At 41.0% G+C, this 50,914-nt stretch overlaps 2 protein-coding genes across 3 annotated transcripts; both read right to left on the minus strand.

Annotated features, from left to right (window-relative positions):
- Nucleotides 1-5,742: 5,742 nt before the first annotated feature.
- Nucleotides 5,743-7,268, minus strand: LOC110538563 (noggin-3-like). Its single transcript, XM_021625455.2, has one exon. The coding sequence runs from the start codon at nucleotides 6,810-6,812 to the stop codon at nucleotides 6,144-6,146; it is 669 nt and encodes a 222-aa protein (XP_021481130.1). The 5' UTR covers nucleotides 6,813-7,268; the 3' UTR covers nucleotides 5,743-6,143.
- A 20,939-nt stretch (nucleotides 7,269-28,207) lies between these two features.
- ppct (Phosphatidylcholine transfer protein) lies at nucleotides 28,208-34,296 on the minus strand. 2 transcript variants are annotated; one of them, NM_001165243.1, is given in 7 exon segments: nucleotides 28,212-28,407; nucleotides 28,473-29,123; nucleotides 29,654-29,721; nucleotides 29,895-30,066; nucleotides 30,481-30,560; nucleotides 31,928-32,045; nucleotides 34,117-34,256. In NM_001165243.1, coding segments are annotated over 6 exon segments (648 nt in total). In that variant the 5' UTR covers nucleotides 34,246-34,256; the 3' UTR covers nucleotides 28,212-28,407; nucleotides 28,473-29,042.
- Nucleotides 34,297-50,914: the final 16,618 nt, after the last annotated feature.

Genomic DNA, 50,914 nt, shown 5'->3' on the forward strand with positions numbered 1-50,914 from the left:
AGAAATGCTAAAGAAATCAACATCAACCTGTCCATGTGTCTCATCCAAACACCGTAACCAAGACAGGGCTAAGCAACAAGAGAGGATATTTCAAAAGCCTCCAATTATCTGATGTGTGGGAGCGTACAATGAACTAGGCCAAAGGCCAAAAGCCATCCTTTACCGAACAAATAAAATGTTTGACAGGACAGGTCAGCCTTTCAAAGCATTCCACTGAAAAATGCAGCTCATCATAAGTCAAACGGTTCAAATGCCCATTGCAGTCAATTAAAGACCATTTTAAGTTAACGTGTGTTAATGTTTTATTCACCAATTGCATGTACAAGTAAAAAACAAAGTACTTTCTTCTGAAACTCATCAGTCTATTCTTGTTCTGAGAAATTAAGTCTATTCCGTGTGAGAAATTGCCAAGAAACTGAAGATCTCGTCCAACGCGGTGTACTACTCCTATCACAGAACAGTGCAAACTGGCTCTAACCGGAATAGAAACAGGAGTTGGAGGCCCCGGTGCACAACTGAGCAAGAGGACAAGTACATTAGAGTGTCTAGTTTGAGAAACAGACACCTCACAAGACCTCAACTGGCAGCTTCATTAAATAGTACCCGCAAAACACCAGTCTTAAAGTCAACAGTGAAGAGGCGACTCCGGGTTGCTGGTCTTCTAGGCAGAGTTACAAAGAAAAAGCCATACCTCAGATTGGCCAATAAAAATAAAATATTAAGCTGGGCAAAATAACACAGACATTGGACAGAGGAAAATTGGAAAAAAAAGTGTTATGGACAGATGAATCTAAGTTTGAGATGTTCGGATCACAATGAAGAACATTCGTGAGACGCAGAAAATATGAAAAGATGCTGGAGGAGTGCTTGACGCCATCTGTCAAAGCATTGTGGAGGCAATGTGATGGTCTGGGGGTGCCTTGGTGATGGTAATGTGGGAGATTTGTACAGGGTAAAAGGGATCTTGAAGAAGGAAGGCTATCACTCCATTTTGCAACACCATGCCATACCCTGTGGACGGCGCAAAATTGGAGCCAATTTCCTCCTTCAACAGGATAATGACCCAAAGCACAGCTCCAAACTATGCAAGAACTATTTAGGGAAGAAGCAGTCAGCTGGTATTCTGTCTATAATGGAGTGGCCAGCACAGTCACTGGATCTCAACCCTATTGAGCTGGTTTGGGAGCAGCTTAACCGTATGGTAAGTACGAAGTGCCCATCAAGCCAATGCAACTTGTGGGAGGTGCTTCAAGAAGCATGGGGTGAAATCTCTTCAGATTACCTCAACAAATTGACAACTCGAATGTCAAAGGTCTGCAAGGCTGTAATTGCTGAAAATGGAGGATTCTTTGACGAAAGCAAAGTTTGAATGACAGAATTATTATTTCAATAAAAATCATTATTTATAACCTTGTCAACGTCTTGACTATGACTTTCCTATTAATTTTGCAACTGATTTCATGTATGTTTTCATGGAAAATCTTGACATTTCTAAGTGACCCCAAACATTTGAACGGAAGTCTATTTAATACAAACTTATCGTCCTGTGCGGTTTAACCAGTATATGACTACAATATAGACTACAGTATACGCTGAGCTGAGAGTGATACGACTACAATGTATTATTAAATGATGTCAGGGACGTAGACCAAGCCCTAGGCTGACTATAATACATTTACAACTATGACAAGTTCTGAATGATTCATTTTGTACATGAATTCCATAGTTATGACATATTATATAAGGCCAAATGGATGACAAAAGAAAGTAGTTGCCACCATATCACCGTGCGACCACAGGTTTAAATAAATGTACATGGATGCCTTTCATTCTTATAAGCTGAAACATATGTTTCAGGTATCCTATTTCAAAAAGCTCTCTCTGCTACTTTGAAGGTGATGGACGGTTGAATAAACGGGTGTAATTTTGAATCAAGGCCAAAGCATTTCAGAGATGTGTAAACCCTTTGATGATCTCTGATGCCAGCTCCAACACCTTCTTCCAAAGAGTTCTGAAAGATGTCAAGGAACACAGGCTTCGCCAACATTTGAGTCTTTACAACTGATCTCTAACTTCCATCATTCATCTGATAGGTGTAATAGTATTGTATGTAAAGTGAATCTTGGCTTGGAATTGTTTTATTACAGGAGAATGATATGCTGCCTATGCATGTAAATCAAACACAACTCCTTTTATGTCCTCAAAAAAGGTCAAAGTGTAGATCAACAAAGCTTTGAACTTTGTGGCTATTACTAAATATATTTGTTGTGAGTTAGTGATCAATTAAATTTGAACCAAGAATGTATGTCATCCCATGTTGGAAAAGGAAATTATTTGACTGAAAGCACAGTCCTCCTATGGGAAAAGTAATCAAACAAAAGCATAATTCACCTTATTGCTCTTATACACCTATCAAGAAGATAAGAAATGTTGATGTCAAAATGATAATTAATGGACCAGCCAACCTTCATTTTAGTAGTTAGTGTAATCTTTTCTCAATTAGTGAGCCACTCAATGAATGATCGATCCAGTTTTCCTATACATCAGGCATAAACGAGTATTATGGTTGGCATACTTATCTAGGAGACGCTGCTTTGATTAGGCAACTATCTGAAACCTTTAGGGGAATTTAATCAGCCACAAGTTTTGGCTCAAATGTGTCTGCACGAGCCTTGCAACAACAACAAACAAGTTGATTAAGGAAAGAAAAAGGAAGAAAAGCAATAAAAAGAACCCATAGCTAAAAATATCATTAAGTTTATGGATTGCTGGTGGCTAAAAGCATTACATCGTTGTATATCTCAGACTTCAGAGATCTCTGGCCATGGAGCCTGGGTCTTTTGAGGCACAGCATGCTGTGTTAAGGAAGGGAGCACTAAAAGCCAGCTCACAGTGACAGGGGGCATTAGCTGCCCTGCATCCTCCAGTCTGCAGCTGGTATTAGCAGGCACCAAGCGCTCTGTCAACACTTATTACTCCACACACAAATCTTCTGACCAGTGTCAGCACTTTCCTACAGCTCTAAGACAACCAGAGGAAAGAAAAAGATATGCAGTTGAATATAAAAATCTTACCCCAAAGTGATGACGTGGTTGGTCAAGTGGATCAAAGTGAAATTACATTGTAAAAGGAAACGGTCTATATTACACAATGAGGAAATATTTTCAGAGAAAAATATGTCTTAAAAAAATTATATATATTTTACACTTTTCATTACAGATGTAGGATCTTCATTTGATCACTCTTTTGTCCATTAGCATTTTCCTGCCAGGCAGGAAATACAAACTTGTAGTGTATTTTAGTTTTAAAAAGGCTTCTAAAAGTTTATAATTTCCACCTAGAAATTTCAGGCTTGATTTGCTATAACAAAAAATGTATCAACCCCTACAAAAATACTATTTAATTATAATCCACATAATAATTCACATTTCCTGTTGCTGCAGGATTATTTCCCTACTGTAGGAGACTGGCTCACATTAAGATCCTACATCTGTAAATGTGTAGCAAAATAGAAAGACTGCAATTCGTTTGCTTTGTTCTGTCGCTGTGTACCTTGCTCGACAATGTCTTACACTGACCCTTTCAATATTAAATCCATATTAATTATAAAGTGTTGGAATGTAATAGAACACATAAGTATATTTGATACCTACTTTCTGAGTAAAAGTCAAATTAGTTTATTCATATTTAACAACTTTTCCAGGCCAGCTGTTACTGAGTAGACGCTGTAATCCTGCCGTCTACTTAAATACCCCACAATGACACACAAAACCTGAAATAGGTGGTCACTTTACATAGCTTGTAAACTGAGGCTTGACAGTCATAGGCATTATAACCATATGAGATTACATTCCATGGAAAAGTCAAATGGGTCAGTGTCAGTCAAATTCTTCATTGTTCATTGATGATATACTGTGTATGATCCTGCATCTGGAGCTCTATCTCTATGTTGATTCAGCCCAGATTGTGTAGATATGAGAACCCTTGACTAAAAATCAAAGCCACTGCATATCCACATTATGGATTCTATTCACTCATAAGTAAACCTCAGTGACCAGCAGAAATTGGGTAAAAAATTATGGTAGTGTACCCCTGCTCAGACATTGCACACATCAACCAATGGTTGCAAGCCACGTCATCGACTGTGCCTTTGAGCACCAGATTGCTATAACATATGCACTGGTGTAGAGGAAACCCCCGCTGCCCCCGCGAGCTATGGGGACCCATGCGCACCTATGTCTACATTTGAAAAAAAAAATTAATAAATCATTTTGACAGTAACCCTCTTTTTAAATTTCCGAATGTAGCAAGTGAAGTGTTTGTGTTGTCCAATCTACATGGTAGTAGGTGAGGCAGACAGACAATATAGTTGTTGTGCATCTAATTAGGCTATTTCTTAGTGGCGCCGGCGGCAGCCCTCCTTCCTCCTCACCTAATTGGCAATCAAGTTAAAAAATCTTTATCTGATCAAGCTCGTGCCAAATTACCCATGATAACCACATCAGCAAAGCAACCACCTCATCCTCCACTGACGAAACACCATGGCAGCAGCTAGCACAAGCAGCCTTCCAGTCCCGACAGTGAAAGATGTCTGGCTCCTCCTCTTCTTCCTCCCCTCGAGAATAGTGACAGTTCCTCTAGTGAGAGTGCCGGCCCTCCTCCTCCTCTCTAGAAAACCAAGCGGATGACTGCCAGAGACCAAGCGGCCTCGTGATAGCGACCCACCTTCTGTGAACACTGGTAAGCCTATGAGTGATGAGATGTGTAATATAAATAGTCTACCAGCTAAATACTGTATATTGCTATGAATAGGCTAGTAGGCTAGACTGCATTGTCTGCATAATGAAACAATCCCCAATAAGCTATTGTTTTGATGGTAGAAATAACTTATATTTGTTCAACTTCAGGTGGAATATTGGCCTCTGCTTACTCTGGAATTCCAGCTCCATTCTAGAGCTCACTCCTGCTGTGTTCCTAATGAGGAGGTGGGTGTTGGAGATGACTCTCTGAGAACTGTCAACAGCTGCTGAAACCATGGATCAATAAATCAGTGTTAATTCATCAGCATGCAATGCATTTCTAATGGGTTCGTAAGCTGATCACTGTTTGATGGAGGACAGATGGTTTTACTATGGCAGGGTAATTATAGGACTGGTCACTGGTTGATAAAACAAATGTGGGAAAATATCAACTCAATTTGAGACTTTGATAGATTGTCCAAGGTCACCAAGCATCTTGTTCTCATCAATATTTTAGTTTCAGTTGCTATTATACAAAAAGGTAAGATTGTAGAAAAAGCACAAAACTCCCTCCATTTATCCAATAGTGTGCGTGAATTGTGCGCATATACGCATGAATACAAACGCTTAACAATTATGACTCAGGGAATCCTCAGCCCGTATCCACTCCTGGGAACCCCAAGTTTTAACAAATATAATTAACAAGTAAGTCTTGGACCCAGCTCTATGAAAGTGTATAACTGTGTAAGTAAGTAATCTACTGAGAGCCGCCCATAGGTTACCCGTGTATGACCGGTGCACGCTGCTTTACTGAGAGTCTCCTGAACCAGACTGCTTACTTGCGCAAACTACGCGAGACTCCTGAGAGTTTGGTTCAGAGTGAGTGAGTGCGCACGCTATAACCCTAATTGTGACAGGTGTCATTACTCCATCAAAGGGTTCACGGTGTGTTGAGTTGACAGGTATAGGGGAGATATATATATTTTAAGACAAAATAGAGATTTAATTATTTCAGGGACATTTTATTATATGAATATAAAGAATAAATAGCAGTTCTCTTAATTTACTTGATAAATCGTTGAAATAGGCTACCGATATTCAGCTGTATATCAGCTGCAAGATAACACAATCCACATGAAATCTGAGGTCGATAGATTAGTTTCCATAATGGAAAACAACATGTTTATAAAACGGCACCTATGCGCCATTGATCTTTAATATAAATACAACAAATATAACCAATACTTTCGACAAATACGGTAGACTCTGGTTACACGTAATACTGACTTTTTACAATAACCTACATAATTGAATGGCACCTCATATACATAAAATACATTCCTACACTCGGTAGTGCATACAAAATTACAAAGTCATTATAATTTATACTTGAAAACAGTTATTTCAGTTCGAGCAGGCGCATTTGCATTCGGTTATCATCGGGTATTGAACTGGTATCCAAGTACATTTGAGGCCCCCTTTCTTCTGTATACATCGCCATCTCAATATCGTAAAATGGGTCGAGTTTGCTGGTTTGCAGACCATCCCCTCTGGAACCGAACATGATCTTTTGCTTTGACAGTTTCCCACTCTCACATAACGTGGCCAAAATCTGCTGCCGAGGTCGTTCCATGTATAAATGACGGGACAGAACGAGAATGACCACAGCCACTGCTGCAGCCTCCGTTTAAGTTTTTTACTGGGTTTGTGCTTCTTGCCAAACTGTACGTCAAAATCCATTGCTTTGATTTCATTCGGCATCACTCCACTGGGCTTCTGTTGAATGTCCAAATCGTCAAGCTCATCGTTGCCAGTGTATTTATCCTGTGGTGGTGTAATAGACATCAAGCGACTATCAAAGTCCCCCAATACACTTTTCAGTTCGGTTTCATTGAGGTCCCTCTCTTTTGGGTCAAAGACAGGATCTGGGTCCTCTTTTAATTCCACAAGTGGCAAACTGTCACTCGGGATAGGACGGAGGAGGTAATAATGCTGGCATAGCCCTTCTTCTATTATAAGTCCGAGGGACAACATCAGCAAGTACATTGCTACAAAATGCTGTGATTGATCCATGTCCGTTACGCACAATAAGACAGTATTAGAGGATACAGCTAAACAGGTAGGCCTAGGCTACTCTGCTGCGTACAGTTGTGCCCGGTTCTTGCGGAGTGCGCACCGGCTTGAGTTACATCCAGCCAAATTTCACTTCTTGAGTGTTGGTGTCCTTAAAAGTCAGACTGCTTACTCCATAACAAACGATAATTGATTGAAGATGGTAAAGATGAATAGTCTCTTTCGTAAAACAAATCTAGATATAGGCAGTGTTTCCTTTTTACGCACGAATTCAATACATTGTATGAAATGGCTCTGTGACAGCATCAGTGGCATCAGCGGTTCTCATTCTTGTGCGCTTTGACGCGTGATTCCAGTTTCAAGTCCTCCCCTCTGAGGATCGGCATGGTGTTTCGTTTTCTTTTGCAGGACGCTGAGAGAGAAACCTGCTCCCTCTGATATATCCTCCACGGGTTGTGATGGATATATTAATTACATCTGAATGTGGGTTTGTTGTAGGAGATCCCCGAAACCTCCCTCAATCAAGAGGCGGGGATGGGTTAGGGAGAGGAGGGGTCCGTCAATTTGGATTCTGATCGCCCTCTGTCGGAATATCTGACTACTTCTGCTAATTTTCCATTGATAACAGAGGGGGGAAATTAGCTAGAAGCGGTGAACAACAATTAGAACTGAATGTGAGGGGCCATAGCCACTACTATTTCTATCAATAGGCCAACAGCTACTATTCATTTTGAGAGGTTAGCCTACTGGCTACCCTGTACAAATACTGCTGAGGATTTTACAAAAAAGGCTTACTAGGTTATAAAACAACAGGATATAGAGATATTATTTGTCATGAGGAAAAACATGTTAAATACTCTATATAATAGCATCCTTAAATGACACTCATGACACATACACTCAATAATAATACCAACACAAAATGCTTCAAATGTTTTGAATTGTTGTGAGCAAGTAGAACATAGGGAGAGACCTTATAAAGAACATGACTGAACAAACAACTGTTTATTTTTCTAATGAAGAGTGTTCTCTTTGTTGGCAGGGACAATATTTCAGTGTGCAACCATGTCACAGGGAACCTCTCAATAAACCTTGGCCAAAATAACTCCCAAATAAACAACTCTCACTAAGCAGCAGCCATGGAAAGTATCACCATTTGTAAACCTGTCTACCCTCAAATGCTTGGAGAATCATTCCTTGAAAATAATTTAATGGAAGAACTGACTGGCTGCTACATCAGCCATAAAGCATTCACTTAGATAAATGCATCTCTGTTTCATTTTGAATGAGCTAATTCACACACGCACTTCTGCGCACCACTCATTTAGTTTATGGTCAAATTATGGTGAAAAGTCTGGAAAAGGTCACGCTTATTTTTATTTTTTGAAACAACAATTGATCAGACTATTCAGGCATTCTTGGGCATTGGCAATCAGGCATTGACAAGGTTTAACTTGTTGTGACAAATCCCCATGTATCTGAATACCGGTGTTGAAATGATGCAGCGATAATAGGTAAATACTGATGAATAGATACATAATCATCTAGAAGCAATATATTACAATGATTATAACATTCAATGGTCTAGATACATGGTAACATCTATGGAATACTTTAATCTATGCAATGAAATTCATTGGAGAATACAGCTGCATTAGAGCCAGCAAAGTGACATTTCAATATGGTTCTCATTACATTATGGACTTATTGCCAGCCCTCATTTCATGGTGAGTTGTTTTTGTTTCTTCTAATCCCTTCCTACTGTTTTATCACAGGAAAATTGTGATAGTTATATATTCACCTTGAAAAGACAGAATACTTTAGACAGACGCCTGCTTAATTGAAGAGTTTTTATTCAAGTAGGCTAAACCAAAGTCAATTTCCTCAGCTAGTAAAACAGCCAACATAATTATCATTTTCAGGGTCTGGTCCTTGAAAGGTACAAAGGAATAACAACTTTTGCTTAAGGATATGCATTCAAAATGAATACCTTTAGGTTCTGCATAGGTCGTTGTACCCGTTCCTGCTGGTTTCTCATTTAGTGAGGCAAACCAGACCACTCTCTTGGCAGGCACCTTATTTTTTTTATATTTTTTTAACTAGGAAAGTCAGTAAAGAACAAATTCCTATTTACAATGACGGCCTACCCTGGCCAAACCCTAACAACGCTGGGCCAATTGTGTGCCACCCTATAGGACTCATGATACAGCTTGGAATTGAACCAGGGTCTGTAGCGACACCTCTAGCACTGAGATGCAGTGCCTTAGACCGCTGCGACACTCAGGAGCCCTTAAACATAGGGAACAAGAGAAGGCCAGCTTAGTTAAACCATTAAAAACACACTAAGAGTGATTAAGAATGGACCTAGACTTTCCAGTGTCATTTCTTTTATTGTGGTTGTATTAAATTATTACTTTCTCCTACAGTTGAAATCGGAAGTTTACATACACCTAGCCAAATATATTTAAACTCAGTTTTTCACAATTCCTGACATTTAATCCCAGTAAAAATTCCCTGTCTTAGGTCAGTTAGAATCACCACTTTATTTTAAGAATGTGAAATGTCAGAATAATAGTAGAGAGAATGATTTATTCAGTTTTTATTTTTTTCATCACATTCCCAGTGGGTCAGAAGTTTACATATACTCAATTAGTATTTGGTAGCATTGCCTTTAAATTGTTTAACTTGGGTCAAACGTTTTGGATAGCCTTCCACACATTCCTCCTGACAGAGCTGGTGTAACTGAATCAGGTTTATAGGCCTCCTTGCTCGCACACGCTTTTTCAGTTCTGCCCACAAATGTTCTATAGGATTGAGGTCAGGGCTTTGTGATGGCCACTCCAATACCTTGACTTTGTTGTCCTTAAGCCATTTTGTCACAACTTTGGAAGTATGATTGGGGTCATTGTCCATTTGGAAGACCCATTTGTGACCAAGCTTTAACTTCCTGACTGATGTCTTGATATGTTGTTTCAATATATCCACATAATTTTACATCCTTATGATGCCATCTATTTTGTGAAGTGCACCAGTCCCTCCTGCAGCAAAGCACCCCCACAACATGATGCTGCCACCCCTGTGCTTCACGATTGGGATGGTGTTCTTCGGCTTGCAAGCCTCTCCCTTTTCCTCCAAACATAACGATGGTCATCATGGCCAAACAGTTATATGTTTGTTTCATCAGACCAGAGGACATTTCTCCAAAAGGTACAATCTTTGTCCCCATGTGCAGTTGCAAACCATAGTCTGTCTTTTTTTATGGTGGTTTTGGAGCAGTGGCTTCTTCCTTGCTGAGCGGCCTTTCAGGTTATGTCGATAAAGGACTCGTTTTACTGTGGATAGAGATACTTTGAACTGGTTTCCTCCAGCATCTTCATAAGGTCCTTTGCTGTTGTTCTGAGATTGATTTGCACTTTCGCACCAAAGTACGTTCATCTCTTGGAGACAGAACGCGTCTCCTTCCTGAACGGTATGACGGCTGCGTGGTCCCGTGGTGTTTATACTTGCATACTATTGTTTGTACAGATGAACGTGATACCTTCAAGCGTTTGCAAATTGCTCCCGAGGATGAACCAGACTTGTGGAGGTCTACAAAAAATGTTCTGAGGTCTTGACTGATTTCTTTTGATTTTCCCATGATGTCAAGAAAAGAGGCACTGAGTTTGAAGGTACGCCTTGAAATACATCCACAGGTACACCTCCAATTGACTCAAATGATGTCAATTAGCCTATCAGAAGCTTCTAAAGACATAATTTTCTGGAATTTTCCAAGCTGTTTAAAGGCAGAGTCAACTTAGTGTATGTAAACTTCTGACCCACTGGAATTGTGATGCAGTGAATTATAAGTGAAATTACCTGTCTGTAAACAATTGTTGGAAAAATGACTTGTGTCATGCACAAGGTAGATGTCCTAACCGACTTGCCAAAACTATAGTTTGTTAACAAGAAATGTGTGGAGTGGTTGAAAAACAGGTTTTAATGACTCCAACCGAAGTGTATGTAAACTTCTGACTTCAACTGTATCAAGTTATTGATATTTGTTATGAATATAATGGACATAGGTTTTCCAGGTACTGCATTATTAGTTACACTTTTACCTCAGTTGACTGTTGAAAAGAAAGATGAACTGAAAGCATAAGACAAGAAAAAACTGTTATTCTCTGTACAATGAGAAAGTTTAAGCATGTTCTTGTTGTTTCACAGAGTAAACTGTATTATTCCTGTAGGACATGAATCAAAATGTGCATTCTGATAGTACTAGATCAGTGTTTTGTTTTTTACTGATGACTGTTTACTGTGTTTGCTTGAATAGGGCCCACAGCAAGAATGATCAGTATGCTCAACACAGAAGTGGTCTAAGTCAGAGCACCTCACTACTAGACAATACAATCTCTTGACACTCCCACTCAACCGGTGGGGGAAATAATTGTGTAGTCTACTCTGGAGGCACTGGTGGGGGGCACAGATAGTTGTCATAACTGATGGAAACAGTGTGTGGTTTCAATAAAATGAAATTGTCTCAGAAAACAGTCCATTTCACGTGGCGCTCTTCCGACACAGCACCTTTCACAATGTTTATCTCGCGCAATCCCATTTTCACACTCCAGGCTAATTGAGGCCACATTGCTGCTGAGTAAACACAGACATGAAATGGGTGCTATTTTGTTTACTCTGGCACTCTGGTGGTGTGCAATTTGGTAGTTTGTTTAGCACTTTTCCCATGTTCCTCCTGCAATCCAAGAGCCCACAATCACAATAATCACACTTACTATGTGCTTTATTTCAACAAATTGCTAGGTTTCACTAGAGCAAGGTGAGATCTTTCCTCACAATGTTAAGCCTTATCGTAGATGGTGTTCTTTCATGTCAAACAAGGCCACTCTACTGCTCGAGCAAAGCCGTTAGAATTTACAACACCAATCATTTGCCGGTTTTATGTAGTATACAGATGTCAATCCTATTTCCGTGAATCTATTATCATAAATATCCAGATATGTAGTCGTTATACATTACCATGCATGGACAATACTGTTCTTTGAAGGCACAGAACCATTAAAAAATATATATATTTTGTTTAATTACAGAGAAAATTGGTAGACACATTTTACCCGAGTCATCACTTTCCATTGTCTACATGAAAATGTGTCTAAAGCATGTTAGAAAACTCTCTAAAACACCAACTCCTATTACATCACAATCACATTCTGAATCATATCTCTACACTCAATTCTTGCAATTTTTTTTCCACTGTCCCATAAATCCATATTTTTGTTCTTGTTATAAACAGCATCATTCAAAACATGGATTTATGGCACAATGGAATGTTTTTAGTGCAGAAACATAATTCCAAATGGGATTCTGATGTAACATGAGTTGGTTTGGAGTGTTTTCTAATATGCTTTAGACATATTTGCATTTTGCATTATAATTAATGCCAAGTGATGACTCAACAAAATGTGACAACCAATTTTCACTGTAAAGAAACAAAATATCAACTACAAGCACAGAAAGAGTGAAAATAAGGCCAGGTGGGTGAACTTCCCCTTTAACAGGCTCTTTAATTAACAGCTAGCCTTGTTTTCCCACAGGTTGTGGAGTTGAGGCTGTTGTGTGTGTTCATTTCTTTTCATCCCATAAAGTTTTCATAGACAATAGCATTTTATCCAAACAGAGTAATTAACCAGAATATAAACCCAGGCCTATTTCAATCTCCGAACCAGCCTCGCTAGCTATTCAAACAAATTACTTAACATAATGTCTATTTGGGTTTCAAAACAAATAGAGTACTTTTACACAGTTAGTTTGGGCCTGTAAATGAAATCGTTAAGAAATTATGAAAGGCAATTGTGTCATTATTTCCAGAAATGATCAATAAAATAAACAAACTTATGCTCAGATTTGGTAAGATACGGGCCTGGGAAAATGATAATGCAGTATTGTAGGCCTACTTATAATCCAAAGCAAGCTCAGTACCTCACAACTAACATATTACATCAGAGCGTCATGGATGGTGGAGGGCTTAAGGTTCCATTGAGCTCAGGAGGTGAGCATGAACTCATATGTCATCCAGGCTAGCAGTGTCCTCAGCTGAGACGGAGGAGGACTGATGGTTCTAACAAGCCAGTTACACAGCAAGTGCACTGGGCTGTGATGCAGCCCGAAGGCAGTGGTCAGCTCTCAGATAGCAGCCCCTTTAGTATATGAAAAATAAATACTTTGGCTTTTGATTGATGATTCAGCAGTTCATCAATCCACCATGTCACAGAAATGGAGCGTGAACAACAGCACAGAGAGACGGTGGGCATCCACTGTGGCTACCAAGATATTTAGCACACGTCAAAGACGGCTTTTCAGCACCGCCAAAGCCAGCGTGGTGATCCCATGTAGTAATCAAGGTGGATTTACACGGTTCATCAGGACAAAGCTGCAGTGGCTGGGCTGGAGCCTCCTCTATGAACTAACAGGCTGGGGGAGTTGGAGACAGGATGGGGAGCCAGTCGAGAGGGATCCCAGTGTCTCAACCTATAACACAGGGTGCTGTGTTTGCCACCCACCCCCTTGGTCTCAGACTCTCAGCTCCAAATTCACACATCATAAATCAAGATGACCTTACATTAATGAATCCCTCTCTTTGCTTTATAGTGGTGCTTTTGCAGCAGTGCTAGGATTCATTTCATGGATGTATTCACTCCCTGATAGCTTACAGGGGGGCAGGTAGCCTAGTGGTTAGAGTGTTGGGCCAGTAACCGAAAGGTTGCTAGATCAAACCCCTGAGCTGACAAGGTAAAAATCTGTGGTTCTGCCCCTGAACAAGGCAGTTAAACCACTGTTCCTAGACCGTCATTGTAAATAAGAATTTGTTCTGACTTGCCTAGTTAAATACAAAATAAATACAAGTCCTTTATAGCAGATAATCTGTTGATCATCAAAGCTGAAACATGTCTGAGTATAATTGAAAAGATCCATACCAGGCTTCATATTTCCATTTTGAATGTATCATGAGAGGCGCTAGGTAGTAAGAAAATATGAGCTGTAATTGTCCAATGTCTATTTCTGTACTAAATAAGTATTTTAAGTGTTTTGTTTGTGAAATAAGGTTGTTCTCTCTCTGTGGGAGGTACCTTTCAGTTCACAACATGGAAAAAATAATCAGCTCTTGATTTTCTTTGTGCAAATAAATAAGGTTGTTTAAATGAAAATCGGTAGTACAGTATAGTTTGTGTGAGGCTTGCACTGCTCCCTGTGACATCATCAGTGTTGGTTGACTCATGAGCAGATGAGTGATGCACACCGTTTTTTCTCTCCTCTTCTCAAAGTCATGTTTAGTACAGCAACTCTCTTTCTCTACCTCTCCCTCTTTCACTGGGGGGCGTTTGGTAATGAAGCAAGTGTTTCTATGCAATACGAGGGGCTGTCAGCTCTGCACACAGCAGACCTCTTTCACCTGCCGCAGCCAGGAGGGTTGGACAGCGGGCGTTGAGCCAGCCTGGCCCGGCAGCAGCAGGCCCCTTCCTCTACCTATGGATGGCCAGCTCAGTGATTTACACAGCCTCCGCCCAGTGGTGGCATGTCCAGTTGTGTACAGAGGGTTGGTGCTAATTGAAAGTTGGCAGTGGATTTAAAGCCAGTTCAATGTCTGTACTTTATATTTCTAAACACCTGGTCTCATGTAAAAATGAAAGAGGTCAATATTCTTGTCACTATATGAAGCGTTAACATTAGTACTGAAATACAACTATTATAATGATCTCTCTTAAGCTAAGAATAAGAACTTTACCACTGTTTTGTTAGGACTGTAAAATGTATCAATGGAATGACGTTTGTTTTGATAGCAAGAGTCTTCTAAGGCGGTCCTTGGCTGGTTTACCAGTAGTGAGGTTGAGATAGGAGACCCTGCTCTTGACAAGGCCAGACTCAAGAACAGAGAAGTGAAAAAGGAGAGGAAGGCAGTGAGAGGGAGACAGACAGCAGAGGAGGGGGAGTGTACTGGGGGCTTGGGCAGCAGTGGTAGCAGCGACTGTTACAGAAGGAGTTAAAGTGAGACAGTAAAGTGAATCCAGATGTGCTGTTATTATTAATATCTCTGGCTGATGAATGGGAAGGTAAAATTACAGGCGCCAGCCAGGGAGGCCCGGCGCGCTGCCCTGCCACCCAGGCGCGTCCCAGCTCACCTCACCTCCACGGCTCCAGCGCTAGCCTAGCGTCATGCTCCCTGTGATCCGCAACGGCAGGCAGACGCTCCGAAGGCCTCCACGTGGTTTCAACACGTCACACAGGCAGAGAGCAACAGCCTTAACCCCAACTCAATCTTCAATTTCAAAACATTGAACACCGTGATTGATATTAAAATGGAACGATTTGAGAGGTAGATGATCCTAAGCATGGTGAGGCATGAGGAGGACCAGACACAAATCTGTAGTAACAGACACCGGGGGGTAGCAAGTTACTGCAGAAAGGGGCTAAAGAGCTGAGACTGAGATTTAAACAAGCACCCTTTAACGATAAAAGCTAAGAGTTCCACTTCATTGCCTTTGAAATCCAACTGAGAAAGCCTTTACACCTCTGGTTTGTACTGTAGGAAATCTATAATCACTCCTAAACGGCTTTATTGGTACTATTGGCTCTTCACACCTCTCTTTCTCACACCGTTTGCCTTTGAATTGGTGTTGATCTATAGTGGTCATGTAAAGCGGTAACAAACAGACACAGAGAGGGCAGATTTCATAGGGTGAGTTCTATGGAGGCAGGACCTCTCTCACTCAGCCCATCATCATAAAAAATGACACCAGACAGGGCAGTTTATGACAAGTTCCTACTGCGGTTTAATCAAAACCTATAATGCCAGAGTCATTCCTGAGGGCTGGCTGGCTGCTGGAGTGTGGAACTGTCAGCTCAGCTCACCGCTCTGTCACAGTAGTTGTTTACGGGAGCAGCAGGAGAGCCCAGAGAGGAGGGGAGGTTGCTCCTGAAAGACTGACACAAGGGGGACTGGTGGGGGAAGCAGAAGGGGAGAAGAGAGGGAGGGACGGGTCGGGGTTGAGAAACGAGTGTAAATCCACTGGGGAGATGGAGCCTGGTTGGCTGCAGGGGCTGTTGTTTTAACCATCAGGGGAGTCCCTCTCGGGTTGCTGTCCCCCAGCCGTCCTGGGGGAGATCACAGCGAGCCTCCCTGTCGCTGTCTGCTCCCTGCACCCCGCATGGGGCCCCCATCTCTCCACATCACAGCTTAGAAGAATGTCTCATGCGGTCTTACTTTCCCCCTTTGTGCATTTTCAGCGCAGGGATACCAGACACATTATGCTTAATGACTGGCAGTGGTCGCCAGAGGAATGGCTGTTTTGTTGCTACTGCCAAGAGTGTTATACAGTATGCAAACGTCAGGGAACACCCCTATCCCCGCCCCCCTCTTATAAACTGCCCCGTGGTGTTGAATAGACTAGTAAAGTAGTAGAGAGCTGAGAGACAGACTGGACATGGTTTGGGCTTTTATCATGGCGGGCGGTGTCGCTGTGCGCACCAGGGAGAGCAGATTGTATGGGGCTATTCTCCACGGTATAGAGGAAGAAGCCCTCAAAAGCACTCCACTCTCCCCCGCTGAACTACAGGCAGAGACAGCACCTCTGTGTCCAGACAGAACTGAACCAATAGCTACATGAATAATGGCCACTGAAATAGTCTATTTTCAATGACAATAATACACTTAAACCAGTTTATGGATGACCATAACTTGAATGGGTCCAATGTGATGTAAGACATTTAAGATGGGTGTATCATGACCAGGATTGAATCCTCTACAATGGCGGTGAATTAGTGAGAACAATTCCAACAGGAAAATGTTCATTGATTTCAGATTAATGCACTGTAACTGAGACTTGTGGGTCAGACTAAAGTAATTTTAAGGTTGGATTTCTAGTCTGAAAAACGAGCAGACCTTTTGAAATGGCTGGAGTCAGTCTGATTAGACTACTCCCCAAGGAGAAATTTCCACCCTTCCTCCACAAATATCATGTTTGCATTTAATGTAATATGCTCTCTGTATGAGGTGATGTTTCAGAACTATATACATTACCAAATTATATAAACATTTAACATTGACCAGCTCATATTTTAATGCAATGCAGAAAGACAAAACTAGCACAGTGTTATTTTGGTAAAGGCAAACCTAGACTGATAGATGAAGTGTTGTTTTGCGACATGGTGATTCAAGATGTAAGGACAGATTGTCATCAAGGTCCAGTGATGAAAAGAGACACAGAGATCAGCAGGACAGTTCACCAGACTGTTCACCAGACATGTTTTACAGGACCGCCACATATAATCTTTCACCTCATCCCCTCATGGTGTTTGGAGGACAGTCTAAATTAACACATTTACACGTGACTTCAAATGTGTTAGTTAAGTATACATCTTTCACCAGGTGGAGTAAATCCAGAAGCTCGGTCAGATAGTAAGCTTTGGGGATCAAAGACATTCTCTGTCAGCATGGCTGTTTGACTGTGAAGCCTCACTTGAACCCCTGAATAGAGGGAATCCTCTATGAGATACAGACAGAGAGGGGATCAGTGGTCAGCTCAGGGAGGGGAAGAGGGGGTTGAAAGCAAACAGCCCACTGCCAGTGTGATATATGTTTAAGCCCATTGGGTGTAGAGCAGACACCCAGCTTAAGATCTTTAACTTGTCTCAGGAACCAGGATGGTCGATCCCTGCCGACTCCGTGATTCAAGCTGTTGCGTTATTAAAGAAAAACAAAACCCACGGTAAAACGCCCATATGAAGGCTAAGGAGAAAGCGCTTTCTGTCTGCAAGCAATTCTGTAGTCATAGAAATAAATGATTTTTTCTTCCTATTGCAGGAAAATATATGATTGCATGATATGTTGTTTTAAGGAGACGTAACATTTTAACTCAAAATGATCTTTAACAGTCTATAAATGTTTGTATAACTGTCTGTCTGAATCTTATATCTTGCATAATCCTGTACATCCTTAGCTAGCTATATTTTAAAGGGCTGAATTATGTAACCTCTGTCAGGGGTTCTATTGCACAAACCTGACAGTAGGTCTATCAAAGTATGTTCTGTCTGGAAGTATTGAATGTCAATGATGTCAATACATTTATTCTGCCATCAGCTTAATCATTTTTGCCAATGTCTTTTCAAGTCATACTCTGGGGTGTGATCAAGACAATCTAGAAAATCAGCTCTGTTTGGGGGCAATATTGGTTTGAGTATAGGAAGTAAGAAAATAGAGGCTGAGAGAGAGATACCCTGGGCTCTGACAGACCATGTTTAAATACCAGTCTGACACCAGCCCAGCTCCGCAGTGTGACTGAAACTCTGACTCGCCACGCTGTAACATTTAATTAGGAGTCACTCGGATTACCTGTGCAGCCATTCCAGAGACTCAGCTGAGAGGCTCCCTCACCAGGAGAGGACTGAAAGACCACCCATTCCCTCAAGAGCACGTCTTGTGTTGTTTCTGTAAATTATTTTAATAGCAGGGTACTGGGCTTTGTACAGGGGGTCAGGTCTGGGTGGGTTGACTGAGTCTGACGAGGTACGCCACCCGTTGACAGACAGTGGCTGAGCATTTCATACACCTACCTCATTCGTTCATATCAATGTTTTATCAAACTGAAATAGAAACTCTATATAGAATTTCTGCATCAACAAACAGATTTGGCTGGTGAGGACAGATGAGCGAGTGTGATGGGTGAATGGAGCTGGGTGGAGGGCTCTGTGGTAGGGTTGTTAATATTGTCTTTATTAATCTGATCGGGCAGAAACCCATTACCACATTGACTTACGTAACTTATGTTATATTTTCTTTAACAGAGCTGGATATATACCTTCATTTCTTGAGCCCTGTTAGGACTTGGGATCCTCTACACCCCAAGAACTGACAGTTTGGTTCCAGTCTGGCGTTGGCACTGAGAGGGGGTGCCTGGGGTGCTGGGGGCTCCAAGGAGATGACAATGAGTGATGTGCGGCTAGTCACTCAGACACAAGGCTTGGCGTCTCCCAAGACCTTGGAAAGAGAACAAACACAGAGAGGTCAGACAAAACAAAGTGCTGTCCATCCTTGTCTCTCAGAACCCTACTAAATAACCAAAGCATCACAGGCAAAGCTGGTCCCCAGGTCATTTTAAATCCAGCTCAGAGAGGGGACAAGTAGAGACTAAACGGCTGAGATAATGAGATTGCCATTAGATTTAGATTTTAATTATAGACATTACAACATATTGATATTTAGGTGCAACACTATTGAGACACATTCCATGTTTATGAGAGGCTGTCCTCTGGTTGGTCAGGTCTCTAGGTGTTCTGTTCCCTAATGGTGACATTAGATATCTCAATGTGTATCACTGTTGATGTAAGTGTGGTTGCACCAAGTCCAGCAGTAATCAGCTGCACTGCACCACATTCCACAGGGGCAGCATCACACTGTGTTTTCCTAAGGAAATAGATTCATCATAAGTCATCATACTAACTGCCACATCATACAAAACAGCCCTTTGTCAATTTGTCCAGCTGCCAACCTTTTCAACATTAATCAACCGACATGTTGAAGAAACTGTCCAGCAGAACATCAATCTCAACAGAACTTCACATCAAAGGTTAATGTAACGAATAATCCGTAAAGAGATTCTCTCCAAAGCAGTGAGTTAACATCCTTCTGACAGATACATTCTTATGAATCCTTTTCTTTTACTATTGTTTTAAATGGGTAAATCTTCCGGTGTAGTAGTACATTCTGCTCAGATTATTGGTCAACTGAACAGCGCTACGAGTGGCAGCCAGCCAGCAGGTGGCAGTCTTATCAGGAAAGCCAAGTGAGACTTGACTTGATACTGGACAGTCAACTTTCAGATGGTTTAGAGTCTCGCCACGGCACTCTGATTACACCCGAATAAGCAACCTCCTTTATAGAATACACTCTACTGCACACAGTCAAACAGAACAATAAAGGAATTGTCCTGGAACATAGCGCAGGGGAACAGCCAAGGTCGTTTTCCGTGTTGAATTACTGTATTTAAAAACAATTGTGAAACCACATGTTCAAATATACATCATTTGAACTAAATATTGTTGGAATTTCTAAATAGAGGGCTTTATGTTGCATAGATCTGTCATGGACATTATATAACTAGCTCAAACCATATGTACCAAGCATTTGCTCAATGTGAAGGACTGAGAATGTTTAATATCATCTGATTCTGGCTCGTTTTCTTTCCAGCACCCACAGTGAGACGTCTGTCTGACTAGCTTTGTTCATTCTGATAGACAGATACATTCAAAGGCTTTTGTAATTGTGACAGTAAAAGGTCCATTTTCCGATTCCTCTGAATGTCGACGACATTGAATAATATGCCGTCTAATCTGTGTTTCAGAGGTCTCATTAAACTATCCACAAGAGCCAGACAAAGGTCAGTAACTCACAAGACTGATATACTTGACATAATATGCCCCCCAAAATGTAATGGACTGCTTTCAAAATCTAGTAGTTGGCATATACAGTATAACAACTTACCTCAGGTTACCTCTGAGAAGCACTCAGGACACAAAATTATACATTTGTTTTCCCTTCAACAAATGAGACTTCTAGATAAATTGGTTCAGTCTCACATTCAGAGAGGTATTTGAAGGGAATAGCATATTGCTCTCAAAATATTTGTACAGTTAAATCTGTGAGTGAGTATATATCCTCATTTTGACACTGGTGCATAGCAATGTGGAGCTAAAACAAACTGCAACATGTGGAATCATCCCACGTAAGAACCATGGCACCAGACCTATTCAGACAGCTTTAATGGCAAGCTCTGTGAGAATCCACTCTGGGCTTAAATTCCTTCCAGTATTTGTGAGAGTGCTTAATAACTGTAGAATTAAACTAATTACAAACACAATGTTATGGCGACAGAGCAGATAGATGCCAGGCTTGAAACCCTGAGAATCTGCATCTATCTCTGATTAGAAAAACAAGCTTACGAACTATGGTCTTAGTGGGAGGATTAAGTTGGATGCAAAGAAGAAACAAAAAAGAAAGAAAGAAAGCATGATATTCAGGAGGTTTGATTTGTCTATAGCAGAAACTAACCATGAAACCCAAACAAAATGCTCATGTGCAGTGTGGTAAAGTGAACGTTATTTTTCCAGGAAAAGTGAAAGAGACAGAATTTCCGTTGCTATGGCTGCAGCCCTTAAACACGTCCAGTTCCCTGGTATGTGTGAATTCAAGGGCAAAGCTGTAATGAACAGTGGCTTTAATGACACTGCAAGATGTGCGCTTGCCACAGTGTGTATTACTACAGTTAACTGGGGCTGTAATGAGATAGTCTTTCAGGCATGAGTCTGAGAGGAGACAGACAAAGAGCAGGGTTCAATCATATCTAAGTGCATTAATCAGGGAGAGAGAGAGAGGAGAGAGTCACTACTGGTTATTACTGCTGCTGTAGCCACACCAGGTCAGCCCAGGTGGGGGAGAGGCTCTTTACTGCGTTCATCATTTCAGTCAATGAAATCAAAACAATACATCAAATCTATATATTGGGAGCCACGGGTTTAACATTCATAGGTTTGGACATTTTAGGGGAAAGACAAATACGGTTTCAACAATATGAACGTAATCTGTAGTTACAAACTCAGGTGAATTCTATATTTGACTAAGGACAGTTAGTTGTAAGTATGCTGTAAAGACAGAACAGGACAGTAATACTGTCTGAATGGTTGTCTGTCTGCTACCACCACTGTTTGTGGAACCAGAGGGTACGAGGCCTGCTGGTCTTTGATTCTGGGAACGCGTAAATCTATAGACCGAAACATTTCATTTGTGGTATTTATTTTGTTTATTGGTCCCTAAATGGCCCCATCCATCTCTGACCAAGACAGGGTTGGTTTTGATTAGGGAATTTGCTGTTAAGAAGTTTATAGAATAACAGATGGGTTTACTGATGGTTACTCAAAGGTGTTATTACCTATGCATTTAAGCAAACCACTACTCACGACTCATACCAACATGCCAAAATCAAAAATCAAAAATCAAAAATCAAAGTCCATTTAAAACTCCATCTATTGAAAGTGTATGCCACAGAGAAAAAAACACTACATTATGTTGTAGTATGAAGAATTTGTGAAGTGAAGAATTTATGTTGTTTCGACATGTTGCAGAATTTCTCCTTCAGAGACCGATTCTAACCACACAATTTATTCAATGTGGTAAATCTGCATTCTATTGATTACAGTGATAAATCATTATCTTAACTATAAATAGTTATATTTTTCTAAATGGAAATCAAGCAAAGAAATGTAGAAATACATTTTTAAAACACTCACATTAGTGTTTTTCAGGTCTCATCTTTTTTTCCACAAAAGGTATTTACTATTGTTTAAACCAAACAATCACCTATGTCAAAACTGCACTCCAAGCAAAGCACTTGACTTGTACAAATCATTCCAATCTGTATTTTCTGGATGGTTTGCACATTCTGTCACTTATTCATGTCATCTACTTCCTCAGTGCTCTAGTACTACTTCCTCAGTGCTCTAGTACTACTTCCTCAGTGCTCTAGTACTACTTCCTCAGTGCTCTAGTACTACTTCCTCAGTGCTCTAGTACTATTCTGCTCTATGTGGTCTGCAGGCAGCTGTAGTAAAGCAAAAACAGTAATCTCTTCTTCTACCAGAGGGGTATTGACATAATAGGAGGTATCAGGTCCCAGAGGAGTTTCATTAAATTGAATTTATAAGAACAGCCAGACTGATAAAACAGAAGAGGGGGTAATCAGTAATCACTCAAAATGTTTGCAATCAGATATTTGCCAAATTTATATTTTGGGGGTAAAACTTTTTTGAAAAGAGCAATGGAGAAAATGACTTGACATTTTCACAATAGTAGTGGTGGTAGTCCTCAACAACTCCTTAATGAAGAGAGCAGCCAATATAGCCTCTGTAGTTAGGCTACCAGAGCTGAGGAGAGCTTGCATGCCCCCTTTTGGCTCTTTGGGGAAGAATGGTCATCATCTAGATTCAGAGGAGGGTCACCAATCTGAGAGAGAATGCAGATGCTGCTTCTCCATATCCAAATGAAATGCTTCACCTACTTTATGCCGCTTTGTTTCAAGCTGCTTGGCTGACTGCAGGTCTGGACTCCTGATTACAGTGATAGACATGCAGGAATCTGGAGTTGGCTGCCAGAAACCACAGAAGGAAAGGAGAGGACCCTGAGTCTGCGGTCAGACGGTCGGGAGAGGTAAACAGGAGTAGCCCCTCCTTGGAATGCAAGGCCTGTGTTGGCCCAGAGACTAGGTTACGTATGGAGGAGGTGCCAGTCTCAGTCCACGGCAGCTCAACAGAAAACACAATTATTTTTAATGAATGCAAAGACACACCAAGGAAAACAAATACCTGACATTAAGCTAGCGCCAAAGCCTTAGCAATTTTGTGTAATGCAGCTTACACTGTGCATTACTCTTACGTGATTGAATCTGTACTTGCGCAGACAAGCAGTAAAGCTTAGTCATTTAAACTTAGAAATGCATTCATTGTAACCATACCATAAGACCAGCAATGGGTGTTAATTACGGTCTGTGTGTACCTCTCTCTTTTTGGCAGCAGCCTGCAGAACAACAGAAAGTTTAGCAGTTATTGTTACTCCTCTGAAAAGTTGAAAAATAGTCTGTATCATAGTCTGTTTTCTCAACATCATCATAGACACAAGCCTGCATTCTAATGACCAGAGAATTTAGGGACCATAACAGCAGGTAGAAAGTGAATGGGAAAGAAATCACCATCCAGTCACAGGCATTAGCCACGTGTCTGACCCAGTTCACAAAAATACATTTTATTTTTAACTCTTCTGTGTATTTTTGTAGCCTGTAAATGTATGCTCAAGTCAGGAAAAGGCTTCTCTATTTTGTTTTATTTTGTTTAAAAGGACCCGTATTTCACACCAACATTATTTTCTGCTCGTTGAATGAGGAGCTGTTTGCAGAAAGATTGATGGATGAAAATCAAACATTATCTTACAGAGCTGTAACGATCCAAAATCCATAAATACCCCTGAGTGCCCAACAGCAGCCTGCCATCCTGGTGATTTCTGAGTTCCGTAGCAGGAGAGCCCTGAGACAATATTGTGTCTCTCCGTGTTTGCGAAGAGACCATTCATTACCTCAGTAGCAGGCTAAACGTTGGCCCTGAGGAACAGACTAGACTCTCCCAGAACCGGAATGGCTCCCGCCAAATGAGCTATCATACAGAGATACATTATTTACCATCCTAGACAAGCATGTTTTTAAAACAGAAAGAGTCAAACATCAAGTGTTTTGACTGCAAGCTTTCTCAACTCAACTAAACCATCCTCTGTGGTAATAAGAACATTAACACAGCCATTATAAAAGTATTGTCAAACAGTTGGATTCCTGGCCTGGTATCCTGATATACGGCTTGCTACGGTTCAACATTTCTCCAAAATAAAAGGGGGCACAAACTGAGCACACATAGCAATACAGACAGAGGAATAAGCTATAACTCAACCAGTTTGCATGCCAGTTGTTGAGAGATTCAAATACAATACTGCTATACATCTTTTTTTAACCATAAAACTAATGGAGTTAAACAATCCCTCCTAAAAATTCTCATTTTGCAGGGCTGAGTTATCTCCAACATCATTAATACATGCGTATGCAGCCTATTGCTGGACATTAGTTATACTATTGGTTATTCAAAATGCTCTTACTTCTGGAAATCATTCCGTTTGGACTGTATTAATAAGTCAAATATGTGATTGGCACAAGCACCCAGCAGTTCTCAAAGATGATGTTGAACTGAACCAGTGCGACAGGGTTGATTGATATTCATAATGTAAAGGAAATGCTTTTCATTTACTAGGCAAGTCAGTTAAAAACAAATTCTTATTTACAATGACAGTCTAGGTTAACTGACTTGTTCAGGGGCAGAACGACAGATTTTTAACTTGTCAGCTCGGGGATTTGGTCTAGCAACCTTTCGGTTACTGGCCCAACGCTCTAACCACTAGGCTACCTATGCTTAAGAAAATAAGTGTATAACCTTAAGATTGGGCCTTTTTGAATAGAGGTAAAGCAAGGCAACTGTGCTCAGCTAGAACCACATGTGAGTCTGCATGTATAATTGAGTTGAACTACAGTTCATTTGCACAACACTGTATAAAATCATATAAAAGCCTATTCAGGATCAAGGATTCCGATTCCCAGAGCACACTGATATCTATAACTGTAATCTATTAAAAATCACCAAAAAGGAGGTTGAAAAAATACATTTCCAAGCACAGCCATTATTGTATTACTTCTGGCAGACAGCAAGGCACCTGGGAAATCTGAGCTGACATTTAGGAGAAGCAGGAGTCCAGGACAAAAAGTACATCACTTTCTAAAGCTAATTAGCCCTGTATATTACCAATCAAAAGAACCCCCCTCTAAAATACAATGGCTAGCCAAGAAATATATTTGTCTTCCATTTGTGAAAGACTGGCAATGGAAAGAACCCTTTTGAGAACTGAATATTATTCACTCAAGAAATTCCCGTGGATAAAATGGTGCATAAAAATAGAAATGTAAGGCTCTGATTTTTATCGTTACTCCCATAATTCAGTCCAACCAAAATAGAACGGATGCATAGAAAATCATACAAAAACTCTTCCAAGATTCCAACGTCATCAACCTACTACTATCTCGTAAACGGATTCAGCTCTCTCTGCTATGACAATTCTCGACTCGTCACTTACATTGCCAGAACTGAAGTGTGCCTTTGATTACTCTATTAAAATAACTAATGCAAGCCTATGCTTTGTGGCCCATAGATGGAATTTGAATTCAGTAATGTAATTAAAACTGTAAAGTATTCATGAATCAAATTGAGATATTAATTGGATACACAAATGTGTTCCTTGTACTTCCTGGTAGTCTCAGGGCTGAAAGAAGTCATGAGACAAAATTGAGACCGGACCTTCACTGCAGATTATGTTCATTCAATGTTCTACTATTCACTCCACAGACCACTAGGTGGAAGAGAAGAACAAAGTAAATGGTCAATCTCCGGCACAGTGAAATCAGTGAGCTCTAGGCCCTACTTCACTTTCCATTGATGATTAAACAATACCCACTGGGCATAGACATCAATTCAACATCTATTCCATGTTGGCTCAATCTAATTGAATTGAAATGACGTGGAAAGAACGTTGATTCAACCAGTGTGTGCCCAGTGGGTAGTGATACCATGATTGCACTTTTCTCTAACTCCTTAATAGCAAATAGCCTCCACAGACCACTAGGTGGAATAATCAATATGAAAGGCTATAGATGGCATGTTGTGTGCACTGTAGCCTACTGTACATGCGCGTGGTTGAACACCTGACAAAGGGACAACAAAACATTCCGATTTGAATAACTGGCTATATGCCAATGACTAGAAAGTTACCTGGACAGTGCTTGGAAATGTAATGGCAAAGACAAAGCTCTTCTCTTTGGGGTTGATGGGAGGGCTTTCACACAAGATATCCTAGGCCTAGAGCAATGACAAGAGTGAGGTGGTGATCTCATAGGAAGCCAGCACCATTTTCACTCAGGAAACATCTAGAACAATGCCCAGTTCGCTAACAGGTCAGCAGAAGTGAAACGTCAGAGAGAGGGACACAGTGAGGATGGGAGGGGAACACTCTCTGGTCTCACTCTCCACCAGTGGACTGGCAATAAACAGGAGTATAGTGACCAATAGCGGTGTGGGTAAAATCACTGGGGAAGCCAAGCCAGAAAAAAAACTACAGTATGTGTTGTGATAATTGCGTTGTTTATTCTATAACCTGTTTGTTCATATGCCTTGCAAACGTGATACACTACATGACCAGAAGTATGTAGACAACTGCTCGTCAAACATCTCATTTCAAAATCATGGGCATTAATAAGGATTTGGTCCCCCCTTTGCTGCTATAACAGCCTCCACTCTTCTGGGAAGGCTTTCCACTAGATGTTGGAACATTGCTGCATGGACTTGCTTCCATTCAGCCACAAGAGCATTTTTGAGGTCGGGCACTGATGTTGGGCGATTAGGCCTGGCTCACAGTCAGTATTCCAATTCATCCCAAAGGTGTTCGGTGGGGTTGAGGTCAGGGCTCTGTGCAGGCCAGTCAAGTTCTTCCATACCGATCTCGACAAACCATTTCTGTATGGACCTCACTTTGTGCACAGGGGCCATTGTCATGATGAAACAGGAAAGCACCTTCCCCAAACTGTTACCACAAAGTTGGATGCACAGAATCGTCTAGAATATAATTGTATGCTGTAGAGTTAATATTTCCCTTCATTGGAACTAAGGGGCCTAGCCCGAACCATGAAAAACAGCCCCAGACCATTATTCCTCCTCCACTAAACTTTACAGTTGGCACTACAACGTTGTGAGAAGGTAATGTCTAGTCATGACCAATAATTACAAATCCATTACGTTGGGGTTGGTCGTGGTTACGCAACGTGTTTGCAGTTCATGTTGCACATTTCATTTTAGACTGGGGTGACATTTTGTTCTATGGTTATCTATAACTCTGCTGTGTGATTAATTATTGACGCTTTGTCAAAGTTACAGGCGCTCTGCCTTGGAAGCCAGAACCTTCAGTATTTTGGGACCTTTAGTTATTTATGTTTTACCTTTATCTAACTAGGCAAGTCAAACAAATTCTTATTTTCAATGACGGGACGGCCTAGGAACAGTGGGTAAACTGCCTTGTTAAAAGGCAGAACGACAGATTTTACCTCGTCAGCTCGGGGGATTCGATCTTGCAGCCTTTCGGTTACTAGTCCACTTTCTCACAACCTACAGTAGGCCTATGAGAATAACATCGTTTACTTACAACTAAGCTCCTATACCACCTATGTAGCCAGACAAATTATATCGGACTCACCATATTCATCACCATCACGGTTCATGAGGTTCGATTTTTCCGGTCTCGCGGATTCTATGCTGTCGACGAATTTTAAGATACAACTTGCAAAGTAGGCATAGACTGCTAAACGTAGGCTAGGCTCTACCTTTTTCAGATATCAAGAAATACCCTGTCAATTTATCTTCAATATAACTCGTTTTTACAAAACACATCAGTGCTTCCGGTGAGAGAATTGAATTATCAGATACAATGTATCAAATTTGAAAGGTCAAGTAAAGTATATCAACTTCATCACGCAACATCAGGGCCGCGCGGCGTGAACCTATCATTTTTACCGCAAGGGGGAGCGCGAACCACAGGAACAGTTCATTTCGTTGGTCAACGCCAAAAGGTGGAAAATACACTTTTTTAAAAATTGTGTTCGATTAAGGTGATAGTCCTGTTTTGAAAAGCGTCTACAGGTTTCAGTCAAATAATACACGATGCAGTGCTTCATCTCAGCCGTCATTTTATTGATATGTATTAGATAGTAATACACACTTATCACCTCCACAGAACTGGAGACCTAACTGCAACCACATAAGGATAAAGAGGTATAGGTCTAGCTCTCGAAGATTCAACATATGAATAATTAACTTCAACTATTTCATTATCGTGTTTTTGTCAATTTCAAGTATAACAAAAAAATCAGTGCAGGGAACTTTTAATGATAGGACAATATCTTTTTTATTTTTTATGTACATTCAAAATGTCCATTAGGGAAATACATATAATTACAGCACTGCATTTCTTCCTATAGACATTAAGGTTTGAAAGTTGATCTGATTTCAGTGCTTAATCACAAGTGCAAAAATGCATATCATTCATTGACTGAACATTCATACATGAAAAAATGTAGGATTTAAAAAAACAACATATATTTGACCATAACAAACAGGAAAATAAAAGGAAAAGCCATTGTAGTCAAAGAAACAGTACTCGTTAAAACAGGGGGTAGATCACTACAGATCTCATCCAAGCCCTTACTGTGGGCATGCCCAAAATACAACATTTACATAGGAGTAGGAATTCAGTACCAGATAACTTCAATTGAAATTTATTTTTTATACAACTAATAACTAAAATACAGTACATGCCCCAGTCAGTACCACATCCAGCTGCAGATTACACCAACACCACTTTCACCTATTGACTTCGTAATAAGTCTCAAACCATACCCAAAACACACACAATGGCCCTCAGACACCGTGAGTGTAGACTATATTGAACGATGGGTTGAAAAATACAATCCTTGTGGCTTTGATGCGACTTCCCACAAAGGGCGTTCATTTCTTGTTCTTCTGGCAGTAGTTTGAGTAATTGCCACAGGCCTTCTGCATGTCTGTAAGGAAGGCAGGCACTCCGCTCTGTTGAAACACAGGGAAACACAGCTGCCTTTGTCAATGAACTTCATGGATAGACTAGCAGAGTAGACACACCCAAATGGGGCAACCATTGGCATCCTAACACAAAACATCTGCTTGAGATTAACAGCGTGAATAAAGCCTTCCAATTGAGATAACAGGGCATGCTTTGGGGCATTCATAACTGGCAAGTACATATAAATGAGTAAACAAACCGTTTTCTTAATTCTATAGTACTCCTTTATTATTACTCTAGGAATATGTCAACCATCCCACCAACAGAAAAAGATGAGCTGCTACACTCTTAGAAAAAAGGGTTCCAAAGGGGTTCTTCGGCTGTCCCCATAGAAGAACCATTTCTGGTTCCAGATAGGACACATTTTGGTTCCATGTAGAACCCTCTGTGTACAGGGTTCTACCTGGAACCAAAAGGGTTCTACCGGGAATCAAATAGGGTTTTTCAAAGGGTTCTGCTATTGAAACAGCCAAAGAACCCTATTAGGTTTTTAGATAGCACTCAGGTCTGAACTCACCTTGGCTGCCCAGTTCACAAGCCAGGTTGGAATATTACCACCAGGGTTATCAAAGTAATTCATGAAGACTGAAAGAAAATAATGCAAATGTAAATGTCTGTCAATAAAAAGCAAGTGACTTCACAGACAGATCCACAACAGATTCAAGTTCAAAACTGAACAGTTTCCCCTATAGACATTTAAATTGGTACTACAGGGATGAGTTCTGATTGGATCCGATGTACTCTAGAGTGAGCAGTACCTTTAGTGCCACAGGCACCATCACTCTCCATGGCCACAGTCTGCTTGTAGTCATTCACTCGCTGCACCCCACTCTTCTCTGGTAACGGGGACAGTGGGGAGCTCTTAGCCAGGACCACCCAGATCTTCCTGCTGTCCACGTCAACGTCCCTCCGCTCCCTGACGTACACGTACTGAGGTTTACACTGTTAAAGAAGCCTGGTAGAGATAATATGGTCTAATGTGGTCCACACCCCGTGACTGGATCAGTTACTCCTTGAGAAAATATACTGTCCCGTGTTGTCACCTAAAAAACAATACATTTCTCAACTTACTCTTAATACTATAAACCATACTTGTTTTCACTTCACCATGTCGGCCCCATTGTAAATGTGAAAAGGAGGAGAGAGAGGAAAGCAAGATTGAGACATTGTGGGTGGGTGAATACATAGAACAGGATTATGTGATATTGTATATGGAGTATGTATTTTGTTTTTTTTTAAGTAAAAAAAAAAAAATCACAGGCCTATTTTTCTTTTACTGAGAAACATGATGACCTGATATCTACACGTATTATTTATTTGGACATTTTACTTCATTAAGGATACGTCTCTGTTTGACAGAGGAAAAGGGTATTTCACCTCCCAGTAGATTGCTGAATGACCATCATAGTCCTTCTCATGCAGCTCTGCAAAAAACAAAAAGGCACACACACAAAATAAAGCAGTGCTTACATCATGAAACATCAGTCATCTATTATACTATAGGTATTATACTATAATGTCATACTATTCATTACATGATTAAATCATACATCTTCTAGAACACTGGCTGCACTTAGGGGGAAAAAAGGTTATATCTAGAACCAAAAGGGGTTCTTCAAATAACCCCCTTTGATACTAGGTAGAACCCTTTTGGGTTCCATGTAGAACCCCTTCCATATAGGGTTCTACATGGAACCCCAAAAAGTTCTACCTGGGACCAAAAAGGGTTCTCATATGGGGACAACCGCAGAACCCTTTTGGCACATCAAGATACAATCACATGTGCAAGCAAAGACACCAACAGCACTTTCAGAATACAGCATCTATCCAATCTATTGAAATGGCAATTTTATTCAACAAAAAAAAGCTTGACGGCAGTCAGGAGCTGAAGCCAAGGATGTGTTTCCAATAAAAAGCCCACTCCACCCTCTCACGCAACAAGTCTCTGGGAGAGGCAAATCTGTTACTTCAGTTAGTTATCATTTCCAGGATATCCATAACCCTGTTGTCTCTTCTTGAAAAAGGACAACAGTCCAGTATTTGGAAATCCCAAAACAAGTTATGGCCAATGATTTAGGCCTACCTTGTTAAGATGGAACCTGTTGGTAATTTCTCAGTGGGTCGACAAAACAAAAAACTACATTTTCAAGATACAAGCCCTTGAAAGAACATCTTCAAGTTCCCTTGTTTGCTCACACAGTCTAGGCTTATTTAAACATTTGATTAAGCACATTAATACACAACATTAGCCCATGGCTACACCAGAGTGCTAAGTACCCAACTACAACATCAATAGCTACAGTCTATGGCTAAATTCAGGTGGACAGACATGTTACCTGTTGGATACTTTGGGGAGGCAAGAGAGAACAAAAGATGAGAAAAGTTATTAACTGCCAAATAGGCCCTGTGCTCTTGTTGTGATCCTCATGAAAACTGAGATAAAAGGGATTCTTGGTTATGATTGGTTTGATTGGGATAGAAAACAGGAGTGAATGGAAAAGGACAATGGAAAGGTGATGGTTTCAACTATTTTGTGGAGCTCATATTTTAGATAATTAAGTAAGAGTTAAAGGGGCTATACATATGAACAATAACACATGCATAAGTAAGCACCATATAAAACAAGCATTAATATGCAATACCATGTCATCAATACTCAACCAAACTGACAGAATTGAGTTGCTTATGAATGTGTTATGAGTCTTATAAATGGCCCTTATTAGGTGTTGAGTGCGACAAGAGGTTTGAATGGAAGAAAGTCGATCTAGGGAGAGTTTGTGTAACTCTTTACCTTTGACATATCCATCCCATTGTTTCCGATAGGGCAAGTCCATGTAGACATCAGCACACAGTTCTGGAGTGCAGGTGGCAAGCACTCCAAATACTTTGTACTCATAAAGTCCAGTTTCCTGTGAACAGCATATGAAAGAAGTTCTCTCTTCCAAATATATACCACACCTACAATGTAACTAATCCCATACCACAGGGATCTGATTATTGCCAGTTGGAGAAACATGCAACCCTCAAAAATGTGCTGGATTTGCACAGGATATTATTTCTCCAGAAACTTGAGCTGGGGATAGAGTTAGGCAGGGGGTTTAATAAAAAACAAACATGCATTCTGTGAAAAGGTACTGTCTGAGCATGCGTAAAGTTCTAGACTACAATTTGGCACACCATACCCAACAGACGCAGCACAAAAAGCAATATTTGGCATATTTCTGAGGGTGCCATTCATCCCACTATCTCTAGCCTACAACACCATCATTCAATTTGCTGACGACACAAGAACGGTAGGCCTGATCACCGACAACGATGAGACAGCCTATAGGGAGGAGGTCAGAGACCTGGCAGTGTGATGACAGGATAACAACCTCTCCCTTAACGTGATCAAGACAAAGGAGATGATTGTGGACTACAGGAAAAGGAGGGCCGAGCACACCCCCATTCTTATCGACGGGGCTGTATTAGAGCAGGTTGAGAGCTTCAAGTTCCTTGGTGTCCACATCACCAACGAACTGTCATGGTCCAAACACACCAAGACAGTCGTGAAGAGGGCATGACAACACCTACTCCCCCTCAGAAGACTGAAAATATTTGGCATGGGTCCTCAGATCCTCAAAAAGTCCTACAGCTGCACCATTGAGAGCACTGGTTGCATCACCGCCTGGCAACTGCTCAACCTCCGAGTGCAAGACACTACAGAGGGTAGTGCGTCACTGAGGCCAAGCTTCCTGACATCCAGGACCTCTATACCGCCAGGCGGTATCAGAGGAAGGCCCTCAAAATTGCCAAAGACTCCAGCCACCTTATTAATAGACTGTCTCTCTGCTACCGCACAGCAAGCGGTCAAAAAGTCTAGGTCCAAAGGGGTTCTTAACAGCTTCTACCCCCAAGCCATAAGACTCCCGAACAGCTAACCAAATGGCTACCCAGACTATTTGCACTGACCCCCTCACCCCCACATTTTTACGCTGCTGCTACTCTCTGTTTATTATCTATGTACAGTCACTTTACCTCTACCTACATGTACATATTACCTCAATTACCTTGACTAACCTGTGCCCCTGCACGTTGACTTTGTACCGGTACCCCCTGTGTACAGCCTCGTTACTGTGATTGTTGCTCATTAATTATTTGTTATTTTCTTAATTAGTATTTCTTCATTGTTGGTTAAGGGCTTGTAGGTAAGCATTTCACCCTAAGGTGAACCTACACCTGTTGTATTCGGCACGTGACAAATAACATTTGATGATTTGATTTGTATTTTTCTTTTAAACCTAGCATAAAAATGAATCATTGTACCTGTGTGGGCAAATATAGTCAAAATGTTTGCCTTGGGGTAAGTTGAGAAAATTAAAGTGTTTTCTTTCCAGGCATAATGCAAGGCATTATCGCTGGGATATGAGGTAACAGGGCCTGGCCTATGTTGAAAAAAAAAATGGTAAAGTGTTAAGCCTTGTTAAAATATGCTTCAATTACTGAAATACAAAAAAAGCGATTGTAATTGTGTTGAATTGCGGAGGTAATTGTGCCAAAATGCCACTTTTTTTGGACAAGCTACAGTATGCTTTCAAAACTAATGTTTACATTAATTCTGAATGGCTCAACTTACCCCACTCTCCCCTAGCCTACTCAATCATCAATATGACGTTTAAAACACTTTAGTTGATAGCGACTTCCGCATTTTGACAGTGGGCCTGTTGCTCGAGTCTAACGCAGGCTACTCACAAAATCTTCTATGCTATTTCATGTAAATGTCTTTTTCGACGTGAAAATAATACAACGTATGAAACGTGAAAATAGTCTACGTGCGAGCACATCCAACAGATTGATGCCAGTGCGTCATTCAATCACGCCAATCGGCATAATCACAATGAATAAACTATTGCTTCGCCAGCTAACGACGCTAACCGCCGATAAGCTAACACAGCAGTTTTCACTTTCTATTCCTGTCTCAAAACATTAACTTAAATGTACCTTGTCATACAGCCGGTAGATTTTGACACCCATAGTCTCTGTGAAAAACTCCCATCCCCCCTCCAACTGAGGTTTATCTAATTCCTTCCATGCCTCCAGAAATTCCGCATCTGTAAAGTGCAGCGACATGTTTTTAAACTGTGCTCTGACATTTGATCATGTGATCTAGGACTCCGTTGTGCGCTTCAGACGCCGTGCGTGCGCTGAAGTGCGTCAGTCGTTCCAGTGATATATTTAGAATCACTATCTATTTATTTTCGTGATTGAAATTGTATTTTGTATTTAAACTGTGTGTGTGTGTGTGTGTGTGTGTGTGTGGTTGATAACTATCTGCACTGTAATGTTTTTGGAATGCTCCTTTGTCTATCCCACCTCCAAATTGAAGTGCCATCCAAGGAAAAATATAATTTGGAAGCACTGACCATCTCCAATTACAATAGAGAGGAAACATAATCTGTAATGCTTTGTGTCCTGCTGGTGCCCTGTCTCAGTTGCTTGTTGATGATTATTCTGCGGTTAACCACTCCCATTCCATTCAGAAATCCCAAAACTGTAGTCTATTTCAAATATAGGATAAACTACATCTGGTGGTTTTAATAAAATATATCAATGCCTTTAGGAACTTCCAGAGGTAGAACCCTGGATCTGTGGTTTAGCATCCTTGGCACTCTTCAGGCGATTTCAGCATTTACATATGCCACTGATTGAAGGTAGGCCCAAATGATAATCACTCTAAAATATGTCACTCCATAAGTGCCTCTGAGGGATAGTTTAGAGATATGTCATATTACTCAAATCAGTTTTCCAGCCGGACAGTATATGGTCCAGCTAAGGGTTGTGGAAGAGCCATGATTTCCCATTGCCACTGTCTCTTTTTGGGAAGGGATTTACTGCAGGAAGGAAGAGACAAGACAACACCCCGTATCACATTACTATGTATCAGATCTGTCTTGGGGAACACTTGTGTTACAAGCAGTAGATATATCCCATCCACAGGCCCTGGTGGCTGCCATTGGATCACAGGCATAGCATGGGTGTGTGACAGCATGAATTTCCAGACACATAGGTCCTATGAACCATGGTCCCAGTTTGATAGACCATATGTCAATCATCTTAGAGAGTCCCTTGTTTTAATTAAAAATAACCAAACATGAAGATATGTGCATGGATATTATTGTAGGCTCAAGTGTGTGTGTTTGTATGTTGTATGTGTTTGTATGTTTGTGTGTGTGTATATTTGTTTGTCATGATGTGATAATATTGTAATATGTCAACTGCTATAACTCATCTTCGTATTAGCCAACATCTGCTTCAAAGGCCTAATGCGCAGTTCTAGGCTATATAAATGTGTCTGGACATCCCAACAGCTGTGCTTCATGTTGGCCCTGCCTTAGTCAAAAGAGGTTAAAAGGTCCCCCCTCCTCTGAAGCCAAGATAATAATAAAAACCTGTGGCCCGCTTTTGGTTCACCCCACCCCCATAGCCACCGATATTCTACAAACGTGCTTGCAATGCAAGAAGATGGCAGTCAAACAGTCGTTTTCTTACACAGGAGGAAACGCACCGGGGACATCCGATGAATGGGAGTCAAATTCCAACACAGCGTTTACGGTGCGAGCTGTAGACTGGCTGAGCGAAGTAGAGAGTGAAACTGTGTTCTAGACCTACATATTGAATCTGGTTTATAATTGAATGTACACAAAGACGGAGGGGAGTCCCACTTGTGTCTGCTTTTGAAAGTATACGGAGTTACTGGAATACAAAAGCGTATTACAGTCCATGTTTTATTCATCGATGGGCAAAACCACATTTTAAACGGTGTGGGCATGGAAAATGCGTGCAAGGTAAGTTTAAACACTTCGTTAGACACTTATCGAACATGCTGATTTTTTTTCTTCATCACACAATATTCACTGTGTGTTTATCGGAAGTTGGTCCACGCGTAAAACTCGATCTCTCCAACTCAAACACTTTCCCGCATACATGATATGTTCCCTTTTATGTAATCATTACAACAACTTGAAATAACGTGTTTATATATGGTAGGTAGACTATGCATGTGGCACAGCTAAGGCTACAATATTTTCCATTGCTAACTTTCTAGACACATTGAAATTCAATTCAAACATAACACCCCTTACAGCAAAACCGCATGATTTTACATGTGTAAAATCACATAATTTCACATTAAATTGTACTTGTGAAATCATGTGAAAAGTAGTTTTTGTAACATTTCACATATGTAGTTTCATGTTATCTATCACATGTTGCTTTACTTGTTGTCGCATGTTATCACATTAACTTCACATACTATCACGTGATCACATGAAAACATGTGTTTTTGGAACACTTCACATGTTCACATGTGAAATGAATGTATTTTTTCTATCAGGGACCTCATCAACAAAGGTTACTATAATAAAGGACTAGGCCTATTACAATAAATAGGCTATAAGTTAAATATATTCCATATAGAATATCAATTGCAAAAGGTCTACAATTTTGCACTAGGCCTATTAGAGTAATACATTTCTAAGATGTTATGACATGGACTAATGTTTTATAACAAGCATCTTGAATTACATTTTTTATTATATTTTCTAAGTTTGCGGACATGGAGAAAGAATGACTGCTTGTGAAATTGCTGATGATTTTGAGGCTGCTCGGATTACACAGAGTAGTTTGTAATGCCATCTCCCACGCTCTCTAGGGAATGTGACAGCTTGTGCAAGGTTGAGTGGTTCTGCGTCATTCAGCCAATTTCTGACTTTGTTGGGCCAGAGGCTAGCATTGTGCAAGGAGGTTGCCTGGGGTTACTAAGTGCCAAATGAAGGCTCATGTCTTAAGCTGTCAACAATTCCGAATGAGGCCATGTGCATGCACATAATAGCTACTTAAATTATTGTTTAGGCCTATTTTATTATGTCCAGTGAGGCTACAATTGGGCAACATGTTGAGGAACATATGGATTTTGACACTCCCTTCAGTATGACATAACAAATTATATATTTCTTCACATAGATTGGGACACGCTGACAGAACAACCTCAGGATATAAAAAGTGAAGACCCATCTGTGGTTAAAGTGAGGATCCATCTGTGGTTGGAAAGAAGCACAACTTTGATGCTGGATCCTGCGATGCCAGAGGAACCCAGTAAAGACCCAATGACAGTGACAGCAGCCCCAGAAAGAGCTGTCATGGAGAAGGCCAACATCAATGACCACACTCCGACTGTGACTATAGTAGCTATCCCTTTGGTCACTGAAATCCAACTGAACGCGGCCACAGGTGGTGCAGAACTCTCCTGCTATCGTTGCACAGTGCCGTTTGGCGTGGTCATTCTCATTGCCGGTATCGTGGTCACTTCTGTGGCCTACAGCTTCAACTCACATGGGTCCACCATCTCCTACTTTGGGCTGGTGCTACTATCTGTTGGACTGGTGCTATTGGCGCTAAGTGCGGTATGCTGGAAGATGAGACTTGAGAGAAAGAAGGAGAGGCGGAGGGAAAGCCAAACTGCACTGGTTGCAAACCAGAGGAGCATCTTTGCATGAAGGAAAAGACTGATCATCAGGAGAAAAATAAGTCTGTGATATGTTTGGGTGCGAGGCGAAACAGAGGTAGTGGTTAATTTGAAAGCGGAGTGGAGACAGCTGTATCCAGATGTTTTCATGACTGACCAACGTCTATGTGGTGGGTCGTTGCCCTGCAAAGCTTTGACCTCAGACTATCTCTAGGCTAAGCAAGTCAAAACGTCTTAGCTTTCATGAAGTTGTTGGGTTTTTAATCTGTCAAACAGACTGGTCACATCTGGGAAGCTGGGCAGACAGCCAAACTGAATGTATCAAAATTAAGACAAATTACCACTGTACAAAGCAATGGAGAGGATGTTTCCCATTAATCTACTGTTGCATCTGGTGTCTTAGATTTACTGGGAGGGATAGTGGTCTGAAAGGAGGGGGACATGGGAAAATCCAGAACAATGAATCATGCTTCATTTACCATGTTTTAGGCATAACATCTCTCATAAAGTCTGATTGTTCCTTTTCATTTCACACAGAATTATGTTAAAATACCTGACATGGGAATATGGTACTTACAGTGAGGGGGAAAAGTATTTGATCCCCTGCTGATTTTGTATGTTTGCCCACCGACAAAGAAATGATCAGTCTATAATTTTAATGGTAGGTTTATTTGAACTGTGAGAGACAGAATAACAACAACAAAATCTAGAAAAACGCATGTCAAAAATGTTATAAATTGATTAGCATTTTAATGAGGGAAATAAGTATTTGACCCCTCTGCTAAACATGACTTAGTACTTGGTGGCAAAACCCTTGTTGGCAATCATAGAGGTCAGATGTTTCTTGTAGTTGGCCACCAGGTTTGCACACATCTCAGGAGGGATTTTGTCCCACTCCTCTTTGCAGATCTTCTCCAAGTCATTAAGGTTTTGAGGCTAATGTTTGGCAACTCGAACCTTCAGCTCCCTCCACAGATTTTCGATGGGATTAAGGTCTGGAGACTGGCTAGGCCACTCCAGGACCTTAATGTGCTTCTTCTTGAGCCACTCCTTTGTTGCCTTAGCCATGTGTTTTGGGTCATTGTCATGCTGGAATACCCATCCACGATACATTTCCAATGCCCTGGCTGAGAGAAGGAGGTTCTCACCCAAGATTTGACGGTACATGACCCCATCCATCGTCCCTTTGATGCGGTGAAGTTGTCCTGTCCCCTTAGCAGAAAAACACCCCCAAAGCTTCTTGGTGACTATGGTCCCAGCTGCCTTGAGATCATTGACAAGATCCTCCCGTCTAGTTCTGGGCTGATTCCTCACCGTTATCATGATCATTGCAACTCCACGAGGTGAGATCTTGCATGGAGCCCCAGGCCGAGGGAGATTGACAGTTCTTTTGTTTCTTCCATTTGCGAATAATTGCACCAATTTTTGTCACCTTCTCACCAAGCTGCTTGGCGATGGTCTTGTAGCCCATTCCAGCCTTGTGTAGGTCTACAATCTTGTCCCTGACACCCTTGGAGAGCTCTTTGGTCTTGGCCATCCATGGTGGAGAGTTTGGAATCTGATTGATTGATTGCTTTTGTGGACAGGTGTCTTTTATACAGGTAACAAACTGAGATTAGGAGCACTCCCTTTAAGAGTGTGCTCCTAATCTCAGCTCGTTACCAGTATAAAAGACACCTGGGAGCCAGAAATCTTTCTGATTGAGAGGGGGTCAAATACTTATTTCCCTCATTAAAATGCAAATCAATTAATAACATTTTTGACATGCGTTTTTCTGGATTTGTTTTTTTTGTAATTCTGTCTCTCATGGTTCAAATAAACCCACCATTAAAATTATAGATGGATCATTTCTTTGTCAGTGGGGAAACGTACAAAATTAGCAGGGGATTAAATACTTTTCCCCCTGACTGTACATGTTAATTAATATGTAATGATATATATTGGAATTATGGGGACACAAAAACGTGTTGTTTTTGTTTGATGTTTATTATCGTATTCTCTGAAACAAGTCGAGCTCAGAGATAAAGTCAATTAGATGTCACACAGTAATTATTGATAGTAACTATGATGTACTTATTATGTTATAGGTAGTATTGCATTATGAGGGAATATGATTATTGACTAAATGTAACTTACATCGAATTAACCTTTATTAAGTATTCTCTGTAAGCACTTTGTTCCACACCATGACTAACATGGTGTTCTATGTAACTATGACAACAAGATTCTTTGGAAATACTAGCATCTTGCCACAGTCTTGTTGTCACTACAGTACTTGCCAATGTCAGTAAATGTATTTCATATGTTGAGCGATATGAAATGTTCTAGTGTTTTATTTCACTTTAATATAATCATTTTTATGTATGACTTCTCTGTTAACAGTACATCAATTGTTAATAGGTTATAGTGAGGTTTAATAAACTCTCATCCATATTTAAACATTTCATTTGTGTCCGTTTTCATGATCCAAAGGTTCACTATGTATGTATTCTGAAGAGAACAGCTGATATATAGGGGAGAAGTCGAAGTGTTCCATGAGACAGTCTGGCTCATATCAGCTATTAGCTTGACATATCAAATTAAATGATCTTTCTGTTTAACACAACCACACATGGTCTATTTCAGCTTTGGGGGTTTTTAATGACTGAAATGACATAATAGAATGTCTCTCACTTAATGTATTTGTCAAAGAAGAACAAGTAGGGCATAACTGCTAAAAGCAGATAAGTGGTGTGACTTGAACATTCAATAGTGAATTGAAGGAAGTGTGTCTTTCTCTCCTGACGTACACCACTAAGTCCAACTCCTTATCCTGGGGTTCCATTGTGTATTCAACCTTATGCACTTGTTCTGTCCTTTGTTGATTGTTTAAACTGCTTTGAGGGCAGGTTTGCCTAGGATTACATTTCATTAATCTGCAGTGAATGAAATGTGTTCGTGATAAGGATAATAAATATTGTTTATGTATTATATAAATAAGTTACAGTATTAATATCTACTTAATATGTTTTCTAATATTACAATGTATTAACTATTTGTTGTTGTTTTGTACCTCTGTCGGGATCAAATTATGTAGCTGCCAAAGGTGACATCACTGTACGCTTTGACAGCTGAGAAATCACTTCCACCGTTTCTTCCACTATATAGTAAAGTCCAAATAATCTGCATAACAGTGCTCAGTTGGCCAACAGAATCAATACTCCATTCTACCTTCCAATACATACATTCCCAAAGGTAAAAGGAAGTTGAACTCTCCTGTTTGACTTGGTTTAAAATAGCACAGATGCGGAGGTATATTTATAGGCAGCATTTGCGTTGCTATGTGTCCCTGTGACACCAGACACTACAACTAAATGGTTTGCTTGCGTCAGAGGAGCACCTACAACACACTTTGTCACTTTTGAGGGCGAACCTTACCCCACGCATAGGGAAGCTCCCATATAGGGGGAGAATGGAGTCAACCTGACTCTGAGACCAAATGTTAATCACTTAGTAAGATGTGTCCCTTTCCGCATGACAGGTTACCAGCAGCTAGGGCTAAGAAGCAGTGAAGTTGGAAAAAAAGGGTGACCTGATATGGGATTTAACAGGTGCTCTCCACATCCGTACCCTCTTTCTGAATTTGGTATACGTCACTTTTTTTTTGTTCCAGGGACTGCCAAGCAGATAATTATGTTTATGAATAAGACAAAAGTGAGATTGGATCAAATTCTTTGAATTGAATCGAAGAAGCCCATAATGGCTAGCTGTTACAAGCCAGAATGGGATGAGCACAATTAAAAGTAATGAGGCTAACATTACAGGGATCCTTTTCAGTCAGTTACCTCCAATCAAATACTTGATGAAACAGAGAAGCATGACTTAACCATAAACAGCTTGAAATAATCAAAATATGTGGTACCAGAGGAGCAAAGGGCTTATTTGTTACAGCTTCTATTTCAAATGACGTCCAATCAATGACCTTGGTTGACCTGGATTATGAGGTCAATGTTTTAGAAATATTTTTTTCATCGTTGCTTGTGAGCTCACCCTGTTATCATTAGGCTGTTAGGGCTGTTGGTGTAAAGGAAGACAAATTCTCACATTTTGTGTCTGCACACAAATAAGACTGCCCATGTTCTTGTACAGTCCAGCCCAAATGGAAAAACAGCTAACCATATCCTAATAATTGTGGATTGTTCACTTGAAAACAGTGTTACAATTATTCACTTCAAGAGATACGTTGCTGTTATGAATATTAGAACTGGGTTTCTGATCAATGTGAAACTGTCATTTGAAGTATTCTGTGGTCAGAGCTTCTCATATGTCCAAACCATTGTAAATTCATTTTGATGTGACTTTTAAGTTGCTCTACGGGGGCTGGTGGGTTAAAGAGATGGAGAGTGACTGTTTAGTTGCTCTACAAGGGCTGGTGGGTTAAAAAGCTGGGGAGTGACTGTTTAGTTGCTCTACAAGGGCTGGTGGGTTAAAGAGATGGAGAGTGACTGTTTAGTTGCTCTACAAGGGCTGGTGGGTTAAAAAGCTGGGGAGTGACTGTTTAGTTGCTCTACAAGGGCTGGTGGGTTAAAAAGCTGGGGAGTGACTGTTTAGTTGCTCTACAAGGGTCTGTTGGTTAAAGAGCTGGAGAGTGACTGTTTAGTTGCTCTACAAGGGCTGGTGGGTTAAATAGATGGAGAGTGACTGTTTAATTGCTCTACAAGGGTCTGTTGGTTAAAGAGCTAGAGAGTGACTGTTTAGTTGCTCTACAAGGGCCGGAGGGTTAAAGAGCTGGAGAGTGCGTCAGCCACCTTTCCCCTGGCGGATTGGCCCATGTCACTACTTCCTCTGTAAACTCACCCCACCTGACACTCAGTGACCATGGGCACAGGCCAGCTGATGCAGGAAACAATAGGCAGCTAGCCTGCTTATCAGACACAACCCTCCCATTTCTTGAACGTGAGCAGTTCTTTGATAGTTGTGTCAGTGGATACAACAAAAGTGGAACCTTGGCAATCAGGAGAGAGTTTTGATTAGATTGTTGCAGCAGTCGCTTGTAAGAATGCTTGCCTTCCCAAATGTTCACTGTCAGAAATATTTGCTCACTTGGAGTTTCAAACTTTTAAGCTTGTGCCTCTGCTGAATTTCAACATTGGCCCATGTTTTTGATAACTGAAAGAGCAACCACTGAAACACTGCTAAATTCCATGTATTGGTTCAGCCCTTCAAAAAAATTCCAATCTATATTTCAAGCACCTCATCAAGCAATGTTTTCTTCCTGCTCCCTTTGAAAGGTACTAAGTGCACACCCTCCAAGATAAATAAATGGCTTATCAAAAAGTATTTCAAGGCAATAGCTAACCACAATTTTGGTGGTAGTTCCCTTAAACAAATTATTATTGTGATAGCTGGTAGAGGATATGTCACAATCTTTTTAATGAGTGGACCAAGATGCAGCGTGGTATGGTTCCATCCTCTTGATTAGGTAGTGAAACTCAAAGAAAACAAGAAGACACAAAACGAAACATGACGCTCAGGTAGTGCTCGCAGACAACTATACATAGACAAGATCCCACAAAACACAAAGGGGAAATGGCTGCCTAAATATGATCCCCAATCAGAGACTAAAAATAAACAGCTGCCTCTGATTGGGAACCATACCAGGCTAACATAGAAATATAAATCACCTAGATTACCCACCCTAGTCACACCCCGACCTAACCAACATAGAGAATAAAAAGCTTTCTATGGTCAGGGCGTGACAGGATAAACATAATAATAACTTTTTATTGGAAGAAATCCAGACTACATCCATTATCATAGAAGCACATTTTACCTTAAAAGGAACAGAAAAGCCACTATGGCATTCACAACAGTTATCTTCACTGGCACTGCCCAAGACTGTCTTTTCTTTCATGCTGTGCCAACAGCTCTCAAAGAGGTGTCTGAAGTGCTGCCTGCCCCGCTGCCTCTGGGGTCCTAACCCATGGCATGTCCTCATTCCCATGCACACTGGAGGTAAAGCCCTTCCTGAAAAACTCAACAACTCTGAGGGATAGAGGATGCTCTGGATCGCCATTAAATCTCAGTTCAACCCAAAATTTCCCACTGTTGTTTAAAAAAAACTACTTAAGCACTGCTTTTCAAAGCCTTTTTAAAACTGTAAAGTTCTTCACCCTCTTGTATCTGGCAGTTTAACTTGAGTTTTGAATCTTGATTCAACTTGACATGAACAACTCTCAGCAGAGTAAAATAAGTCTGAACAGCAAACAACGCAAGATCAATAGACACTGTGACGTTATTGAGTCTGGAGATTGTGTAGAACCTTGGAAGGGTGGTGGGTCAGGGTCTCTAGAAACAATTATTTTTGTTTTGTATTATTTCCCTAAATTCTTATTCAGACTACAGGGCTCTCTTCAGCCATAACAAAAGGCCATCTTGACTGATACAATCTTGACGATTGAAGCAGCTGCAGCTCCCCCAATGCCCAACAACGACCAACTGTTGAACGAGCACATTCATCTTCTAATCGATTGTGCTGTGTAGTATTTTACCTCTTGTCTCCTTGTAGCCAGCCACCCTTCTGTCTCTCTCCCCACAGACTTCCTAATTAAACCAAGGAGTGTACTGCTAACAGTGTTTTCCCCTTGTTTCTCTTTCCTCATCAAGACCTCTCTCAAACATAGTGAGCCTCAACCAGCTGCCTGCTGGAAAAGGGTGAAAATGATTCCCATCATGCAACAAAGACGGAAGGACGTCAAAACGGCACAAAGGGAAACCACAAAAGTGACATCCTATCGTGACTGTATTGTTGATTCCGTCAAGCATGAAGATACATTTAATCCATTTGTCTGAAAAGAGGAATGAGAACAGACATGGTCAGAGTTTGGTTTCACTGTGATACATAATACGGGATAGTTGGCCGAATTCCTGTTGAACCATGGTGTATGTTGTATCTTGTGATTTACAATGCATTGCAAAAAGCTTAGAGAGATAAGTAGTATGAACAAGGCAGTGACGGATATGTTATTCATGGTCAATATGTTGGCTCAATGTTGATCTTGAAAGAAGTTCTCACCCTGAAACAATCTAATCCTCGTACCCTTGTTGGAACAACAGAGGAACAATCACTCCTGTCATGGTGTAAAAGACCAACAGGGCTGTTTCATGTCAATCTCTGACACCAACAGGAAAAAAGCGACTTCCACAGTGTTTACCAACTCTGCCTCAGGAAATCTGTTTGTAATCTGCAAGTTCTCCTTTGAAACCAGGGATTGGGAAACAGCTGTAATTGAAGAGTTATCTATTAATCAGTGTTTATTTTTTGCACTTCCACCTTAATTAGTGTGTGTGTGTGTGTGTGTGTGTGTGTGTGTGTGTGTGTGTGTGTGTGTGTGTGTGTGTGTGTGTGTGCGCACACGTGCGTGTGTGCATGCATGTATGCAAATGCTCATTACAGAAGTATTTGAGAAAAATACACACTGCAGATTAAAACTGCACCCCCTCATTGATCAAATAATAGACCATATGCCAAAGTACATGTGCTGCAAAAGGATATATATTTTTATATCACAAAACAGTGGATAAAAACTCAATGATTAATATGTCTCCTGTGTCTAGAATATCAGTTTACTGTAAAGAAACATTGTGGACAGTGAGTTAATGCTGGAAGACCTCAAGTGCAATTGGTTAGACTGCAATAATACATGCAAGGTGTTCACTCTTTCCAGTACCATATTCTTGTATGTGTGCCAAGAAACATCTTGGCAAGCATGGCCAGTCTTTTTCCCCTAAGTAAATTAACTAAATAATTGGAATGGTTCAGAGAGGAAATGACAAGGTGTGTCTGACACAGCTGCAGAGGTCATTTAACAAACACAATGATGTCATGGGAAGTAGCTTCTTCACAGCACTTGGTTTCCTTTCATCTGAACAGCTGAGCTACTTTGTAAAAGGTTGGGTTTTCCTCTATAGGCGTTCAAAAACTCCATTGCATAGATCTTTTTGAATGGTAAGTAGAAACTTCTACTTCTGCTGTTGGTTAGGTTACCACCTTGATATTCCTCAACAGATAAACTAACACAGTTATGCTATAAATGTATTGATCTTTGGGGGGAAATGAAAAAATGACGAGGGAATAATCTAAACGCTTCATCCTTGAATGCATTAATGGAGACCAAGACAGAAATATATATTTATTTACCTTCTTCTGCCCTTATGTGACATGAAGTGAAAGCCCAGAGGCTCTCCTATTTGCCACGCTCTGTCAGGTAACTTTCACACCCAGAAGCTATGGCCCCATAAACCAGCTTGGGAGCCTAGGACTTCGTCAGACCTGGTCACACAGAGCACAACAAGGGAATGTGGCCCAGCTGAGAGTAGTGGGACCCCAGCTCCAAGCACCACCTAATCTTGAACAAGTGTGAATAGGTTACTGTGGGAATCAGTGGGGGAGAGTTTAATGTGGTCTCGGGGTGTAAATCGGCATGCTTTTAATCAGCTCTGGACGTTCTTCTGAGCGCTGCCTAGGGAAGAAAACAGCAGCATTTCTGATGACGTATGCAGGACAATGGAGAGGGGACACAGTCAGGGCATCTGTTTTGTAGTGCCCCAATGACTTATTACTGTGGCCAATGGGACCCACGTATAAATCTGAGCTCCTCTGGAGCTGCAAGGCGAAAGAGTCTCTTTGATGCTAAGTGAGATTTAAATGCATTTAAATGCATTAGATGGAGACAGAAAAACCTTCGACAGCTCTCTGTCCTCCTGAGTATGTAGAACATTGCTATAGGTTGCAATGTGTTCTGAGACATATGGCCAGAGAAGAGTGTTACAAAGGATTACACAGGCTTCATATAGAGTAAAACAGTTAATTGAAATCCTATTACTCCATATTACATACAGTACATGTCTAAGTAGGCTACAGATGAAGGATCTTAATTTGAGCCAGTTTACTACAGCAGTAAAATAATTCTGAAGGAACAGGAAACGTGCATTATAATGTGTGGATTATAATTAATGTAAATGTTTTGTAGGGGTTGATACGTTTTCTGTTAGGGCAAATCATGCACATAAAGTCTGATATTTTCAAGTGGAAATGACAAATTTTAGAATCCTTTTAAAACCTTGAATTCACTACAGTTTGCATTTCCTCATGTGCAGGAAAATTCTCAGCAACAAAAGAGTGATCAAATAAAAATCCTACAGCTGTAATTTAGTGCTGTCTAAACACCATTTCATTGATTCATGTGGTGTTTCGGTAAGGGTCTTTACATGTGTCACATACTCTCCGTGCGGTTTAACACCACTGTAAAAGCACTCCTCTCCCAGGCTGGGCTTTAAATGTAAGTCACATGGTACACAGACGGGTTGTGCTTTGTGGGGTCCTTGACTAGAGGAAGCCATGAGCTCTGGGAGGAGCAGGTTCCCACACCCAGAAGAAGAGACGGAGGACAGGCTAACACAAACAGTCCGCCTTTCAGGAAGGAAAAGGCTCCCTTTAGGCCTTTATCAGATCTGCGAGCGCCTCAGTCCGCCAGTCGCCCGCCAGCTGCTGTCCCCCCGAGAGGTACGGTTCCACCCTGGTCCAATTTAATGGTCCCTTTACTCTGAAATAATCAGTCATCATAATGCACTACTAATATATCAGGCTAGCTGCTAGGTCACTCCCTTATTTGGGTCTGAGGACACAGTGCATACAGAGGTAAAGTGTGGAACTAGTCAACTAGTCAACATTTCAAGAATGCAGGCTAATGGCAACACTATCAGATAGGGCTAGACCGGCAGTGCAATATGTGATGACCTGTGCACGGTGGTCTACACCCTCTCTCACTTGTTCAGGAAGGTCTGGCCAACGGGATACAGCAATGTGGTAACAATTACTATAGAATGAACAAAATAACAGATCTGTGGGTAAGTTAGGTTTACCACACCACACATGGATTCCTTCCCGTTCAGGTCTAATTTCCTGATCAAACAAGTTATACTATTCATAAAAACAATTCTGAAGGAAATACACACAACACGAAACAAATCCTCAACCCCCTGGTTCCTCAGTCTAGATCCCCTCTACTCTCTGTGCCCATGGACCAGTATGTCTCTCCTGTGATATTCGTACACATTGCGGCCGAACAGGAGCTGCCCTCAGCTGTCTTTTGATTGCATAACCCTGCCTCTTTGCTTACCTCATGGAACATCTCTGGAGTAACTCATGGAGACTGAAGACACAAAGAACAGGGACACGTTCACAACGTCTGCTGGCTTCAGCACCTCATGACTGTGTATGCCGCTTGGGCAACTCCGAGTGAGTAATAGTTCCCTTATGTCCAGTAAAGAGGGCTGTGTCTAAGGAAACCTTTGCCACATCGAGGAGGTCTTGATTTGATGGGTTTTTGCAAGAAATTGATACGCTAACGCATTACAAAATTAGCACTCTGGTTTTTTAAAAATGATTTAAAAAAGCCTGGGCCTGAAACTTCTGCAATTTTTTTTTACTGGCATGGCTAAACTCTCCAAACTTGTATAAAATATATCTTACATTTGTTAGTAGTAGAAAGAACACAGTGTACTCCAGTGTCCACCGATTGAATATCATTATTACCAGATCTGTAAAACAGAGCATTTTAACCTCAAATGTAAACATGCTTCCTTTTGATTCATGTCAGTTAAGTTGTAACAACTGTCTACATTTGGCGCACCCTCATGGTTGCCCACAGAGGCACCATGGCAACAAAGACAAGAGTGCTTGAATACATACATGTCAAGACAAAGGTCTATGCTGTTCAGTATTTGAACGTGAAGCTAGTATAGGCGAGAAAAGCTCTTGGGGCCCTGTAGTGACGATTTATCACATTGTGTTGGATTGCAGAGAAGGAGGGACCTTTTGAATGTGTATGCCTTGTAACTCATTTGATGTGGACTTGGAGGGGTGAGGGTGGGGGGTCAGGATATGTCTGATGGAGGGAAGGACACCACCAAGTATTAGTGGCATGCTGGGAAAATAAACAAACATTGAGCAGAATTGTGTCTCTTTCCCTTGGAGGTAAAGTCTTTGTGCTCTAGCAGAAAGTGAGGCTTTTGTTAACAGAAAAGTCAAAGAAAAGAATAACTCCCCTAGCGTCCTCAGACATCTACACACAGAAAGGCTCCATCCAGACAGAGACGACAGATGGGAAGGCCCAAGGCCCTCCGGGAGGTTTCTCTACATATCCTTTCTCCCCAGCTCTCTCAGGGCGTCTGTCTGCTTCCAGTCCCGTGGAGACGGCTGGACACCCTGGCACCAGGTCTGGAGCTGGGAAAGATCGCCGGCCCAGATATAAACAGGAGAGAGTCCCCACCCATGGGCATGGGACAGACAGACAAACCTGACATATCCTCTCCTGTAATCACTTCCAAAGAACTCAACAAAAACATCCCTCAGCTTTTCCTTCAACCCAATGTCAATGTGCTATTTCTTGTCTAGTAATCTTGAAAATGAAGCTATATGGATTGCAACGCACAAAGTCATCTTATTGATTCTGCAAAGACCTTACCAATATTAATCCATACCCACAATGTCATCTCATTGCCAAAATTGACCATTTCCCAGAAGGAAATTCTGGCCTCCAAAAATAAGGGAGGATGTTTGCTAAAAAAATGCATGTTGACTATGTTCTGCATATCAATCCACAAACAGACAGGCTGACTGTATTAATGCTGAGGCCGCCACACAAGGGCGTAGCCTTTTCCAGATGCTCATTTTGGGAATTTGACCAGATTAACAATTGATGACGAACTGACTGACGTACAGAGGACTGTCAGAGGACATGGTTGCTCAATGAGGACTTTTCACTCAAAGACAGAGAAGGCATTAGTCTTCTTCATAAGCGTTCATGAAATATTGTGCTGATTGTCCTTCAGAGGCCAAAATAACCCTCTAGTTTTAAATCAATGTCCAAATGAACAGTTAGATCATGATGTTGGTGTGGCTATGAAAAATCTTTGTAACCTTTGACATTGGTCACAAGAACATTCAAAACGTATTAAAGGCATGAACATCCAGTTCTGCTATGAAGTAACAGTGAATCCTAACTAAGCCTCTGATGGTATTTGGAAACATGAAACCTCTTTATCAAAGAAATCCTTACTTTTTCGAATTAAAACAGCTCTGTCCTTTGTTCTAAAAACCCATGTCATCTGTTTGGGGCTTGTCCATTGTAGACAATCATCCTGATAAATGACTAGTTGAGCCAGAGGAACATGAACTCTAAAAACAGAGCTGTTAGAAGTTCATCAATTCACATAGGATCTATCTGGTTTTATCTTTGTTCAAGAATACAATCTAAAACTCATGTATGCACTCATAAAAATGCACCAATCAAATCTCGTCTCTTTGTATTGAAGTGCCTAAATAACAAATATTGATTACCAACGACATCAAGTAGAAGATTACAGTTTGCCTGTCCCCATACATGACAGACATGTGTGTGTATGTGTGTGTGTGTGTGTGTGTGTGTGTGTGTGTGATGGCAGTCTGGGTCAAAGTTCAGATTATCATCCTATAGATGGTGCTGTTCCTACTGCGCAGCTCATGTTGACGATGATGACTGCCCTCTGCTGCTCATCTAACCCTCTCGCTTGAAAGCAAAAGGATGAAAACCATACCACAGGAACAACATTAGCTTCACTCAGTAAAAAGATATCAGTAAATAAATATGGTAGAGAAATGTCCTTGTGGTGGAAGTTCTCTCTTCCACAGAGCATGTGTATTTGAAAATGAAAAATGGCACTGCCTTAATTGACATGCGTCAGCACAGATTATTGACCTCATAGGAACGCTTTCAATTCCGTTAATCCGCCCTCTGATATCTCTGCAGCGGCAGCCTACAACGACTGTGTCAATCCTCTGCTACACACAGTGAACAGAAGAGTACTGATCACACATATTTACCACAATAAATATGCCTGCATTGATATTTAACATTGAAAATATGAAAGTCAAAGACCCCTCTTTCACATCTGAGTAGCTTTTTAAGTCGCTATCTCGAGTCTCTATTTAGCCAGATGGCTCCCTCTCTCAATCCCCACTCACAATCAAGATTAAGATTACACTATTACACACACACACACACACACACACACACACACACACACACACACACACACACACACACACACACACACACACACACAACACAACACAACACAGCACACACACAGAACACAGTACTCATAAATGCGTCATACACATGTTCATACTAACGACAGACTGTCTGTCCCCACCCTGCTTTTTCTGTTAATTCTCTAAATCCGTGCTGTTTC

This window comes from Oncorhynchus mykiss, chromosome 12 (genome assembly GCF_013265735.2).
Source record: "Oncorhynchus mykiss isolate Arlee chromosome 12, USDA_OmykA_1.1, whole genome shotgun sequence".
In the NCBI taxonomy this organism is placed as follows: Eukaryota; Metazoa; Chordata; class Actinopteri; order Salmoniformes; family Salmonidae; genus Oncorhynchus; species Oncorhynchus mykiss.

Coding starts and splice junctions, on each gene's coding strand:
- LOC110538563 (XM_021625455.2), bottom strand. CDS start 6,812: ATGGATCAATCACAGCATTTTGTAGCAATGTACTTGCTGATGTTGTCC.
- ppct (XM_021622435.2), bottom strand. CDS start 34,245: ATGTCGCTGCACTTTACAGATGCGGAATTTCTGGAGGCATGGAAGGAA. Junction 32,046..34,116: donor TCTACCGGCTGTATGACAAG/GTACATTTAAGT, acceptor TGCTGTTCACAG/GAAACTGGACTTTATGAGTA. Junction 29,722..29,894: donor TGGTGCCTGTGGCACTAAAG/GTACTGCTCACT, acceptor ATTTTCTTTCAG/TCTTCATGAATTACTTTGAT.